The sequence below is a fragment of the Phalacrocorax aristotelis genome, chromosome W, assembly GCF_949628215.1.
Source record: "Phalacrocorax aristotelis chromosome W, bGulAri2.1, whole genome shotgun sequence".
In the NCBI taxonomy this organism is placed as follows: Eukaryota; Metazoa; Chordata; class Aves; order Suliformes; family Phalacrocoracidae; genus Phalacrocorax; species Phalacrocorax aristotelis.
In genome coordinates this window covers 24,957,947-25,030,035 of record NC_134310.1, presented here as the reverse complement: position 1 = coordinate 25,030,035, position 72,089 = coordinate 24,957,947, and the positions used below count along the sequence as shown (strand labels likewise).

At 45.5% G+C, this 72,089-nt stretch overlaps 1 protein-coding gene across 28 annotated transcripts; it reads right to left on the bottom strand.

Annotated features, from left to right (window-relative positions):
* Window positions 1-17,614: 17,614 nt before the first annotated feature.
* On the bottom strand, window positions 17,615-62,623 carry LOC142049605 (activated RNA polymerase II transcriptional coactivator p15-like). 28 transcript variants are annotated; one of them, XR_012657786.1, is made up of 8 exons: window positions 62,426-62,564; window positions 60,503-60,575; window positions 58,534-58,653; window positions 53,136-53,244; window positions 52,275-52,424; window positions 51,194-51,253; window positions 24,614-24,666; window positions 24,107-24,237 (listed from the first exon to the last, which is right to left on the bottom strand). XR_012657786.1 is itself a non-coding variant. In XM_075077444.1 (6 exons), the coding sequence occupies exons 2-5, from the start codon at window positions 60,572-60,574 to the stop codon at window positions 24,656-24,658; spliced, it is 312 nt and encodes a 103-aa protein (XP_074933545.1). In that variant the 5' UTR covers window position 60,575; window positions 62,426-62,564; the 3' UTR covers window positions 17,615-18,350; window positions 24,614-24,655. The 28 variants fall into 28 exon arrangements, 20 of the variants coding, with proteins under 20 accessions (XP_074933545.1, XP_074933546.1, XP_074933535.1 ...); XR_012657788.1 differs by lacking the exon at window positions 52,275-52,424 and having other exon boundaries at window positions 62,542-62,623; XR_012657784.1 differs by lacking the exons at window positions 24,107-24,237; window positions 24,614-24,666 and adding an exon at window positions 26,953-27,829 and having other exon boundaries at window positions 51,025-51,253; window positions 62,542-62,623.
* Between the last annotated feature and the right edge of the window lie 9,466 nt (window positions 62,624-72,089).

Sequence of the window (72,089 nt, the reverse complement as noted above, 5' to 3'; positions counted from 1 at the left end):
TGGGGGAGTGAGCGAGCGACTGTGTGGGGCTGAGCTGCCGCTAAACCACGACAGTCTTTTTGGCGCCCAACATGGGGCTCAAGGGTTGGAGATAACAACAGCTGCTGGTCACAGCACCATGTTGTCCTTTTTGCAGTTGGTGTTAAAAATCAGTGTTGGTTTGTTGAGTCTGCTGTGTTCTGCTGTGATTAGTAATGTTTTGCCTACAAGATTTGTTATACAAACACTCGTTTTCAGCTTTATCTGGTATTTGGGGTTTTTGCTGAAACCGTTACTGTACTTCGGATACCACCTTGTTGAGGCAATTAGCAATTATACCTCCTCCTCTGAGAGATTTTATATGGAGGAAATACGGAATAGTACCTTTGCAACTTTGTTCTATTATATCTGTGCCTTTGTTACAACAACCTTTTTGTATCTTGAACATCCTTGGGTGGTTAAGGTGCACTTATTGTTAGTTTTTGGGCATGTTGTTTTGGTTTTGACTAAGCAACTTAAGAATATCACCCAGAAATCTGCCCCGAGGCTTGATAGTTAGGAGTGGCAGGGCATGTGGGATAGCATGGGCAAATACCTAGGGCAGTGGGCACCCCCAGTGTTTTGGAGTTTCACCCCCGAACAAGTGCAGAATCCTAAAAAACTAGTAGAATATTTGGAGAAAGTATGTTGTTACACTGGGAACTCCAGAGAGACACAGATAACTGCAACATGCTGGGGTCTGGCCCATGCATACCGAGCCCTGCTCAACAGTATTCAGTGCCCCCAGGGGGAAGAGAATGTCTCTGGATTGAAATGCAAAGTGACTGGCACTGTAGACAATCCAGCCCTGAGGACAGGCACTGCAGCCACTCAAACCCCCACAACAAGTACCAGAGCTAGCTCAGAAAATAAACCCGTACCAGTATCAGTTGCCCCCATACACAAGACGAAATATTGGAAGCGGACATCAACTCGTTTAGAACGGGATGATGAAGAACCAGGGCCATCGCGGGGAGAGGAGGGAGAAGTAATAAATGAAATAGAGACCACCCGATCCCTGTCCTTAAGCGAGTTGCGAGATATGCGAAAAGATTATAGCCGTCGTTCAGGTGAGCACATTGTCACCTGGCTGCTCCGATGCTGGGATAATGGGGCCAGTAGCCTGGAACTAGAGGGAAAAGAAGCCAAACAATTGGGATCCCTTTCTGGGGAAGGGGGCGTTGACAAAGCAATTGGGAAAAAACCACAAGCCCTCAGCCTCTGGAGGCGACTCCTGCCCGGAGTAAAGGAAAGGTATCCCTTTAAAGAAGATGTTACATATCGCCCAGGGAAATGGACAACTATGGAGAAAGGCATCCAGTATCTAAGGGAATTAGCTGTACTTGAGGTGATTTATGATGACCTGGACGATCAACGGTCATCCAAAGATCCAGATGAAGCCAAGTGCACACGACCCATGTGGCGGAAGTTTGTACGGAGCGCACCATCTTCGCATGCAAACTCATTGGCAGTGATGTCCTGGAAAGATGACGAGACACCAACGGTGGCGGAGGTGATTGATAGACTCCGGGATTACGACACAAATATCTCTTCGTCGCTTGTCTCTGCTGTGGAGAAACTATCCCAAGAGGTCCAGCAACTCAAAGAAGATCTGTCCTACTCCCCACCTCGACAGAGCAGTGTCTCAGCTGTTAGGAATAAGCGTCCTTTGGCTCAAAGAAGGGGATACACACCACGGGCCACCCTATGGTTCTACCTGCGTGACCACGGAGAGGACATGATGAGGTGGGATGGCAAGCCTACTTCGACCCTACAGGCACGAGTACATGAACTGCAAGGAAGAACAGTCACTCAGGGAGGCTCCTCCAGGAAAGCTGCTGCTCCAGTTTCCAGCGAGCAAGTCCCCAGAAAGAGGAGTAGAAGCGCAGATTTTATTTCTAAGTGTAATAGAGGGACTCCTGATTCACATTTACAGGAAGTGAGTTGTGACTGCCATGATCAGGACTAGAGGGGCCCTGCCTCCAGCCGGGTGGAGGAAAGGGATAACCGGGCTTACTGGACTGTGTGGATCCGATGGCCTGGCACATCCGACCCACAGGAGTATAAAGCTTTAGTGGACACTGGTGCACAGTGCACCTTAATGCCATCAAACTATATAGGGGCAGAACCAATTAGCATTGCTGGAGTGACAGGGGGATCCCAAGAGCTAACTGTATTGGAGGCCGAAGTGAGCCTAACTGGCAATGAGTGGCAGAAGCACCCCATTGTGACTGGCCCAGAGGCTCCGTGCATCCTTGGCATAGACTACCTCAGGAGAGGGTATTTCAAGGACCCAAAAGGTTACAAGTGGGCTTTTGGTGTAGCTGCCTTGGAGATGGAGGAAATCAGACAGCTGTCTACCTTGCCCGGTCTCTCAAAGGACCCTTCTGTGGTGGGGTTGCTGAGGGTCAAAGAACAACAGGTGCCAATCGCCACCACAACAGTGCACCGGCGGCAATATCGCACCAACAGAGACTCTCTGATCCCCATCCATAAACTCATTCACCAACTGAGGAGCCAAGGAGTCATCAGTAAGACCCACTCACCCTTTAACAGTCCCATGTGGCCAGTCCGGAAGTCTAATGGAGAGTGGAGACTAACAGTAGACTATCGTGGCCTGAATGAAGTCACTCCACCGTTGAGTGCTGCTGTGCCAGACATGCTAGAACTTCAATACGAACTGGAGTCAAAGGCGGCCAAGTGGTATGCCACAATTGATATTGCTAATGCATTCTTCTCAATCCCTCTGGCAGCAGAGTGCAGGCCACAGTTTGCTTTCACATGGAGGGGCGTCCAGTACACCTGGACTCGACTGCCCCAGGGGTGGAAACACAGTCCTACCATTTGCCATGGACTGATTCAGACTGTACTGGAACAGGGAGAAGCTCCAGAACACCTTCAATACATTGATGACATCATTGTGTGGGGCAACACAGCGGAAGAAGTTTTTGAGAAAGGAGAGAAAATAGTCCAAATCCTTCTGAAAGCTGGTTTTGCCATAAAACAAAGTAAGGTGAAGGGACCTGCACGAGAAATCCAGTTCTTAGGAATCAAATGGCAAGATGGTCGTTGTCAGATTCCAATGGATGTGATCAACAAAATAACAGCCATGTCTCCACCAACTAGCAAAAAGGAGACGGAAGCTTTCTTGGGCGTTGTGGGTTTTTGGAGAATGCATATTCCAAATTACAGTCTGATTGTAAGCCCTCTCTATCAAGTGACCCGGAAAAAGAATGATTTCAAATGGGGCCCTGAGCAACGACAAGCCTTTGAACAGATTAAATGAGAAATAGTTCATGCAGTAGGTCTTGGGCCAGTGCAGGCAGGACAAGATGTAAAAAATGTGCTCTACACTGCAGCCGGGGTGAATGGCCCTACCTGGAGCCTCTGGCAGAAAGCACATGGGGAGACCCGGGGTCGACCCCTAGGGTTTTGGAGTCGGGGATACAGAGGGTCCGAAGCCCGCTATACTCCAACTGAAAAAGAGATATTGGCAGCATATGAAGGGGTTCGAGCTGCTTCAGAAGTGGTTGGTACTGAAGCACAGTTGCTCCTGGCACCCCGACTGCCAGTGCTGGGCCGGATGTTCAAAGGAAACATCCCCTCTACACACCATGCAACTGATGCTACGTGGAGTAAATGGGTTGCACTGATTACCCAGCGGGCTCGAGTAGGAAACCCCAGTCGCCCAGGAATCTTGGAAGTGATTATGGACTGGCCAGAAGGCAAAGATTTTGGATTATCACCAGAGGAGGAGGTGACACATGCTGAAGAAGCCCCACTGTATAACAAACTGCCAGAAGATGAGAAGCAATATGCCCTGTTCACTGATGGGTCCTGTCGCCTTGTGGGAAAGCACCGGAGATGGAAGGCTGCTGTATGGAGTCCTACACGACAAGTAGCAGAAACTGCTGAAGGAGAAGGTGAATCGAGCCAGTTTGCAGAGGTAAAGGCCATCCAGCTGGCCTTAGACATCGCTGAATGGGAAAAGTGGCCAGTGCTCTATCTCTATACTGACTCCTGGATGGTGGCAAATGCCCTGTGGGGCTGGCTGCAGCAATGGAAGCAAAGCAACTGGCAGCGCAGAGGCAAACCCATCTGGGCTGTCACATTGTGGCAAGATATTGCTGCCCGGGTAGAGAAACTGGTTGTAAAGGTACGGCATGTGGATGCTCACGTCCCCAAGAGTCACGCCACTGAAGAACATCGAAACAACCAGCAGGTAGATCAGGCTGCCAAGATTGAAGTGGCTGAGGTGGATCTGGACTGGCAGCATAAGGGTGAACTATTTCTAGCTCGGTGGGCCCATGACACCTCAGGCCGTCAAGGGAGAGATGCAACATACAGGTGGGCTCGTGATCGAGGGGTGGACTTGACCATGGATATTATTGCACAGGTTATCCACGAATGTGACACGTGCGCTGCAATCAAGCAAGCGAAGCGGGTAAAGCCTCTGTGGTATGGGGGACGATGGCTGAAATATAAATATGGGGAGGCCTGGCAAATTGACTATATCACACTCCCACAGACCCGCCAAGGCAAGCGCCATGTGCTTACAATGGTAGAAACGACGACTGGCTGGCTGGAAACATATCCTGTCCCCCACGCCACTGCCCGGAACACTATCCTGGGTCTTGAGAAACAAGTCCTGTGGCGACATGGCACCCCAGAGAGAATTGAGTCAGACAACGGGACTCATTTCCGAAATAACCTCATAGACACCTGGGACAAAGAGCATGGCATTGAGTGGGTGTATCACATCCCCTATCACGCCCAGCCTCTGGGAAAATTGCACGGTACAATGGACTGCTAAAAACTACACTGAGAGCAATGCGGGGGTGGAACATTCAAGCACTGGGATACACATTTAGCAAAAGCCACGTGGTTAGTCAACACGAGGGGATCTGCCAACCGAGCTGGCCCTGCCCAGTCAGAAATCCTACATACTGTGGAAGGGGATAGAGTCCCTGTAGTGCACACAAAAACTATGCTGGGCAAAACAGTCTGGGTTCTTCCTGCCTCAGGCAAAGGCAAACCCACTCGTGGGATTGATTTTGCTCGAGGACCTGGGTGCACTTGGTGGGTGATGCGGGAGGATGGAGAAATCCGATGTGTGCCTCAAGGGGTGTAGGGGAATAGACAGGGATCGGCGACCGGAAGATCACGAGCTGTGTCGGAAAGATAGACTCCTCCCCATAGGAGTGGCAGGAACAGGAAGCGCAAGAGCTATATAAGCGTGTGACGCAGTTAAATAAACGGACATTTTGTATCCATCATATTGATGTCTGTGCATCACTGTCCCCAGGGTGGGTAGAGCCCTGTGGCCCGGAGATATGCGGCCCAAGATAAGTTCTCCCGTAGAAGCGTACAGCTACAAGTGGTGACCCTGACGTGATCGGCGGGGCGGCATGGCAAGTTCCCCGGGGGGGAAAGATAGCTTGGGGCACGCAGGGGTGGGACGGGGAGCCGCAGGTCGGCGGGCGCGCCATAGAATCAGTCGTAAAGGTACTGAAGGGATTGGGGAAGGAATATGGTACTTCGATATCGAAGGCGCCTACCTCAAAGGCCATCCAATGGATGATTACGCAGGGGCTCATACGAAGTCCCGCAGACATATTTAATAAAGATAATTGGGTGAGAATTAAAGAGGAGTTAGCCGAAAGGGCTATGATGGGAAAAACCCAGTACATACAGCTCTGGGGAAAGATACACCGGTTACTATTGAAAGCTCGGGATGATCAGGAGACGTGGCGGCAGGCGCGGCGGTGCCTGCACGGTGCTACAGGCGACAGTAGCCCGGAAATAGACCCAGGATCAGCAGTGGGGACGCAGACAGGGGCAAGCATCGCGGGGGATGGGAAAGAAGGGGAGAGTTCGGACGGAGTAGCCTGGCCAGCGACTCAGTCTGAGGCTCCCAAGGAGGTGGATCGGGAAGCGGCGGTGTTCCCTGTTGAGCCAGCAGGACGCTTGGAATGCCCCCCCCCGCATACCCCGGGACGATTTGGCGCAGGCGCGGGTACCTGCGCGCGGGGAGGGGGACGCAGCGGGAGTGACGGAGCGGAAGGAGAAAGATGATCAGCGCCGGAAGCAGCGCCGGCAGCGGCACCGCCCTCTGCCCGACCCTCGAGACTGGCTCCCGGGGCAACCCTTGAGATGGGAGTCGGGCGAGGAGGGGGATTGAGGTGTCTGGAGGGGAGGACAGGGTGGCTATAGATCAACCTCGAGTAGCAGCGAATCAGAAGTTGGGGGAGAAACCGATGCCCACATGTGGGAAGATGGGGCAGATTGCCTGCAGCGCGCAAAAAAGAGGCATAAGGCAGCAGGGACTCGGAGGACCAGTCAGAAGGAGGGAAGAGAGAGACCGCCAAAAGGGGAGGGCCGGGGCGCTGCAGCTCCGCAGGGGTCCGTGGAGGACGTGCTGCGGCAGCTGCAGCAGTCTATGCGCGCACTAGGGGAAGTAACTCGGAGGCAGACAGGACTCTTAACGAAGGGGGCGCCCCAGCGACAGTCAGTCGAGTTACCTAACTGGCGGCTGATAGCCAGAGATTGTAGCCTCGATGGAGTAAGGATAGAGATGCCCGGGATATTCCCTGTCCGACTAGCTCCAGGAGGAGGGGTGGAGTGGACGCCGATAGATGCCAAGCTAGTGCGAAGTTTATGGCGAGAAATTAGGGAAAAGGGGCTAAAAGACGAAGGGGTAGGATTGCCGCTAGATGCTGCGCATGCAGCGCCGTTGACCCCCTCTGATGCTAAGCAGTTGGCGAAAGCAATATTGGCTCCCACAATGTACATACTTTGGAAGGAGGCAATGCACAGTGCCTGCCACGCCCTCGTACAGCAAGTGGCGGCAGTTCCGGGCCACCCGCTGAGAGGGACCACCCTTGACCGGCTCACTGGCAGAAGTCAAGGACTGGAAACCCCGCAGTTGCAAGCAGCAGAATTAAGGGGCAGGGAGCTGCAAGCAGTAACGGAGAGTTCCCGCAGAGCGTATAGCGAAGTGGGCAGGTATGAGAAAAAAGCGGAACCTTGGCAAAAGATACAGCAAGGACTAGCAGAGCCATTTACAACGTTTTGTGACAGGTTGCAGAAGGCTATTATAGAATCAGAATTGCCACCAGCAGCCAAGGAGGCAGTCCTTATGGATTGCCTCCCAAGTCAAGCAAATCCGCAAACACAAGATATCCTCCGCACCCTGGCGGTAGGGGCATCATTGGGTCAAACCATCAGGCATGTCTTGCGCCAGGAGGCGTTGAATCAGCATGGCGGTGTGGGAGCGCACATCTGCCAGAACCCTGACTGTGGAAGCAAAGAAAGGGTGCTGGTGCAAGCGGCCGGGGTGGGGCCGAGATGTCACTTGTGTGGACGGCAAGGGCACTTTAAAGCTGGGTGCCCGCTAGGGGAAAGGGGAGGACATAATGGAGGAGGAGCGCGCCCAGTAGGGAGGTGCTGGGTGTGTGGGAAGCCAGGACACCTGGCAAGAGATTGTGCAACTACGAAGCCGGGAAACGGCCAAAGGAGGGCGAAGCGAGGGGGATTCGCGCCTCCTGTGAGTCAAATGGCCCCCATCATGGTGCCAGTGCCAGGAGCTTGGCCCACCGTAGCAGGCCAAGGGGGAGTGAACCTTCCGGCAGGGGAGCAGAACCAGCAAGATTTGCAGGTTACAGCCCCCGCGTGGCCTTGGTCATAGGCTGTGACGAGAGACCCGTGGCAGCAGTGATGATTACCCCACAAGAGCCGAGTTGCCCGGCACGGATATGCCTGGGAATGTTAGTGGATACCGGGGCAGATGTCACAGTGATGCCACTTGAATGGTGGCCACCAACTTGGCCCCTCGCCATGGGAAAACGTATCATAGGGGTGGGAGGAGAACAACAAACAAGGACTAGTACTTGCCCTGTGAAACTCGAAGTCATGGACGAGGAGGCAGGGAAGCTCCTCACGGCCGTAGTGACCATACTAGTAGCAGATGGGGTAGCAAGCCCCTTGTTGGGGCGGGACGCCCTTGCTCAGATGGGGATCGGGTTGAAAAATTTAGCATAAGGGCCACTGCCTCAGAGGGGTTTCGTCACCACAAGTTAGTGTGGAAAACCGAACAGCCCGTCTGGGTGGAGCAGTGGCCCCTGACAACAGAGAAAACAGAGGCTGTAAGAGCTATAGTAAAACGAGAGCATGAAGCAGGGCACCTAGAGCCCTCGATGAGCCCATGGAACACCCCTATATTTGCTGTAAAAAAGAAAGATAAAAACCAATGGAGGATGCTGCATGACCTTAGAGCAGTAAATCAGCAAATGGAGGACATGGGGCCTCTCCAACCTGGCCTACCAGATCTGAGTGCTGTCCCGAAAGGATGGCAAGTCATTGTTTTAGATATCAAAGACTGCTTCTTCAGCATTCCGCTACATCCAGATGATAGAAAGAGATTTGCCTTTACTCTGCCTGCGGTGAACCGCGCAGAACCAGGTAGTAGATGGCAGTGGACAGTACTTCCGCAGGGGATGAAAAATTCTCCAGCGATCTGCCAGAGGTATGTGGCTTCTGCATTGCAGCAAGTAAGGCGACAGTATCAGGAGAGAATCTACGTGATCCACTACATGGATGATGTCCTCATAGCTGCGCCCACCCAGGCGTTGTGTGAACAAGTCTTTTCAGACACCCAAAGGGGCCTTGAGGGACAGGGCCTCAAGGTAGCTGAGGCAAAGGTACAGCGAGGACCAGTGTGTGGATTTCTGGGTGCTAGAATAGAAGGGGATTGCATACAAGCTCAGCCTATTAAACTTACACCTAAGGTTAAAAATTTACACGATGTACAGAAGCTAGTAGGAGCACTGCAGTGGTTGCGGACATTCGTGCGCGTCACCAGTGAGGAGATGCAACCTTTCTATGCGTTGCTGAAAGGGACCGACCCATGGGAGCCCAGGAGTTTAGACCCTGAGGCAGTCCAGCAGTTGCAGATGATAGAGCGTCGAATGCAAAAGGAAGGAGTATGGCGGTGGGACCCCCAGGAGGAATTAATTGCAGGTTGGATTCTGACCGCCAGTGGTGGGTTAGGATTGCTATATCAAATACGGGCGGGGGAAGAAAAACCACTGCGATGGGTATATCAGAAGGTTCCCAAGGATGCATTCTCCACAAAAGTCAAGGTAGCCGGGGGAATGATTTGGCGTCTGCGAAGGGAAAGCAAGGGAATCTTTGGGAAGGAGCCAGATAAGCTGACAGTGCCGTGGAATGGGGAGAAATGGCGGAAGGTGGTAGAGAGTGAAGAGGATATACAATTGGCAGTATACTCATACCCAGGGAAAATCGTCACAGGCACGATACAGAGGTGGGCCGAGACAGCCAAAGTGGTGGATTTAAGTGTGGATAGTAGAGTTTTGGATACCCCTCACCCAGGACCAACATATTTCACAGACACTTCCTCAAAGACTAACAGAGCGGCGGTAGCGTGGAAAGAAGGGAATAGTTGGATGCGCCAGACGTATGAGGAGCAGGGTAAAAGTGTGCAGTGGCTAGAAGCGAAAGTGCTAGAGATGGCCCTGCGAAAGGATATAGATCAGCATATAAATGTGTGCACAGACTCCTTATACGTGTATAAATTAGTCACTTCCATGAAACGAGAGGGTGTACCACACACGGAAATTGCCTTGATGCTAGAGGTTGCTTTATCGCAGCGAGGAGCAACTGTGACAGTAATTCACATTCGCAGTCATCAGACGGGGCCTGGACCACTGATTGAGGGGAATCGCATGGCTGATGAGGCAGCCGCGGGAGTCTGGACATTGGCAGAGGCAAAGAAACTGCATGAACAACTGCACCTGGGTGCTAAAGCCTTGGCAAAGGAGTGTGGCATCTCAATAAGAGCAGCAAGAGAAGTAGTAGCCACCTGTCCTTACTGTCAGCACTCGCCACTGTGGGAGGCAGGAGTCAACCCTCGAGGACTGGAAGCAAATGCTATCTGGCAGACTGACTTTACTGAATGTCCACAGTTGGCCCCTGGCAATTACAATTGATACATATAGTGGAGTCATCGTGGCTACTCAACATCGGAAGCAGACCGCAACGCATTTGACTGCGCATTGGACCACGGTAATGGTGTGGCTTGGAAAGCCCACCGAGATAAAAACAGACAATGGACCGTGCTTTCGGGCTCGAAGTACCGAAGAATGGTGTAAAGCTTGGAATATTGTATTAAAACACGGCATTGCTTACAATAGCACAGGGCAGGCAATAGTAGAACGCGCTCATCGCACCTTGAAAGCAAAAATAATACAGCTTGGGGAGGGGGAGGGGTATAAGGGAGCTATACCCATAGCAGCTCAGCAAACTATTTTAATGCGTGCATTATATTCGCTTAATCATTTTATACGCGGGCAGGAGCAAGTTACAGCAGTGGAGAAGCACTTTGGCAAAGCTCAAGCAGGCGAGCGCTATCCGCAGGTACGAGTAAGGTTCCCAGGCAGTGAGCAATGGGAGAGAGGATGGAAACTGAGATGCCTGGGGAGGGGCTACGCCGCGGTTGAGAATGAAGGGCGCATAGAATGGGTGCCTGCAAAGTGTGTGAAAGCAGAACTGTGCAAGGATGTACAATGAATAATCCCTCTCTGAGTTGTCTCTTTGCAGGGTCTGCTGACATGGATCCTCATGCTAGCCGTGCCATTGGGAAAAGAAATGAGCTCCTTGACAAGATCGCAAGCAATATTGCAATGAGAGCGACACTGGGAAAGGGCGGCAAAAGAGAGATATGAACTGGGACTGGATAGTAATAATTGGGGGGATCTTGTTGTGTGTAGTAACCATGGTTACTTGTGGGCTGCCATTGTTATGCTGTGTTATAAGACAAATCAGAGAGCGCCTGCAAGAGTTACATGAACATAGACGTGACCGCAATATGTATCCGCTTACGCAAGTAGATTTGTAGAACTTTTAGCAGCATGGGGAGGGGGAGATGTAGGGGAATAGACAGGGATCGGCGACCGGAAGATCACGAGCTGTGACGGAAAGATAGACTCCTCCCCATAGGAGTGGCAGGAACAGGAAGCGCAAGAGCTATATAAGCGTGTGACGCAGTTAAATAAACGGACATTTTGTATCCATCATATTGATGTCTGTGCATCACTGTCCCCAGGGTGGGTAGAGCCCTGTGGCCCGGAGATATGCGGCCCAAGATAAGTTCTCCCATAGAAGCGTACAGCAACAAAGGGGATTTGATTTTGGGTGAAAACAGTCAATGAACTGAATGGCACAATGTGAACTGCTATGTAATACTGTGTGTCACCTCTGTGTTGTATCAATGATATCAGAGTACAAGCCTCCCAACCCATGGAAGATAAACTATGAAACAAGCCGTGCAGCAGTGATGGAATGATGACTGACTCGGTATGCAGCAACCCAACGCCACACACCATCTCTCCCACCCGGAAAGACTGATACAACAGATGGAGCCCAGAGTCATGGACTGGGTGAACTCAATGGACATTTTAATGGACATTTTACAGGGAAGGTCCATGGACTAAGGAATGATGTCTGTGTATTATGTTAAAGGATGGGAAGGGGAGGGGTGGTGGTTGGTACAGTTGTATTGCATCGTATGGGACCTGGGCATGGTGTAAATGGTATGGAATAAGGGGTGGAGAATGTGCTGGTTTTGGCTGCGAAGGGGTTAATTCTCCTCACCATGGGGGGTCGGCTACCTTTCCAGCTTCCCGCGCTCTGCCGCGTGGCGGGGGGTGCTGGGACGGGCAGGGCCGTGGTGGGGACGGCTGACCGCGACTGGCCAATGGCAGGTTCATTCCATACCATGTGACACCATGACCAATATATTGAGGGGGGGCAGTGGCAGCGTGGAGGCGGCGCGGCGTCGGGTCAGCGGGCGGCGAGCGGCTGCGGCACGTGCGGTTTGTTTCGGCGGTTCGTTCCCCCTCTCCCCTCCTTTCCCCCTCCCCCGGGGCTTTGCGCCTCTCGTTGTTCTCCTTTACATTGCATTTCTACTGTTGTTTCTTTTAATTTTCATTATTAAACTGTTCTTATCCCAACCCACGAGCGTTACCCTTCTGATTCTCTCCCCCATCTACCGGTGGGGGAGTGAGCGAGCGACTGTGTGGGTTTGAGCTGCCGCTAAACCACAACACCATGACATAAATAATCAAAATAACATTAACTTAAACCAAACAACAACCAACTCAGAAAATCTCTCTGTTGCAGTAGGCGGCCACATGCTGCAGTCACCCACAACCATGCTGACCAGGCTTAGAACCATAGAATCGTTAAGGTTGGAAAAGACCATTAAGACCATTGAGTCCAACTGCTAACCTATCACTGCCAAGTCCACCACCAAACCATATAATCAAGCACCATGTCTACCCTTCTTTTAAACTCCTCCAGGGATGGAGACAAAACTACCTCCCTGGGCAGCCTGTTCCAGTGTTTGACAACCCTTTCGGTGAAGAAGTTTTTCCTAATATCTAACCTCAACTTCCCTGGCGCAGCTTGAGGCTATTTCGTCTCGTCCTATCGCTAGTTACTAGAGAGAAGAGTCAACCCCCACCTCACTACAACCTCCTTTCAGGTAGTTGTAGAGAGCGATAAGGTCTCCCCTCAGCCTCCTCTTCTCCAGACTAAACAACCCCAGTTCCCTCAACCACTCCTCATAAGACTTGTTCTCTAGACCCTTCACCAGCTTCGTTGCCCTTCTCTGGACACCCTCCAACACCTCAATGTCCTTCTTGTAGTGAGGGGTCCAAAACTGAACACAGTACTCGAGGTGAATGGAGTCAAATCCAGTTGGCGGACAGTCATGAGTGGTGTTCCCCAGGGCTCAGTGTTGGGGCGGTCCTGTTCAATATCTTCATTGATGATCGGGATGAGGAGATTCAGTTGCACCCTGAGTAAGTTTGCAGATGACACCAAGCTGGGTGGAAGTGTTGATCTGTTGGAGGGCAGGAAGGCCCTACAGAGGGATCTGGACAGGCTGGAGCCAACAGTATGAGATTCAACAAGGCTAAGGGCTGGGACCTGCAGTTGGGTCACAACAACCCCATGCAACACTGCAGGCTTTAGGAGGAGTGGCTGGAGAGCTGCCTGGAGGAAAAGGACCTGGGGGTGTTGGTTGACAGCTGCCTGAACATGAGCCGGCAGTGTGCTCAGGTGGCCAAGAAGGCCAATGGCATCCTGGCATGTATCATGAATAGTGTGGTCAGCAAGCGCAGGGAGGTGATAGTGCCTGCCCAAGCGGGCTGGTTCACCAGCACTCAGCAAGGTCGCACCAGATTACAGTCATGCTTAGCTGAAACGCTAGGACTTCTGTGAGAAGCTGAGTTCTGCCCAACAAGAAAAATGGGTGCTATCACAGAGTTATGTGCAGAACACATGGGAGATTGCTGGTACTTGGTATTTCATTCAGGCAAAAGAGCTGGAGTGTTTGAGAGTCTCTGTTAATTTGTTCATTCCATAGAGCTTGCCTGATTTCTTCAGACCACTGAGCCTGCTACCTTCAGGGGAGCAGCAGTTCAGGATTTAAGCACAAGGAATTATATGTTGTTGAATAACTATTTGTCATGGTTCAGCCCCAGTCAGCAACTAAACACCACGCAGCCACTCACTCCCCCCACCCCTGTGGGACGAGGGAGAGAATCAGAAGAGCAAAAGCACAAAAAACCAAACTTGTGGGTTGAGAGAAGAACAGTTTAATAATGACAGTAAAATAATAATGATAATAATATTGGTTACAATAATAACAATAATGGTAGTATAATAAAAAGGAAAAATTAAAAAGGGAGAAAAAACCAGAAACACAAACGATACAACCACTCATCACCTGCCAACCAACGCTGCCCATCCCCGAGCCACGATTGCTGCCTGCCTCCCCTGGCCAGCTCCTCCCAGTTAACATACTGGGCATGACATTACATGATATGGAATATCCCTTTGGCCAGTTTGAATCCGCTCTCTTAGCTGTGCCCCCTCCCATCCCGGCTCCTTGTGCACCTGGCAGAGCATGGGAAGCTAGAAAAGTCCTTGACTAGTAGAAGCACTACCCAGCAACAACCAAAACATCTGTGTCTTATCAACATTGTTTTCACACTAAGTCCAAAGCACAGCACTATGCCAGCTGCAGTGAAGAAAATTAACTCTATCCCAGCTAAAACCATGACACTATTCATGCCCAGCACTTTAGGAATGTCACACTACATGCATGGCAGCCTTTACATTTTGCTACCCAGATGAAATGTCTGTGGAATTCACTGTGTTACATGAATGTGGCTACATCACTCTAATTACAATGTGATTTATCATAAAGATTTGGGAAAGAATGTCTCTAAAACACATTTTTGACCTGGAAATGGAACAATTTCCACAAAGTGGGAAGCCCTTCATATCAGACAGATGCACTTTATACTGGTTTTTTATTATGCTTAGCATATTTTTAATCACAATGCATAGCACTGCTAGCAGAACATTGTGGATAAAACTGTTATGCAGTGTTGTCTCTTCCTCCCATCAGGGCCCATGGATTTGCAAGGATCCAGTTTGCATAGGTGATCTCTGACCCAGTCCTTCTCAACCAATGGTAAGTCTTCCTTTGTCCCAATTTGTCCTCTCTTCTCTGGGGGATGAGATGCCTGAGGGCCAGCCTTAGCAGTGAAGACTGAAGCAAAGAAAGCATTCAGTAACTCTGCCTTCTCTGCATCCTGCATCACCAGGGCCCCTTCCTTGTTCAGCAGTGGGCCCACTGCATCCCCAGTCTTCCTTTTACTGCTGATGTATTTAAAGAAGCCCTTGTTATCTTTGACATCCCTCACCAGATTTAATTCCAAGTGGGCCTTCACCTTCCTCGTCCCATCTCTGCACACCCTGACAACATTCCTATATTCCTCACAAAAGTCCAGTCCCTTTTTTCCAAATACTGTGAACCTCCTTCTTCCATTTGAGTTTCTCTAGAAGCTCTTTGCTCATCCATGCAGGTCTCCTGGCTCCTCTGCCTGACTTCTTCCTCCTGGGGATGCACCAATCTTGAGCTCGGAGGAAGTAGTCCTTGAATACTGTCCATCTGTCTTGGACCCCCCTGCCTTCCAGAGCCCTAGCCCATGGGATTCCTCCTAGCAGGTCTTTGAAGAGGCCAAAGGTGGCTCTCTTGAAGTCCAAGGCTGTAACCCGACTCGTAGCCCTGCTTCTACCTCGCAGTATCCTGAACTCAACCATCTCATGGTCACTGCAGCCAAGGGTACCCCCAACTCTCACATCCTCAACCAGACTTTCTTTGTTTGATAGTATAAGGTAGAGCTGCACATCTCGCCTCATTGGCCCCTCCACCACTTGCATCAAAAAGTTGCCCTCGATGCTCTGCAGGAACCTTCTGGATCATGCATGGCTCACAATGTTGCTTTTCCAGCAAATATCAGGGTGGTTGAAGTCCCCCATGAGGACAAGGACCTGCGATTGCGAGGCTACTTCCAGCTGTCTGTAGAAGGCCTTATCAACTTCCTCTTCTTGGTCAGGTGGCTTGATCATGTGTCTGGACCGGAAGGAATGTACTAATTTTGATTAGAAGGAAACGGTCCCGGTGGAGTCTTTCCCAGACAGGTTACGCCATAACAAAGGGTGATTCCAGTAAATATAAAAAGAAAGGAAGCGTGTTCGGTTGAGTATACAACCAACAGGGTTATTATTATCTTGTTTTCCAGTGTAAAATCCAGTAGGATTTTCCCACTCTACTCAGCGCTTGTCAGGCCACACCTGGAGTACTGTGTACAGTTCTGGTCCCCACTATACAAAAAGAATTTGGACAGGCTGGAAGGGGTCCAGAGAAGGGCCACCAAGATGATCAAACGATTGGGAAACGAGAGGCGGGTAAGGGTACAGATGTTTCTAACAGACTCAATTTCACTATGCCTGATTCCTTCTCATTTCTTGCAAAACTCCACACAGTTCTGTCTGGGAGTTTCCACATCCGCCCACGCAGTATATCAAATCCTAGTATGTTAGTGACCAGTGCACCAATATCTCTGCCTTGGTTAGTCTTTTTTCTCCTGGCAGCCAGAGTGAAACTTTCAAGGTAGTGCATTCCTTTTCCACACCATCGATTCCAGTGAATTTAAACCTGCGCTGGCCAGGTTGTATGCAATCTTGGGTGTTTGCTGCAAATAGTTTGAGACTATCAGCAAGACTGCGAATAAGAGGGGTTAATTGTGCCGGGTCGACAGGAGCTAGCATCAGGGATTTCCTCTTTTGTACATTGCCTGCATGCAGGCTGCTTTCTGTACTGACACAGCCAGATCAGAGAAGCAAGTAGTTTTAATCTCCAGTGGTTCTCCTCTCTCCTGAGGATCCATACCACCTGCCCAATATGCAACCCGTGCAGTTAAGGAATAGCTATGATTTCCCGGCGTGGAGGTTAAAAATACTCCTGGCCTCCAATAGTCTCCTGCTTCTCCCTCATCTAACATAATTTGGTCTGAAGCTGTCAAACTCATCACCTATACTCAACTTCAGATCCTCCCACCCACCTTGAATATTTCTCCTGGATGTTTGCCAGTTCTGCAGGAGAGCAGAGAACTCTGTGCACAGTAGTGAAGATATCATCAACAGAGGTCTCAGTTTTAATCAAGGGTTGTAAATGAACTGGTTCTTGTTTGAGATTGGGGGTTTCTGGAATCTCATCATCGCTATCAAGCCAAATATTCTGGTCTCAGGGTCTGTACAGGGCGTTAATATAAAAATCTGCTCAATTGGGGTGGAAGGTTGCACTGTATTTATCAGCCAATTCAACCTTTTCAACTGATAAGATTATTATTTTCACTTGCAAGTGGATTATTTTCATTCACAAGTATATCAATTTGGGTTCCTAGCTTTTTGCCTGTCTCCCTCTCAAAGGCCAATGATGATTTTAATACTTCAATTTCTGATTTTAAAACTGTATATTCCGCTTTTGAAATTTGTTGGGGAGCAGGGGATTCCTTCACTTCTTACTGAGCGCAAGACAAACGGGCTCCTAACACCACACAAATTACACCTTTACTGTTTGCTCTAAGCCTTTGCACTGCCTGACACTGCTCAATGCATTCTACCACTTTCTCGTCATCCTTCCAAAATTTTTGAGCCCACTCCTTCCCAGCCTGGGAAGGGACACATTTGTGATTTTGCAGTAATTTATCCTTGTCAATCCTGCCGACTACTCCAATTTTCTGTTGTGTTAATGGTAGTAGTCTGAGGAGTGGCTAGGGAGAGAACCTACCATTGAGTCACAAGGTTCAGACAGGACCCCCCTTGCTTTCTAAACTCCTTCTCCAAGACGAATCTAGGTGCGGCTAAGTCCAGTCTTAGTCTCAGACTAGGTCAGCGGTTTATTTTCTAAGGGTTGTAGAAGTAACCACTCATCAGAGTATTGGTTGTTAGTAACTAATTTGGCAGATTCCCAGGCCAGTCACGTTCAATGAGAACGATCACGGCTAGATTAATGAATAGTACAATTTATTAAAGCAACAGATAGACAAGTTCTTTGGATTACCGGTGTCGTGGTTTAGCCGGCAGCTCAAACCCACACAGTCGCTCGCTCACTCCCCCACCGGTAGATGGGGGAGAGAATCAGAAGGGTAAAGCTCGTGGGTTGGGATAAGAACAGTTTAATAATGAAAATTAAAAGAAACAACAACAGAAATGCAATGTAAAGGAGAACAATGAGAGGCGCAAAGCCCCGGGGGAGGGGGGAAGGAGGGGAGAGGGGGAACAAACCGCCGAAACAAACCGCACGTGCCACAGCCACTCGCCGCCTGCCAACCCGACGCCACGCCACTCCCGAGTCGTGAACTGCCCCCCCTCAATATATTGGTCATGGTGTCACATGGTATGGAATGAACCTGCCATTGGCCAGTCGCGGTCAGCCGTCCCCACCACGGCCCTGCCCGTCCCAGCACCCCCCGCCACGCGGCAGAGCACGGGAAGCTGGAAAGGTAGCCGACCCCCCATGGTGAGGAGAATTAACCCCTTCGCAGCCAAAACCAGCACATTCTCCACCCCTTATTCCATACCATTTACACCATGCCCAGGTCCCATACGATGCAATACAACTGTACCAACCACCACCCCTCCCCTTCCCATCCTTTAACATAATACACAGACATCATTCCTTAGTCCATGGACCTTCCCTGTAAAATGTCCATTAAAATGTCCATTGAGTTCACCCAGTCCATGACTCTGGGCTCCATCTGTTGTATCAGTCTTTCCGGGTGGGAGAGATGGTGTGTGGCGTTGGGTTGCTGCATACCGAGTCAGTCATCATTCCATCACTGCTGCACGGCTTGTTTCATAGTTGATCTTCCATGGGTTGGGAGGCTTGTACTCTGATATCATTGATACAACACAGAGGTGACACACAATATTATATAGCAGTTCACATTGTGCCATTCAGTTCATTGACTGTTTTCGCCCAAAATCAAACCCCCTTGAGGCACACATCGGATTTCTCCATCCTCCCGCATCACCCACCAAGTACACCCAGGTCCTCGAGCAAAAGCAATCCCACGAATGGGTTTGCCTTTGCCTGAGGCAGGAAGAACCCACACTGTTTTGCCCAGCATAGTTTTTGTGTGCACTACAGGGACTCTATCCCCTTCCACAGTATGTAGGATTTCTGACTGGGCAGGGCCAGCTCGGTTGGCAGATCCCCTCGTGTTGACTAACCACGTGGCTTTTGCTAAATGTGTATCCCAGTGCTTGAATGTTCCACCCCCCCATTGCTCTCAGTGTAGTTTTTAACAGTCCATTGTACGTTCAATTTTCCCAGAGGCTGGTGCGTGATAGGGGATGTGATACACCCACTCAATGCCATGCTCTTTGTCCCAGGTGTCTATGAGGTTCTTGCGGAAATGAGTCTGACTCAGTTCTCTCTGGGGTGCTGTGTCGCCACAGGACTTGTTTTTTGAGACCCAGGATAGTGTTCTGGGCAGTGGCATGGGTGACAGGATATGTTTCCAGCCAGCCAGTCGTTGTTTCTACCATTGTAAGCACATGGCGCTTGCCTTGACGGGTTTGTGGGAGTGCGATATAGTCAATTTGCCAGGCCTCCCCATATTTATATTTCAGCCATCGTCCCCCATACCACAGAGGCTTTACCCGCTTTGCTTGCTTGATTGCAGCGCATTTGTCACATTCGTGGATAATCTGCTTTTCAGCACGTGTGACCTCCTCCTCTGGTGATATTTCAAAGTCTTTGCCTTCTGGCCAGTCCATAATCACTTCCAAGATTCCTGGGCAACTGGGTTTTCCTACTCGAGCCTGCTGGGTGATTAGTGCAACCCATTTACTCCACATAGCATCAGTTGCATGGTGTGTAGAGGGGATGTTTCCTTTGAACATCCGGCCCAGCACTGGCAGTTGGGGTGCCAGGAGCAACTGTGCTTCAGTACCAACCACTTCTGAAGCAGATCAAACCCCTTCATATGCTGCCAATATCTCTTTTTCAGTTGGAGTATAGCGGGCTTCAGACCCTCTGTATCCCCAACTCCAAAACCCTAGGGGTCGACCTTGTGTCTCCCCCTGGTGCTTTCTGCCAGAGGCTCAAGGTAGGGCCATTCTCCCTGGCTGCGGTGCAGAGCACATTTTTTACATCTTGTCCTGCCCAGACTGGCCCAAGGCCTGCTGCATGAACTATTTCTCGTTTAATCTGTTCAAAGTCTTGTCGTTGTTCAGGGCCCCATTTGAAATGGTTCTTCTTCCGAGTCACTTAATAGAGAGGGCTTACAATCAGACTATAATCCACCCATTTCTCAATTTCAAAGAGCTTGTTGTGGTTTAGCCGGCAGCTCAGCCCTACAGTCGCTCGCTCACTCCCCTACCAGTAGATGGGGGAGAGAATCAGAAGGGTAACGCTCGTGGGTTGAGATAAGAACAGTTTAATAATTAAAATTAAAAGAAACAACAACAAAAATGCAATGTAAACGAGAACGAGAGGTGCGAAACCCGGGGGGAAAGGGGGGGAAGGGAGGGGGGAAGGGAGGGGGGAACCACCGAAAGAAACCGCACGCAATGCAGCCTCTCACCGCCCGCCAACCCGACGCTGCATCTTCCCCGAGCTGCAAACTGCCATTTCCCCCCTTAATATGCTGGTCATGGTGTTACATGGTATGGAATGAACATGCCATTGGCCAGTCGGGGTCAGCCGCCCCCCCCCCCGTGGCCCTGCCCTTCCCAGCCTCCCGCCACGCGGCAGAGCAGCAGAGCGCGGGAAGCTGGAAAGGTAGTCAACACACACACAGGGAGGAGAATTAACTGCTTCTCAGCCAAAACCAGCACAGAGCTGTTCAGCCTACAACTCCAGGCAGGCTGCTTGATAAGAGCCAGACAGAAGCATTAAAAAGAGGGGATATATCACTCCTTCAAGCCATGCCTGTGTTATATCAACCACATAGGCCACCAGAGTATACTCATTTACCATATGAAGTGATAAAGGAGCTGTGTAAGTCAATAAAGGAATATGGTTTACAGGCATCATTTACAATGAATTTGCTACAAGCTATAGCAGAATCCTATGTAATGACACCCATGGACTGGATATTCATTTTGCACCTTAGCTTGTCTGCAGCACAATATTCTGTGTGGGTTTCTGAATACCGTGAGCTAGTTCAGGTCCAGGTAATGGACAATTTAACGGCTGGAATCGCTATTGGTGTTAATGAGTTGATGGGGGAAGGGAATTATGTTACGGGGACAGCACAAGCTGGTATGCCATGAAACATTTTTACTCAAGCGGCAGGGTTAGCCTTGAGGGCACTCCGATGGGTGCCAGATTTTGGAAAACGAGAATCATCATTTGCTGACATTCATCAGGGACCTCAGGAATCGTATGTACAATTTCTAGATCATTTACAAACTGCTATACAGAGTCTTCTGAAGCAGTAGAATTATTATTGTTTCAGCTCACCATTGAGAATGCGACCACCGACTGTAAATGGGCTATTGATCCTATTTGCAATCGAGCAAAAACCTTGAATGATCTTATTAAAGCATGCCAAAATGTAGGTTCTGAGCGACATAAGGCAGATATGTTAGCTGCTGCCTTAGCTCGACAGTTGGTGGTTGCAAGAGCTGCTACTAACTGTTTCTCCTGTGGTCAGGAGGGACATGTAAAGAAGGATTGCCTGAAAGCAAAAAGAGGAGGACGAGGTCAAGGAGAGCAGGGACAGCAACCTACTCAGCTATGTCCTTGTTGTCAGAAAGAATACCATTGGGCTAATCAATGTTGTTCTAAGTTTGACAAACAGGGCAATCCCCTCTCTGGAAGCGCATCAGGAAACGGGAGGAGGGGCACGAGGTTCGGCGCCCTGAGAATGGACAACAGGACCCAGCTTCCACTGGCACAGTCCTTGACATGGCTGGCGCATGTAAGCGAGCCGAGCATGGGCAATCTACAACAGTCGGTTCTCTCAAACCAGCCACAGCAGGCAGTGCCAGGTTGGACCTGGCCACCAGTCAATCCACAGTAATTCGAGATCAATCTGTACATTTCTTGGCAACAGGAGTGTATGGTCCTTTACCTAAGGGTTTATGTGCCTTATTGCTTGGTCGTTCCTCTACTTCCAGAGTAGGCCTATTTGTTTTGCCTGGGGTTGTAGATTCTGATTATACAGGAGAGAGAAAAATTATGGTCTGGACACCTACACCACCTTGCACTGTACCTGCAGGGGAGAAAATTGCACAGTTGCTCCTGCTGCCCAACACACAGATACAAGCTGGAAACCCCGCCCATGCTGGCAAAAGGGGATCCACTGGGTTTGGAAGCACAGGTTTGCCTCGCATTTTTTGGACACAGAAAATTACCATGGGACAACTGCTCTGCTGTTGGCTTGTAGAAGAAACGGTCGGGTGTTCACGGGTCTAGTGGACACTGGAGTGGACGTTTCTATAATTCAACGGTCAGATTGGCCGCAGGAATGGCCATTAGTACAGCCGTTTGCTGCTGTTACTGGAATTGGAGGAACACAAGTACCTTGGCAAAGTATGCATTCCTTGTTAGCAGAAGGTCCTGAAAACAAACAAGCGGTTTTAAAACCTTGTGTTTTGACTGTGCCATGTACTCTATGGGGTCGTGATCTCCTGCAACAGTGGAACATAGCAATAATGACACATTTTTAATGCAGGCCACTGACATTCAGCCGTGACTCAAGCTGACTTGGCTGACAGACAAGCCAATATGGGTAGACCAGTGGCCTTTGAAAGGTGAGCGGCTAGAAAGGGCTCATGAATTAGTCCAAGAGCAATTGAAATTAGGTCATATTGTCCCTTCCATGAGCCCTTGGAATACCCCTATATTTGTTATTCCTAAAAAGTCTAGTAAATGGAGACTGTTGCTAGACCTCCGAGCTATTAATGCAGTGATGGGACCTATGGGGTCTCTAGAACCAGGAACTCCAAATCCAACTATGATTCTGGATAATTGGCATTTGAGGGTTATTGATTTGAAAGATTGCTTTTTTACTATTCATTTAGATCCTGATGATTGTGTTTGTTCTGCCTTTTCAGTTCCTGTGATTAATAATGATCGACCTATGCAGCGGTTTCATTGGGTAGTTCTACCGCAAGGGATGAAAAACAGCCCAACCATATGTCAAGTGGTGGTCAGTGAAGCCTTGTCGACTATTCGCAGACTGTATAATAACATCATGTTATATCATTATATGGACAATATTTCATTAGCTGTTGAAACTGAATCACTTCTTTCCCAAGTTTTTGAAGGTCTAGTAACTGAGCATCTGTGATACGGCCTCCAAACTGCGACAGAAAAGGTGCAGTCAGTTCCTCCATGGAAATACACTGGTTGGAAACTTCTTGATTTGTATGTATATCCACAGTCGGTCCGACTTGCTACCACAGTGAGTACTTTGAATGATTTACAAAAGCTGTTGGGAACAATTAACTGGCTTCAACCTCTGTTAGGTATAACAACACATGGTCACCTCTGTTTTCTTTACTGAAGGGGAATCCTGAGCTAACTTCTCCTAGACAATTGACAGAAGGCGCTCAGTCAGCACTTCAGTGACAGATAAATCTAATTCCACATTCGCTCACTGAATTTCCCTCCAGTTGTCAGTTTGATTGTTTGTCATTTACCGTTCTTTTCAACCGTATGCTCTTCTAGGCCAATGGGACAAAAAAGCGCAGAAGGAAGAGGATGCTTTGTGCATTTTAGAATGGCTATTTCTACCACATTCTTTTGCCAAGACATTAACCACTGTCCTAGAGATGATTGCCAGACTTGTTTCACAAGGTCATGTGAAATGTCAACAAATAACAGGATGAGATCCTGTCTTTATCCATTTACCATTAACAAAAGAAGAGTTTCACCCTGTGTTGTGTAACAGTTTAACTTTTCAGGCTACCTTGGCTGATTATACTGATGTTGTTTTGCATTCTTTGCCACGTCATCGTTTATTAGGTTTTTTACACTGCTTACCTCTCTAACCACGATCTTTGTTGAGTTCTGTTCCTTTGCAAAATGCACGTACTGTATTGATGGTTCTGGTAAAGCTGCAGTTGTTTGACAACAAACAGACTGTGCAGACTGGGCCTCAGATGTTTTGCATCTATCTGGGTCTACACAAATTGTGAAATTAGCTGCAGCAGTTCGTGCTTTTGAATTATTTTCCAGGGAACCTCTTAATATATGCAGATTCTGCATACGTCATGGGTATTATTCAGTGTTTAGAATCTGCTTTTATACGGGAGATGGACAACAAGCGGTTGTTTTTTTTCTTGTTAAAACTAGTGCAGCTTTTAAAAACAAGACATTTCTATTTTGTCATCCATATTCGATCTCACACAACCCCTAGTTGAAGGTAATGCAATAGCATATCAATTTACAATGGCTGCAGTTTCTCCTTGGCATTTTGAGCAGGCCAAATTGGCTCATGAATTTTTTCATCAAAATGCACACTCCTTACGGAAACATTTTTCTCTAACAACTGAACAAGCTCAGGATATAATTTGGGCATGCCCGGATTATCAGTGGCTTTCTCCTTTACCTGTTTTGCCTGGAACTAATCCTAGAGGTTTAAATGCAAATGACTTGTGGCAATCAAATGTCACACACATTTCTTCCTTTGGATGACTTAAGTATGTCCACGTTTCTATCGATACCTTCTCTGGGTTTTTAATAGCCACTGCTCATTCTGGGGAACGGGCCCAGGATGTTGTGAAACATTTTTTGCGATGTTTTGCAACCATGGGGGTTCCCTGGAAGATAAAGACAGACAATGGATCAGCTTATGTTTCTCGCCGTTTTCTCTTATTTTTGCAGGATTGGGGAATTTAACATGTTACTGGAATCCCACGTTCTCCAACTGGTCGGGTGATTATAGAATGCACCCACCATTCTTTGAAATCGCTTATCGATAAACAAAAAAGGGGGAATCCAGTAGGGACAACACCGCAGGAAATACTGGACAAAGCTACTTATGTTTTAAATTTTCTTAATCTATCTGGATCTAAACAATATAGTTCCATGGTAGATAGACATTTTAGAGCTTGGAGAATCCTCTACTGCGAAGCCCCAGGTGTTTTATAAGAATTTGGAATCTGGTCAATGGGCGGGACCAGTTCCTCTGCTTACCTGGGGACGGGGATATGCTTGTGTTTCTCTTCCTTCAGGTCCTTACTGGATCCCTGTGAGAAATGTAAAGCCAGCCCAAGTGAAAAACGCATGCTGAAGATGAGCAGGATTTGTGTATCTTTTAGTAATGCACAAAATAAATCTTATCTTTTTCCTCTTCAGTGGTGTTCAGAATTATGGTTACCGGTGAATTTAACAAGATTGTGGGAAGGTGAAGATGGTTTAGCTCGATTTGCTAGGATTTTAGAGCAAGTAGTAAGTGAGACAAAAAGAAGAACTAGATGGTTTTTAGGATGGTTGATATTTGCAATAAATTCTGCGGTTATTATTATAGCCTCGGCTGCTACAGCAGTGGCCTCACTTATACAGTCTGTTAAAACTGCACACGTAGTTGGAGAAGCTTTGACAAATGTGACTAAAGAATTTCAATTACAAGAAAAAATTGATGAAGAGATTTTATCTCGATTGCAGGCCTTAGAAGCCACAGTGATATGGCTGGGAGATCAGCAGGAGGCACTCAAAACCCGAGTGAACCTACAATGCAATTGGGAACATACATAAACATAGAGCTTTATGTGTCATGCCTCTCCTGTGGAATAGTACTCAGCATAGCTGGGTTTTTGTGAAACAACATTTACAGGGAGTGTTTGAATTATCTCTTCAGCATAACATTCAATCTCTGCATGATCAATTAATGGACCAAATTAAGAAATTGCAAGACCTAACAAGTGAAAGTGTGCTTCAAACATTAAGGGATGATTTGTCATGGCTAAATCCAGAGACATGGTTTAGTGGATTAAATCTTTGAATGTGGGTATTTATTGGTATAGGTGCTGTGTTGTTTTTCTTCTTACTGTTTTTACAGATTCTGTGGTCAGCTATCTGATGAGTGCAAAAGGTAGACGCCCGCATTATGGCCACACTGTTAATCAATGGATTGGTCATAAATAAAAAGGGGGAGATTTTGAGAGCAACATCTTGTGTAATAAAAACAGCATGGGAAATATGCAGCTTCTGCCAGTTTCCTGAAATGACCAAGGACAATGGATCAAAGAAAGGGCACATACAAAGCAAGCTCTGCATGTTCCAGCAGTTTGCAAACAACAAGTGGCTGGATAAATTCCAGAGATAAGGAGCTGAGAAACAACAGTCGAGCGCCTGCCAGGGGGAACAGAAAATATAAGCATTGAGCTATACTGGGAACATGAATCAGGTGGTGACTGGGGAGTAAAGGGGCCTCCCCTTTACTGAAATGCTATATATAATTAGAGAATTTTATAATAAAGTGATTCTGTGCCTACACCCTACAGAATCTGTGTCTGTCATACACCACAGGATCATCCAGCTGGTGACCACTGACCTTTTGACACAACCCTCACACATGATAATGTGATCCTGTGAGTCATTCCACAGCAGCAAAGTTATTTCTTCCCTCAAGGCCAGAGGAATCTGCTAAAAAGATGGATTGAGGCTACTTTGGCGGTAGGCAATGAAATGTCTGAGACTGAACATTCAAGCAAAAGAGCAAGTGCATAGTATAAAACTGAGAATGGAGGATGTTTCAGCCATGGCATTGTACAGATATGCAATATTCCATGTGGGAAAAATTCTACTGGACAAAAAAAATAATTTTAAAGAAATCACTTCAAAAAGGTATGAATGATTTCTATTGAGTGCAGTGAATTTATGCTGGTTCAACTCTCTGCAGAATGTGGCTTCAGCTTTTTTAACCTTGATAATGCCAAAAACAGATCTCATCACTTTGTGAAACTCTGCCCATGAGTCCATATTTGTAATCTTCTACATATTCATTCGTCTGTGATGTTTTGGTTTGTCATGATCTCTAAGAACTGGTACAGCATATCAAAGATTTACTCTCACTCCTTTGCTACATATTTGGTGGTAATTAGGTGCTTCATTTGTAGAAGTTCTTATGCAAAGCCTCTCTGCTGGAGCAGGATTACATAAGATTTATATCTGTCCTTGTGCAAACTGCAGAAATCTCCAAGGTCTCCACACTAAATCAGAGAGTCTTAACCTTGGATCCCATCTCACTTTCTAACCCTTTGATTTTTTTTCTTGTGATACAGGAAAAATGCTATAGCCATCTCTGAGAAGTAAAAAGGAAGGTCTGATGCTCAGTTACACCAATTCCAGCAGAGGCAGGGGGCTTTGCATGAAAATATGAATCAGACCCAAACGAATTGTTAGTTTGATTATAGTGATACAGGGGAAAGAAATCTTGGATTTTCCTTTCTTTTTTTTAACAAGCTTTGATTTATACACACAAAAGAAAGATCCTAAAGCCTCAAAATAAATGAAGACTCATAGAAGAAAAATATGGTATAAAAGTCTCTGTATGAGAGGAAGCATTTTTAAAAACAAAACAGATGACTGACATAGTGAGATTTGGTTCTTCTGGAGATGGAAATAAACTGTTGTGTTTATTCAAAAGCTAGAAGAGTGACAACAAAGATAGAATGCATATGGGATGTTGCACCTCCACAACAAAATAAGCAGCAGAAATTGTGTCATGGGAATACAGTGTGGGACAAAACTGAAGTTTCAGCTTGCAGATGCCAAGTACATTAAGAAATCTTGTAAGGAGCAGGCAAAAAAATAAGCAGTTTGAAATGCCATTTGCAAAGTGCTTGGCTTCTATGTAATGCAAATAGTCATTTAAAATATGCAGGAACATGGATTTCTTTGGTTTGAATAGGAAGAGGAAATTGATTTACAAATCCTGAATGGAATAGAAACCCTAGAGCAAGAATAGAGACAAACCAACTCCCTGCATGGTATGGAGTAAACATGGCATGTAACTGCCTCTTCCTGTGGGGACTGTTTTGACTTTTGTGCTATTACGAAATAATCAAGGTGCCCTCCGGTGTAATTGAATACTAGGGATTTTACTCTTTAGTGATCCTCAGATTAGTATAATCTTCTTGGTTATTCTTGGGCAAATGGCCTTTCAGGACTTTCAGTGGTGTGCCTTCAAAGAGCCCTTTATATCTACATTGGGGTAGAAGCCAGCTCTCTGTAAGGTATGCTCTGCCTGGCCTCTGGTAGTCCGGTGACTTCACGCAGACGTTCCCATCAGGCTTTATAGAAGCATCAACCCTCAAGCTTGCAGGGAAGCCTCTAGGTTGTGCAGGGGCTGGGAAGCATGGCATTTTTTTCATTAATGATCTTGGTCTCCAGCTGTTCCTTGAGTATCTGCGGGGCGAAGCAGAGAAAAAAAAATCTTCCTCTTGCTTGCAGAAAAATGGGGAAAAGTTGAGCAAGACAAAACAGCATTCCCATGACCCTGTGCAGGAGCAGCTGTGCAAGTGAGAATGAGTCACTCCGTTAGAAAAAACAAAGCAGAGGATGCTACACAAAATTAGTTCATTCATGGTATAGAGACCTAAAATATGCCCTGTTGATTCCGGGATAAGCTTTTAACAAAGCTTTGTTCTTTACCTCCAGAGATCTTGCTGATGATTTGAACAGTTGCCTTTCTGCTTGCTGAGCTTTTCTATAAGAAGAAATGAAGCACTTTTTCTTTTCTAAATTATTCACATACATGCACTGCCATTTTAGGCACAATCTGTTTATGTAAGGCCTGTGTAATCTTCTATTGTTGTTTCCATGGACTTGTGATTTTAAAATAATTTCAGAAAGAAATATGTTATGGAATAATTCTGAGAATGAGTCTCCATGGGAAAGCTGCATTGCTGTGGTCCTCACAGGGAAGATGTGTAAGATAAACTTATTTTACACTGGATGTTAGTGAAAAGGCCAAGAAATTATTTTTCTCCTAGTCAAATCTAGAGAAAGCACATTCATATAAAAGACATTAACATGCGACCACAAAATTCCATAATAATGTGAGAAAGTAAAAAAAACAAAAGAGGATTTTTACTTTTTGTAGTTAAGAAGGATTGCATTAATTCCCTTTGTATATCTGTCGTGGTTTAGCCCCGTTCAGCAACTAAGCACCACACAGCCAATCGCCCATTCCCCCCACACCTGTGGGATGGGGGAGAGAATCAGAAGGGCCAAAGTAGAGAAAAATCGTGGGTTGAGATAAGAACAGTTTAATAATTAAAATAAAATAGTATAAATTATAATAATAATCTAATGAAAAGGAAAATAAAAAGAGAGAAAAAGAGAGGTGAAACCTCAGGAAGAGGGAAAAACCCCAAACAACAAGAGATGAAACAGCTCTCTCATCTGTGCCCCCTCCCCTCCTGGCTTCTTGTGCACCCGGCAGAGCATGGGAGGCTGGAAAAGTCCTTGACTAGTATAAGCACTACCTAGCAAAAACTAAAACATCAGTGTGTTATCAACATTGTTTTCATACTAAGTCCAAAGCACAACACTATGCCAGCTCCAGTGAAGAAAATGAACTCTATCCCAGCTAAAACTGTGACAGTATCCCAGTGGCTACAAACTAAACAGAAAAATATATCCAGAGGCAGATAATATCCTTCCTCTCGTAGGGAGAGAAGAATAAGCTCTATTTCTGGAGGACTGTTCTCTTTCCTAACTGGAACCTGCTCAAGCACTCATCTATTCATTCTCACCCAAGTAAGGCTGCTGTTTAAGTCAGGCTCCCCAAGGAGGAGGATTTAGCACCAGGGAGAAATAGCCTGGCCTACTCCTTCTGCTCTTGATTTCTGCTGCTATGGCAGAGGAGGAATATACAGATTTACAGGGCCCAGTTGAGGGCAGCCCAGCCTTGTGGTGCCTCTTGTGGCCATGTGAAAAGAGGGTCCTGCAGCGCAGGAAGAATCTCAAGGTCAAAAGAACTGAATTTTTCTGGAGTTTTCCTAGAAATTTCACCTGAGACTGTAAAAAGGTCAGAAAAGTGTCACAGAGTGGAATTCCATATAGAAAGGTGCAAAAAGTATAGTGTAGATGTAAAAAGACATTAGGAAGAAGGAAGGTTGGTGGAGGCAGAGGAAATATCCATCTAGCGAGTGAAAGTTGAAATAATCCAGACAATTCCCTGTAACTATTTCTGGATTTTTCCTTCAGCCTTTGAAAGATGACTTCAAAGGAAAATAAGTCCCTAGGTAGGCTTGCTTCTTTCTCAAGTTCGCTGATTATACCAAGCTGGGAGGAGTGGCTGATATACCAGGAGGCTGTGCTACCATCCAATGAGACCTGGACAGGCTGGAGAGCTGGGCTGAGGGGAACCTCATGAAACTCAACAAAAGCAAGTGCAAGGTCCTGCATCTGGGGAGGAACAAACCCATGTACCAGTACAGGTTGGGGGTTGACACGCTGGAAAGCAGCTCTGTTGAGAGGGACCTGGGAGTGCTGGTGGATAGCAGGTTGACCCTGAGCCAGCACTGTGCCCTTGTGGCCAAGAAGCCCAGTGGTATCCTGGGGTGCATTAAAAGGAGTGTGGCCAGCAGGTCGAGGGAGGTTATCCTCCCCCTCTACTTTGCCCTAGTGAGACCACATTTGCAGTACTGTGACGTTTTGGGACCCCCAATTTAAGAAGGTGTCATGGTTTTAGCTGAGATAGAGATAATTTTCTTCACTCTAGCTGGTATAGTGCGGTGCTTTGAAATTAGCATGGAAAAAAAATATTGAGATAACACACAGATGTTTTAGTTGTTGCTGGGTAGTGCTTGAACTAGTCAAGGACTTTTCTAGCTTCCCATGCTCTGCCAGGTGCACAAGAAGCCGGGAGGGGAGGGGGCACAGATGAGAGGGCAGGTTCAATCTGGCCAAAGGGATATTCCCTATCATGTAACGTCATGCCCAGTATGTTAACTGGGAGGAGCTGGCTGGGGGAGGAAAGCAGCAATTGCGGCTCGGGGGCAGGCAGCGTGGGTCGGTGGGTGGTGAGTGGATGTATCGTTTCTGTTTCTGGTTCTTCCTTTTTTTTCTTTTCCATCTTATTATATTATCATTATTGTTATTATCATAATCATTACTATTATTTTTATTTATTGTAATTATTAAACTGTTCTTATCTCAACCCACAAGGTTTTTCTGTGCTTTCGCTCTTCAGATTCTTTCCCCCATCCCTGTGGGATGGGGGAGTTAGCAAGTGGCTGTGTGGTGTTCAGTTGCCAACTGAGGCTGAACCACGACAGTCCTTTTTGGTGCCCAACATGGGGTACAAAGGGTTTGAGATAATAACAGTTGCTGGTCACAGCACTGATTCTTTTGTTTTCAGTACTAGTTTGTCCAGTCTATACCATGCTGATTGTGAAGTACATGTTAAAAATTGCTGTTGGTTTTTGTAGTTTGCTGTGCTCTGCAGTGATTAGAGATGTTTTGCCTAGGAGACTTGTTATTAAAACACTGGCCTTGAGCTTTACTGGTTATTTGGGTCTTCCATGGAAGCTGTTACTGTACTTCAACTACCACCTCATGGAGACAATTAGCAATTATACCTCCTCCTCTGAGAAGTTTTTTATGGAGGAAATAGAGAATGGCACCTTAGCTACCATCTTATATAATGTCTCCTCCTTCATTACAACAACTTTTCAGCATCTTGAACATCCTTGGGTAGTTAAGATATGTCTGTTGGTATTGCTTTGGCAGACCATTTCAGCTCTGTCTAAGGTTAATAAGCAATTTAAGAATATCAACCAGAGATCTGCCCCAAGGCTCGATAGCTATGCGTGGCAGGGTATGTGGGATAGTATGGGCAAATACCTAAGACGGTGGGCACCCCCCGTGGTGTGGGACTTCACCCCTGAACAAGTGCAGAATCCTGAAAAATTAGTAGAATATTTGGAGGAAGTATGTTGTCACCCTGGCACTCCCAGAGAGATACAGATCACTGCAATGTGCTGGGGCCTGGCCCATGCCTATCAAGCCCTATTTAACACTATTCATTACCCCCAAGGGGAAGAGAAGGCCTCTGGATCTAAAAAGACAAAGACAAGGAAAGCGAGAAGCACTACGGCCATTCCAACCCCCACGACAGACACTGCAGCTACTCCAACCCTGGTGACAAGTGTTGCAGCTAAATCAGTGGACCAACCCTTGCCAGTATCAGGTGCCCCTATACACAAGAAGAAATCGTGGAAGAGAAAGTCAACTCACTTAGAAAGAGATGATGAAGAACCAGGGCCATCATGAGAAGAGGAGGAGGAAGAGGAAGAACTTCTACAAGAAACAGAACCGACCCGATCCCTATCCTTGAGTGAGTTGCGGGACATGCAAAAAGATTTTGCCGTCGTTCAGGTGAGCACATTATCAACTGGCTGCTCCAATGCTGGAATAACGGGGCCAGTAGCCTGGAAGTAGAGGAGAAAGAAGCTAAACAACTGGGATCCCTCTCTACGGAAGGGGGCATTGATAAAGCATTTGGAAAAAGAACACAAGCCCTCAGCCTCTGGAGGCGACCCCTGTCAGGTGTGAGAGAAAGATACCCCTTCAAGGAAGATATTGTATTTCGCCTAGGAAAATGGATGACTATGGAGAAAAGTATCACGTACCTGAGGGAACTAGCCGTGCTTGAGGTGATTTATAGTGACCTAGACAATCAACAGTGATCCAAAGATCCAGATGAAGCCGAGTGCACACATCCCATGTGGCAGAAGTTTGTACGGAGCACACCATCGACACATGAGAACTCATTGGCACTAACGTCCTGGAAAGATGACAAGGCACCAACGGTGGCAGAGTTGATTAATAAACTCCAGGAGTACGAAGCAAATTTCTCTTCCTCGCTCACCTCTGCTGTTCAGAAACTATCCCGAGAGGTCCAGCAACTCAAAGAAGATATGTCCTACTCCCCACCAGTATGGACCAGTAGCTCAGCCATTAGGAGTAAGCATCCCTTTGCTAAAGAGAAAGGATACGCACGATGGGGCACCCTATGGTTTTACCTGCGTGACCACAGAGAGTACATGAAGAAGTGGGATGGAAAACCTACCTCAACCCTAGAGGCACGGGTATGTGAGCTGCAAGGGAGAACAATTACTCAGGGGAGTTTCTCCAGGAGAGCTGCTGCGCCAGATTCCGGTAAGCAATTCCCCAGACAGAGGAGCAGAAGCGCTGATTTTGATCTTAACAGAGACACTCGTGGTTTGTATTTACAAGAAGGGAATGACGAATACTATGATCAGGACTAGGGGGACCCTGCCTCCAGCCAGGTGGAGGAAAGGGATAACCGGGTTTACTGGACTGTGTGGATCTGATGGCCTGGCACATCTGACCCACAGGAGTATAAAGCTTTAGTGGACACTGGTGCACAGTGCACCTTAATGCCGTCAAACTAGATAGGGGCAGAACCCATCCGCATTGCTGGAGTGACAGGGGGATCCCAAGAGCAAAAAGGAAACACAAGCATTTTTAGGCATTGTGGGTTTTTGGAGAATGCATATTCCACACTACAGTCTGATCGTAAGCCCTCTCTATCAAGTGACTCGGAAGAAGAATGATTTCAAATGGGGCCCTGATCAACGACAAGACTTTGAAGAGATTAAATGAGAAATAGTTCATGCAGCAGGCCTTGGGCCAGTCTGGGCAGGACAAGATGTGAAAAATGTGCTCTACACTGCAGCCGGGGAGAATGGCCCTACCTGGAGCCTCTGGCAGAAAGCACATGGGGAGACCCAAGGTCGACCCCTAGGATTTTGGATTTGGGGATACAAAGGGTCCGAAGCCCACTATACTCCAACTGAAAAAGAGATATTGGCAGCATATGAAGGGGTCTGATCTGCTTCAGAAGTGGTTGGTACTGAAGCACAGTTGCTCCTGGCACCCCGACTGCCAGTGCTGGGCTGGATGTTCAAAGGAAACATCCCCTCTACACACCATGCAACTGATGCTACGTGGAGTAAATGGGTTGCACTGATCACCCAGCGGGCTCAAGTAGGAAACCCCAGTCGCCCAGGAATCTTGGAAGTGATTATGGACTGGCCAGAAGGCAAAGACTTTGGAATATCACCAGAGGAGGAGGTGACACGTGCTGAAGAAGCCCCACTCTATAACAAACTGCCAGAAAATATGAATCAATACGCCCTGTTCACTGATGGGTCCTGTCGTCTTGTAGGGAAGCATCGGAGATGGACGGCTGCTGTATGGAGTTCTACACGACAAGTAGCAGAAACTGCTGAAGAAGAAGGTGAATCAAGTCAGTTTGCAGAGGTAAAGGCCATCCAGCTGGCCTTAGAGATTGCTGAACGGGAAAAGTGGCCAGTGCTCTATCTCTATACTGACTTTATACTGACTCCTGGATGGTGGAAAATGCCCTGTGGGGCTGGTTACAGCAGTGGAAGCAGAACATCTGGAAGCACAGAGGCAAACCCATCTGGGCTGCTGCACTGTGGCAAGATATTGGTGCCCGGGTACAGAACCTGGCTGTAAAGGTACATCATGTGGATGCTCATGCCCCCAAGAGTCGGGCCACCAAAGAACATCGGAACAACCAGCAGGTGGATCAGGCTGCCAAGATTGAAGTGGCTGAGGTGGATCTGGACTGGCAACATAAGGGTGAACTATTTCTAGCTCTGTGGACTCATGACACCTCAGGCCATCAAGGGAGAGATGCAACATACAGATGGGCTCGTGATCGAGGGGTGGACTTGACCATGGACGCTATTGCGCAGGTTATCCACGAATGTGACACATGCGCTGCAATCAAGCAAGTGAAGCGGCTAAAGCGTCTGTGGTATGGGGGACAATGGCTGAAATATAAATATGGGCAGGCTTGGAAGATTGACTATATCACACTCCCACAAACCTGCGAAGGCAAGCACCATATGCTTGCAATGGTGGAAGCAACCACCAGATGGCTGGAAACATATCCTGTGCCCAATGTCACTGCTCGGAACACTATCTTGGGCCTCGAAAAACAAGTCCTGTGGTGACATGGCACCCCAGAGAGAACCGAGTCAGACAATGGGACTCATTTCCGAAATAACCTCATAGACACCTGGGCCAAAGAGCATGGTATTGAGAGGGTGTATCACATCCCCTATCACGCACCAGCCTCTGGGAAAATCGAAAGATACAATGGACTATTAAAGATGACACTGAGAGCAATGGGGGGTGGAACATTTAAACACTGGGATACACATTTAGCAAAAGCCACGTGGTTAGTCAACATGAGGGGCTCTGCCAAGCGAGCTGGCCCTGCCCAGTCAGAAATCCTACATACCGTGGATGGGGATAGAGTCCCTGTAGTGCACGCAAAAAGTATGCTGGGCAAAACAGTGTGGGTTCTTCCTGCCTCAGGCAAAGGCAAACCCATTCGTGGGACTGCTTTTGCTCGAGGACCTGGGTGTACTTGGTGGGTGATGCGGGAGGATGAAGGAGTCTGGTGTGTGCCTCAAGGGGATTTGATTTTAGGCGAAAACAGTCAATGAACTGAATGGCACAATGCAAACTGCTGTATAATATTGTGTGTCACCTCTGTGTTGTATCAATGATATCAGATTACAAGCCTCCCAACCCATGGAAGATAAACTATGAAACAGGCAAAGTGCAGCAGTGATGGAACGATGACTGACTCGGTATGCAGCAACCCAACGCCACACACCCCATCTCTCCCACCCTGAAAGACTGATGCGACAGGTGGAGCCCAGAGTCACGGACTGGGTGGACTCAGTGGACATTTTTAATGGACATCTTACAGGGAAGGTCCATAAAGTAAGGGAATGATGTCTGTGTATTATGTTAAAGGATGGGAAGGGGAGGGGTGGTGGTTGGTAAGGTTGTATTGCATCGTATGGGACCTGGGCATGGTGTAAATGGTATGGAATAAGGGGTGGAGAATGTGCTGGTTTTGGCTGAGAAGGGGTTAATTCTCCTCACCGTGGGGGGTTGGCTACCTTTCCAGCTTCCCTCACTCTGCCTGAGTGGTGGGAGGCTGGGAGGGGCAGGGCCACGGTGCAGGAGGCTGACCCCAACTGGCCAATGGCATGTTCATTCCGTACCATGTGCCACCATGGCCAGTATATTAAGGGGGGGCAGTTTGCGGCTTGGGTGCGTCGCAGCGTCGGGTCGGTGGGCAGTGAGCGGCTGCGTCGCATGTGGTTTGTTTTGGCGGTTCGTTCCCCTCCCTTCCCCCCCCCCCCCCGGGTTTTGCACCTCTCGTTGTTCTCCTTTACATTGCATTTCTGTTGTTTCTTTTAATTATTAAACTGTTCTTATCCCAACCCACAAGCGTTACCCTTCTGATTCTCTCCCCCATCTACCGGTGGGGGAGTGAGCGAGCGACTGTGTGGGTTTGAGCTGCCGGCTAAACCACGACAGATTTTCATGGCAATTCTTTTCTTAGAAGTGTAGAAGGAAATGCATATATGTTTTCATTACAAAATCTCAGTTAAATAACCCTGTCATCCAGAGGAAAACGTCGCTGGTATGCTTCATAGACCATGGACATATTCTCCAGAAAGTATTATTTGAATACAGATAAAAATTTTATTTAAAAAATCACTTTATGTTCATGTCTACTCTTCATTTTCTTTCTAGGTACATCACTAAGAACATTTTTTCCTGGCACTAATCTTCATAAAAAGTTAATTTCAAAGAAGTGACCTGTTGCTCTGGAAGCATGCTTTAAAAGTGTTAATATGGATAGTAAGACCAAATGAGCTTTTAAATTTACATAATCCGAGCACAAAATTATCATTTTGTGAATTAGCTGACCAATTACAAATAACAATCCATGTTTGAACACAGATCAGGAATCTGAACATGAACATCCCAAAAAATTTCATGCAGTGGTGTAAGAGAACAATCTCCTCCTTGGAAAGAACAGGTATTGTTTATGTTTAGTTAGCATGAATCTAGATTCCTTTCATTTTGATCAAGCACTGTTTCATGTTTTAATATTTAACCTAAGCTTAGGGACGGGATATCTTGGCCATCAGCGATTATCCATTTAATCAAGGACAAACATTCCTTTTGGAAGAAAATTAAGGAGAATTGGCAAGAGAAAATAGCCTTAAATTGTCCTTAGGTGACATGTGACCATATATGGATAAAAAGGGTTAGGGTACTTCATCTGTAAAGACCAGCAAGACCCCCAAAAAGAGGAAGGCATGTGCAGAAGGATCTGAAGCGGAGCCAAGGAGAGTGACTTAATGCCATTATGCAACCTATGTAGATTAGAATGAATATGTATTACATAGCTAGAATATGTATGGACTTATTGTATAAATATAATGAGGTAGCCACCTTTGGTGTGCTTGTTTTGTGGAAAACCACTGAGCACCCAGGCTTGCGCAACCCTGAAATAAATCATTAATGTCTCTCCTGAGTGTGTGATTATTGACTCATTGCCCACCGGGCAATGGAATGTAGGAGACCAACTGGAAGAACAAGCAATTTAACACCAAAGCTAACTTGTAACCCCCTGGAAAAAAGAACTGTTTGAACCGTGTGAGCTTTGCAAAACAGAATCTGGCAATCAGAGGGAGCTGAGAGATAAGGAGGCATTTGTTTTATGACTATATCTTTTGAGTAGGACTGAGAGACCGATAAAAGCCTCAGCTGGGTGATAAAGTGTGAAGTCAGTAAAAAACTGCAGTAACTAGGGGAAAGGTAAAGGCGGCAGGTGGAGATCACAACCACTGACTCAGTTCAGGACTGAGAAGACTTGCCCCTCCACACTCCTGTAAGGAGCATGCATGCTAATTTACATAGCTAGTGGGGACAGCTAACCAATCGGCACGAGACAAAACTCGGTAAGGGGACGGGGTGGAGATCCCTTGAGCCTTTCCAAGGAATGTCTCAAACACTCACAAGCTGCAAAAACCCTGGGGGGCGGTCTGTAGTGACCGGTGGACATCAAAGGGGGAAGGCAAGTGCCATTTGGGGGACTTTTTTGAACAAGCACGCCTACCAACCAGACACCTCCTGTTGGCTGGACCAATGCTGGAACCTGGACCAGCGATCTCTCTCTCTCTCTCCACCCACCTTCCAGTGGGATATCTGGAAAGCAAAGGACATGTAGTGAACAATCCAGGCTCGGACTGCGCGGTCTTAATCTGCCTGGGAACAAGAAGGCCTCAAGGATGTTGCGAGTTAAAACCAATGTATGTAGCTATTAATAACAGCTGTGATTTTGTATTTCCCAAGGCTTACAAAGCAGCATGGTACGAACTTACTGTGGGAACGTGTGGGATGGCATTGCGCCTTCCTGATAAGTTGCATTCCAAGATTGGCCACAGGTGCTACTCTGTCAACAGGGGCCGCATCCCATATCACCGGCGGGAGTGTCTCGTTACGGGGTAGCAAAACAAGGCGGGAGTTGCTGATGCTGCTAGTGGCTATCTTTGGGATAAAGCCCAAGGCCGTGCTGACCAACTAATAATAGGCTTGTATATAATAAACAATAGAGGCTTGTGTGTGATAAGGTGGTTGCAGAGCTATATTAACCACGCTGTGTTTGTAATAAACTGGCATTTGCTTGATCATATTGGTCGTGTGCAGTGTCCGTGACTTCCACGTCAGCACCTTCCCTCTTCCTTTCATTCTTTCACATTTCAGTAATGCAAGGCTTGAACTAATTAAGTAATGCAAGACTTAAGCTAAGAAGTAACTTTTACAATATTGCCGGGCCCCTGTCAATACAATTACAATTATACATAGTAAAAGTAATGATTGTGTATGGACCTTGAGTGACTGTTGAGTGTGTATGGACCTTAATTCACACCAAGAGGACTGGTGAATCTGAGTCACGTCTCCCTCCTTCCCTGGTGGCACGTGACATGGAATCACTTACTAGAGTTTGCTTCATTCTGCTACTTAAATCTGCCCACAGACATACCGTAAGTGCAATGTAAGCAAATATTTTTTGCATGAGTAACTTATGAAATTCCAAAAATCTTTAAAGACTAGAACTGAAATGGAAGGTGAAAGACCCAACAGTGTCTCTGTTTGAATTGCCAGAAGTTAGCCGTGTTGCTTAAGAGACTGCATCTCTAAATGAGAAAGAGGAAATAAGATTTTAAAAATAAACATACTCACAAACTTCCATCTAAATCTGTCTCAGAAAAAGATCAGACAGATGCTCAACAGTTACCCAGCAAATTCCACAGAGTCTTTGGGATTCAGAGTCATTCTCTTTCAGTTCAACTCTCTGCTAATACTTAGTACCTTTAACATGGGCCACCACATCACATGATTCATCTTTGCAACGCGTCTAACCCAAGCAAATCGTTAAGCTGCCTGTGTAGTTAATAGATAGTCAGGTCAAGGAAGTGCTTCACCTTGTATATGACAGAAAGGGATGCCTCCAGAGGTATCTTCTCTCCCTACTGACTGGAGGAGCAGACAAGCAAGCATATATTAGATGTCTTTTAGATCTTCATTATTATTATTTTAATAATTAAACTGTTCTTATCTCAACCCACAAGTTTTTTTTTTTGCTTTTGCTCTTCTGATTCTCTCCCCCATACCACTGGGGTGGGGGGAGTGAGCAAGTGGCTGTGTCATGGTTTAGCTGGCAACTCAGCCCCACACAGTCGCTTGCTCACTCCTCCACCGGTAGATGGGGGAGAGAATCAGAAGGGTAACGCTCATGGGTTGAGATAAGAACAGTTTAATAATTAAAATTAAAAGAAACAACAACAGAAATGCAATGTAAAGGAGAACAACGAGAGGCGCAAAGCCCCGGGGGAGGAGGAAAGGAGGGGGGAAGGGAACGAACCGCCATAACAAACCGCACGCGCCGCAGCCGCTCACCGCCCACCGACCCGACGCCGCGACGCACCCGAGCCGCAAACTGCCCCCCCTTAATATACTGGCCATGGTGGCACATGGTACGGAATGAACATGCCATTGGCCAGTTGGGGTCAGCCTCCTGCACCGTGGCCCTGCCCCTCCCAGCCTCCCACCACTCAGGCAGAGTGAGGGAAGCTGGAAAGGTAGCCGACCCCCACAGTGAGGAGAATTAACCCCTTCTCAGCCAAAACCAGCACATTCTCCACCCCTTATTCCATACCATTTACACCATGCCCAGGTCCCATACGATGCAATACAACCTTACCAACCACCACCCCTCCCCTTCCCATCCTTTAACATAATACACAGACATCATTCCCTTACTTTATGGACCTTCCCTGTAAGATGTCCATTAAAAATGTCCACTGAGTCCACCCAGTCCGTGACTCTGGGCTCCACCTGTCGCATCAGTCTTTCAGGGTGGGAGAGATGGGGTGTGCGGCGTTGGGTTGCTGCATACCGAGTCAGTCATCATTCCATCACTGCTGCACTTTGCCTGTTTCACAGTCTATCTTCCATGGATTGGGAGGCTCGTACTCTGATATCATTGATACAACACAGAGGTGACACACAATATTATATAGCAGTTTGCATTGTGCCATTCAGTTCATTGACTGTTTTCGCCCAAAACCAAATCCCCTTGAGGCACACACCAGACTCCTTCATCCTCCCGCATCACCCACCAAGTACACCCAGGTCCTCGAGCAAAAGCAGTCCCACGAATGGGTTTGCCTTTGCCTGAGGCAGGAAGAACCCACACTGTTTTGCCCAGCATACTTTGTGCATGCACTACAGGAACTGTATCCCCTTCCACACTACTTAAGGGTTCTGACTGGGCAGGGCCAGCTCGCTTGGCAGATCCCCTCATGTTGACTAACCACGTGGCTTTTGCTAAATGTGTATCCCAGTGCTTGAATGTCCCACCCCACATTGCTTTCAGTGTAGTTTTTAACAGTCCATTCTACCATTCGATTTTTGAAGAGGCTGGTGCATGATAGTGGATGTGATACACCCTCTCAATACCATGCTCTTTGGCCCAGGTGTCTATGAGGTTGTTTCGGAAATGAGTCCCATTGTCTGACTCGGTTCTCTCTGGGGTGCCATGTCTCCACAGGACTTGTTTTTCGAGACCCAGAATAGTGTTCCGGGCACTGGCGTGGGGGACAAGATATGTTTCCAGCCAGCCAGTCATTGTTTCTACCATTGTAAGCACATGGTGCGTGCCTTGGCGGGTCTGTGGGAGTGGGATATAGTCAATTTGCCAGGCCTCCCCATATTTACATTTCAGCCATCGTCCCCCATACCACAGAGGCTTTACCCGCTTCGCTTGCTTGATTGCAGCACATGTGTCACATTTGTGGATAGCCTAGTGCAATAACATCCATGGTCAAGTCCACCCCTCGATCACGAGCCCACCTGTGTGTTACATCTCTTCCTTGATGGCCTGAGGTGTCATGGGTCCACTGAGCTAGAAATAGTTCACCCTTATGTTGCCAGACCAGATCCACCTCAGCCACTTCAATCTAAGCAGCTTGATCCACCTGCTGGTTCTTCCGATGTTCTTCACTGGACCAACTCTTGGGGACGTGAGCATCCACATGACATGCCTTGACAACCAGGTTCTCTACCTGGGCAGCAATATCTTGCCACAATGTGGCAGCCCAGATGGGCTCCTGCTCGGACTGGCCCATGAGCTACTGCATGAACTATCTCCTGTTTAATCTCTTCAAAGTCTTGTCGTTGCTCAGGGAGGGCCCCATTTGAAATCATTCTTCTTCTGAGTCACTTAATAGAGAGGGCTTACGATCATACTGTAATTTGCAATATGCATTCTCCAAAAACCCACAACGCCCAAGAAAGCTTGTGTTTCCTTTTTGCTAGTTGGTGGAGGCATGGCTGCTATTTTGTTGATCACATCCATTGGGATCTGACGACGTCCATCTTGCCATTTGATTCCTAAGAACTGGATCTCTTCTGCTGTTCCCTTCACCTTACTTTGTTTTATGGCAAAACCAGCTTTCAGAAGGATTTGGACTATTTTCTCTCCTTTCTCAAAAACTTCTTCCACTGTGTTGCCCCACACAATGATGTCATCAATGTATTGAAGGTGTTCTGGAGCTTCTCCCTGTTCCAGTACAGTCTGAATCAGTCCACGGCAAATGGTAGGACTGTGTTTCCACCCCTGGGGCAGTCGATGCCAGGTGTACTGGACACCCTTCCATGTGAAAGCAAACTGTGGCCTGCACTCTGCTGCCAGTGGGATTGAGAAGAATGCATTAGCAATATCAATTGTGGCATACCACTTGGCCGCCTTTGACTCCAGTTCGTATTGAAGTTCTAGCATGTCTGGTACAGCAGCACTCAGTGGCGGCGTGACTTCATTCAGGCCACGATAGTCTACTGTTAGTCTCCACTCTCCATTAGACTTCCTCACTGGCCCTATGGGACTGTTAAAGGGTGAGTGGGTCTTACTGATAAGTCCTTTGCTCTCCAGTCGACGAATGAGCCCATGGATGGGAATCAGGGAGTCTCGGTTGGTGCAGTATTGCCGCCGGTGCAATGTTGTTGTAGTGATCGGCACCTGTTGTTCTTTGACCTTCAGCAACCCCACAACAGAAGGGTCCTTTGAGAGGCCAGGCAAGGTGGACAGCTGTTTAATTCTCTCCATCTCCAAGGCAGCTATGCCTAAAGCCCACCTGTACACTTTTGGGTCCTTGAAATACCCTCTCCTGAGGAAGTATATGCCAAGGATGCACGGAGCCTCTGGGGCAATCACAATGGGGTGCTTTTGCCACTCATTCCCAGTTAGGCTCACTTCGGCCTCCAATACAGTTAGCTCTTGGGATCCCCCGTCACTCCAGCAATACTGATGGGTTCTGCCCCTATATAGTTTGATGGCATTAAGGTGCACTGTGCACCAGTGTCCACTAAAGCCCTGTATTCCTGTGGGTCAGATGTGCCAGGCCATCGGATCCACACAGTCCAGTAAACCCGGTTATCCCTTTCCTCCACCTGGCTGGAGGCAGGGCCCCCCTAGTCCTGATCATAGTATTCATCACTCACTTCCGGTAAATATGAATCATGAGTGTCTCTGTTAAGATCAAAAAGAAAATCAGCACTTCTGCTCCTCTGTCTGGGGAATTGCTTACTGCAAACTGGAGCAGCAGCTCTCCTGGAGAAACCCCTCTGAGTGATTGTTTTCCCTTGCAGCTCACGTACCTGTGCCTCTAGGGCTGAGGTAGGTTTTCCATCCCACCTCATCATGTCCTCTCCGTGATCACGCAGGTAAAACCATAGGGTGCCCTGTCGTGTGTATCCCTTCTCTTGAGCAAAGGGACGTTTACTCCTAATGGCTGAGATACTGGTCTGTACTGGTGGGGAGTAGGACATATCTTCTTTGAGTTGCTGGAACTCTCAGGACAGTTTCTCAACAGCAGAGACGAGCGAGGAAGAGAGATTTGCTCCATTCTCCCAGAGTCTATCAATCAACTCAGCCACCATTGGTGCCTTGTCCTCTTTCCAGGACATTAGTGCCAACAAGTTGCCATGCATCAATGGTGCGCTCCGTACAAACCTCTGCCACATGGGTCGCGTGCACTGGGCTTCATCTGGATTTTGGAGGACCGTTGATCGTCCAGGTCACCATAAATCACCTCAAGCATGGCTAGTTCCCTCAGATACTGGATACCTTTCTCCATGGTCACCCATTTTCCTAGGCGAAATACAATATATTCCTTGAAGGGATACCTTTCTCTTACTCCAGACAGGAGTTGCATCCAGAGGCTGAGGGCTTGTGTTCTTTTTCCAATCGCTTTGTCAATGTCCCCTTCCCTGGAGAGGGATCCCAGTTGTTTGGCTTTCTTCCCCTCTAATTCCAGACTGCTGGCCCCACTATCCCAGTATTGGAGCAACCAGGTGATAACGTGCTCACCTGAATGATGCCCGAAATCTTTCCGTATATCCCACAACTCACTCAAGGATAGGGATCGGGTAGTTTCCGTTTCTTGTACACATTCTTCCTCTTCCTCCTCCTCTTCTCGTGATGGCCCGGGTTCCTCGTAATCTCTTTCTAAACGAGTTGACCTTCTCTTCCATGATTTCTTCTTGCGTATAGGGGTGACTGATACTGGCACAGGTTGGTCCTCTGGTTTAGCTGCAATGCTTGGCACTGGGGTTTGAGCAGCTGCAGTGCCTGTCGTGAGGGTTTGAGTGGCCGCAGTGCTCGTTGCTTTCCTTGTCTTTGTCTTTTTAGATCCAGCGACCTTCTCTTTCCCTTGGGGGTACTGAATAGTGTTAAATAGGGCTCGATAGGCATGAGCCAGGCCCCAGCACATTGCAGTGATTTGTATCTCTCTGGAATTGCCAGGGTGACAACATACTTCCTCCAAATATTCTACTAGTTTTTCAGGATTCTGCACTTGTTCAGGGGTGAAGTCCCACATCACGGGGGGTGCCCACCGTCTTAGGTATTTGCCCATACTATCCCACATACCCTGCCACGCATAGCTATCGAGCCTTGGGACAGATCTCTGGATGATATTCTTAAATTGCTTATTAACCTTAGAACTGACACCGTCTGCCAAAGCAATATCAACAGATGTATCTTGACTACCCAAGGATGTTCAAGATACTGAAAAGTTGTTGTAATGAAGGAGGAGGCATTATATAAGATGGTAGCTAAGGTGCCATTCTCTATTTCCTCCATAAAAAACTTCTCAGAAGAGGAGGTATAATTGCTAATTGCCTCCATGTGGTGGTAGTTGAAGTACAGTAACGGCTTCCATGCAAGACCCAAATAACCGATAAGGGTCAAGGCCAGTGTTTTAATAACATATCTCCTAGGCAAAACATCTCTAATCACTGCAGAGTACAGCAAACTGAAAAAACCAACAGCAAGTTTTAACATGTACTGTACAATCGGCATAGTAAAGACTGGACAAACTAATACTGAGAGCAGATGAATAAATGCGGTGAACAGCAACTGTTATTATCTCAAACCCTTCGTGCCCCACGTTGGGCGCCAAAAATGGACTGTCATGGTTCAGCCTCAGCTGGCAACTGAACACCACGCAGCCGCTCGCTCACTTCCCACCCCCACCCCTGTGGGATGGGGAAGAGAATCAGACGAGCAAAAGAACTTGTGGGTTGAGATAAGCACAGTTTAATGATTACAATAAAATAATAATAGTGATTATGATAATAATGACAATAATGTTAATATAATAAAATGGAGAAGGAAGGGAAAGGGAAAAAAAGGAAAAAAGCACAGAAACACAAACGATACAACCGCTCACCACCCGCCGACTGACGCTGCCCTTTCCCCAAGCCACGATTGCTTCCTCCCTCCCCCGGCCAGCTCCTGCCAGTTAACATAGTGGGCATGACGTTACATGATATGGAATATCCCTTTGGTCAGTTTGAATCCACTCTCTTAGCTGTGCCCCCTCCCCTCCCGGCTTCTTGTGCACCCAGCAGAGCATGGGAAGCTAGAAATGTCCTTGACTAGTACAAGTGCTACCCAGCAACAACTAAAACATCTGTGTGTTATCTCAATATTTTTTTTCCATGCTAATTTCAAAGCACCGCACTATACCAGCTAGAGTGAAGAAAATTAACTCTATCCCAGCTAAAACCATACCTGTGTCATTCCATTAGCTGGAAGGGAATACATTATGACTCATAAATCAAATACCACTCTTTTATAAATATGCTCTGTTTCCAGAGTTATCATGTCTCAAGCCTGGAAGAAGCTACATTTCTATCTGATTTAGAAAGCCTTGGAGATTTAACTCTTTCTTGCATTTTCATTCTCTGGAGTTTGAGGTTCACATTTCTCGCAGTTTAGGCAGCTGAATTGCAACAGCCATTTGCCTTTGGGAAAGTTTGAGCAGAGGATTGCACATAATTAAGCATAGATTGCGATTAAATGATCCAAGAAACACATGGAACGGTCAATTTTAAGCTGAGGACTATTGAGGTAGATGAGGGCCTCAGCCTAGGTCTCAAGGACAGGACGGCACCAAAGTGGTGCCCTGGGCACGTGCCTGTGGAACTTGGAGAGCGGCAGCCAGGCAGTAACTTCGGCAGAGGCCGTGTGATGGGATCCTCGGCAGAGAGTGCGTGGCATGCACTTAAAAATATAAGCTCCAAGGCAATTAGAAACTTCCCCTACAAAGGAACAATATTGAGAAATAACCGCAATGTGGTAACATGCTGTTAAAACCCAGGAACGGCCTCAACACCCCAGGGAGACAACCTGGAAGCCACATCCTGGCTGGGCCCTGAGGGGCCTTGGGCTCCTGTCCGCTCTCCGGGCGCCTCAGGTGGGGCGAGACTGTCCCTTGCCACTGCTGCAGGAAGAAGTGGAAAACATGTTAAATACTTGCGTGCTTCAAAAGCTTTTGTCATGAGGAACATCTGCCTGGGTGGGTGTGGGGCTGCGGTGGGCTCCTTCCCCCAGTCCCACAACGCAGGCCTCCACAGAGGGGCTGGGGGAGGCTGCCTTGTGTGGGACAGCCCTTCCCGAGGTCTGCCAGGACTAATACCCTACCTTTGCCACCGAGGAGGGCGGAGATGTGTTTGTGTGTAGTAGCTGTTTAATTGTCAAGTATTTGGAAATGAATCTAGAATTAATTCCACTTTCTAGGCATCAAAACCTAGGCTTTTCCAAGAGTTTGCAAATAATTTTGTGTAAAGGAACAGTTCAAAATTTGCTAATTTTTTGCAAAGAAAGATTGAATGCAATGCGAAGTGTGAAAGACTAAAATTTGTCTTGCACAGCTGAAGTGACTGTTAAGTGTTTTGCTCACTGCATCCACGATGAGTGTGATGGATGGGACAGTTAAGGAAGCCCTTGCTGAATGTTCAAGGCCTGCTCCCTGTGATGGGGCTTCACAACTCGGGGTATTTCCTAGGTACAGAGCCGTCCAATGGCTTGGGAAGATGCTTCCTCCAGAGATTAGCAACACTATTTCCTATCCCAAGGAATCATTTGAAAAGAAGCCAGAGAGTTTGAGGGGCAGATGTAGATGAACTACAAAGATGAAGATGAAACAATGGCTAATGATGATGTGTCACATTTTAAAGGAATTTTGTTGGTAAACGTTCTCTGTGTAAAATAAACTGCATTTCCTGTCACGTGTGACAGACCATCTATGTTTTTCTCTTTGTTCTACTTTATCCACTTTGTGTACAGCCATTCCTAATATAGGCAGTTCTCCGACGTGTGTGGTGAGTTTGAATCCAGAGGAGCAGAACAGACAGCAGTGATTTTGACTATTATCAGATGTTTTAAATGATACAGAATTAGGAGGGTCTGCAGGGAAGGTTTCTCCAAGGAGTTAAGTAACTCTTAGACCCCTCAAGCAAGCATGAAGGGCCTGAACCTTGCTTGTCCCATGTACCTGGAAGGGCCTGTGCAAGAATGGTGACTGAAAGGCAAAGTACTGACTTGAACGCATCCTGTTCAGTGTGGTGTTTTGGTCTTGCTCATGGCACCAATGCAGGCCACCATGCTCAGGCGGCAGTTGTGGAAAGACAGAGCATTCTCTGAAGCTACAGAAGCTTCCCAGGGAAGTCTTCCCTTTCCTGGCCTACAAATCCTGAGCAGTGCACATTCCTGTAGTGGAGAGTGTTATAGGTGGCCAAAGAGAAGGACACCATGACATGCTGTTGCGGTTCAGCCCCAGTCAGCAACTAAACACCATGCAGCCGCTCGCTCACTCCCCCCACCCCTGTGAGATGGGGGAGAGACTCAAAAGAGCAAAAGCAAAAAAACACACAACTTGTGGGTTGAGATATAAACAGTTTAATAATTAAAATAAAAAATTAATTATAATACTTACGATTATAGTAATAACGATAATATAATAAAAAGGAAAAGGGGGAAAAAAACCAGAAACGATACAACTGCTCACTACCCGCCGACCAACGCTGCCGGTCCCCAAGCCGCGATTGCTACTTCCCTCCCCCCGGCCAGCTCTTCCCCATTAACATACAGGGCACGACATTACATGATATTGAATATCCCTTTGGCCAGTTTGAATCCGCTCTCTTAGCTGTGCCCCCTCTCCTCCCTGCTTCTTGTGCACCTGGCAGAGCATGGGAAGCTAGAAATGTCCTTGACTAGTATAAGCACTACCCAGCAACAACTAAAACATCTGTGTGTTATCAACATTGTTTTCATACTAAGTCCAAAGCACAGCACTATGCCAGCTCCAGTGAAGAAAATGAACTCTATCCCACCTAAAACCATGACAGTATCCACCCCTTATTCCATATCATTTACATCATGCTCAGGTCCCATACTATGCAATACAATTTCAATAACCCCTAACCACCTTCTCATCCTTTAATAGAATATACAGATTTCATTTATCATTCCCCTAGTCTATGGACCACCCCTGTAAAATGCCTGTGAAACGTCCATTGAGTTCATTTAGTCCATGACTTTGGGTTCCATCTATTGTATGATTGTTTCAGAGAGGTGCTGTGTGTGGTGTTGGATTGTTGCATGCTGAAGTCAGTCCTTGTTCTATCACTGCTGCACTTTGCTTGGTTCAACGAAAGTTCATTTTTTTATTAATTTGGGAGATTCCCACCATGATACCATTGATACGGCATATAGCAACCATAGCAGTGATGACATACAACATTATACAGCAATTAACAGCATATTATTCAGTTCATTGGCTGATTTCGCCCAAAATCAAATCCCCTTGGGGTACACACCAGACTCCTCCATCCTCCCACATCACCCACCAAGTGCACCCAGGTCCTTGAGCAAAAGCAATCCCACAAATGGGTTTGCCTTTGCCTGAGGCAGGAAGAACCCACACTGTTTTGCCCAGCATAGTTTTTACATGCACTACAGGGACTCTATCCCCTTCCACACTACTTAAGGGTTCTGATTGGGCAGGGCCAGCTCGCTTGGCAGAGCCCCTCATGTTGACTAACCAGGTAGCTTTTGCTAAATGTGTATCCCAGTGTTTAAATGTTCCACCCCCAATTGCTCTTAGGATAGTTTTTAACAGTCCATTGTATCTTCCGATTTTCCCAGAAGGTGGTACGTGATAGGGTATGTAATACACCCACTCAATGTCATGCTCCTTGGCCCAGGTGTCTATGAGGCTATTTCGGAAATGAGTCCCATTGTCTGACTCGGTTCTCTCTGGGGTGCCATGTCACCACAGGACTTGTTTTTCTTCATGTCCTCTCCGTAGTCACGCAGGTAAAACCATAGGGTGCCCTGTCGTGTGTATCCCTTCTCTTGAGCAAAGGGACGTTTACTCCTAATGGCTGAGATACTGGTCTGTACTGGTGGGGAGTAGGACATATCTTCTTTGAGTTGCTGGAACTCTCAGGACAGTTTCTCAACAGCAGAGACGAGCGAGGAAGAGAGATTTGCTCCATTCTCCCAGAGTCTATCAATCAACTCCACCACCATTGGTGCCTTGTCCTCTTTCCAGGACATTAGTGCCAACAAGTTGCCATGCATCAATGGTGCGCTCCGTACAAACTTCTGCCACATGGGTCGCGTGCACTGGGCTTCATCTGGATCTTTGGAGGACCGTTGATCGTCCAGGTCACCATAAATCACCTCAAGCATGGCTAGTTCCCTCAGATACTGGATACCTTTCTCCATGGTCACCCATTTTCCTAGGCGAAATACAATATATTCCTTGAAGGGATACCTTTCTCTTACTCCAGACAGGAGTTGCATCCAGAGGCTGAGGGCTTGTGTTCTTTTTCCAATCGCTTTGTCAATGTCCCCTTCCCTGGAGAGGGATCCCAGTTGTTTGGCTTTCTTCCCCTCTAATTCCAGACTGCTGGCCCCATTATCCCAGTATTGCAGCAACCAGGTGACAATGTGCTCACCTAGACAGCGAAAATCTTTCTGTATATCTCGCAGCTCACTCAAGGATAGGGATCGGGTGGTTTCAGTCTTGTTTATGACTTCTTCCTTCTCTTCTCCTCATGATGGCCCTGCTCTTCCATCATCTCTTTCTGAAGTAGTTGACTTTCTCTTCCAAGATTTTTTTCTGTGTATAGGGGTGACTGATAATGACACAGGTTGATTCTCTCATTCAGCTGCAGTGCCTGTCCTGGAGTTTTGAGTAGCCACAGTGCTTGTCCTGGCAGTATGAGTGGCTGCAGTGCTCATCACCAGGATTGGAATAGCCACAGTACCTTTTGCTCTGTCTTTCAATCCAGAGGCCTTCTCTTCCCCTTGTGGGTACTGAGTAGTATTGAACAGGGCTCTGTAGGCATGGGCCAGGCCCCAGCATATTACAGTGATCTGTGTCTCTCTGGAGTTCCCAGGGTAACAACATACTTTCTCCAAATATTCTACTATTTTTTCAGGATTCTGCACTTGTTCAGGGGTAAATCTCCAAAACACTGGGGGTGCCCACTGCCCTAGGTATTTGCCCTTACCATCCCAGGCACTACAGTGAAGAGAATTAACTCTTTCTCAGCCAAAACCAGCATTTCTTCTGTGGTTGCTATATGCCATATCTAGGTTATCATAGTAGAAATCTCCCTATTCATGGAAGATGAACTTTGATGAAACTAAGCAAAGTGCAGCAGTGATGTAACGAAGACTGACTTCAGTATGCAACAATCCACCACCACACACCCCATCTCTCCTGCCCTGAAAGACTGTTACGATAGATGGAACCCAAAGTCATGGGCTGAATTAACTTAACAGACATTTTTGTGAACATTTGTGGATATTTTACAGACCTTTTACAGGGGTGGTCCATAGACAAAAGGAATGTCGTCTGTGTATTATGTCAAAGGATGGGAAGGGGAGGGGTGGTTGGTGAGGTTGTATTGAATAGTATGTACCTGGGCATGACATAAATGGTATGGAATAACGGATGGAGAAAGTGCTAGTTTTGGCTGCGAGAGAGTTAATTTTCTTCACTATCTGGTATAGTGCTGATGCCCTACTGATGTTTTAGTTGTTAAGTAGCAGCTAAGTGTCACTAAGTAATGCCTGTACTAGTTAGGGACCTTTCCAGCTTCCCATGCTCTGCCAGTTGGGCAAGAGGCCAGGAGCAGCCACAGGCAAGACAGCTGATCCAAACTGGCCAATGGAATATTGCATATCCTATGTCATGGCAAGTATATTAACTGTGGGAGTTGGGGCAGGGCGGAGCAGTTGTGGCTCGTGGACTGGTATTGTCGGGTCGGTGGGTGGTGAGCAGTTGCAGCACTTGTTTAGGTTGTTTATTCTCTCCCCCCCCCCCCATTTCATATCTCTCATTATTTTCCTTTTCATTATATTATTGTTGTTGCTATTATTAATGTTTTATTTTAATTATTAAACTCTTAACCCATGAGCTTTCTCACTTTTGCCCTTCTGATTCTATTCCCCATCTCACCAGTGGGGGCATGAGCAAGTGGCTCTGTGGGGCTTAGTTGCTGGCTGGGGCTAAACCACAACACCCAGGCAGTCACAGGCGAGAACCTGTGCAGCAGCCACTGCTGCCAAAGCATATTCCGGGAAGCTGACACCTTTCAACCACACTGTTTTGTCATCTTGCTCTTCTTATCGCAGTCCCAGGGTTCCTTATCAACTCATCCTATGCAATTAATTATTTCAAATAACTCTTTATCAAGTAGTTTAGAATTAATCTCCTACAGTAAATAACTTACAATTTCTCCTCATGGGATATTTTTAGTATAATAATTTGCTCTAATTGTATTTGTACCTGTTCTCAGTTCTCCTTCCCTTCCTCATAAGAGGAAGCAGAAAATTTATTTTCAATGGAGAAATGCAACACATCCCAGGAAGAGAAGATAAGGAGCAGGGAAGGGAAGAGCAGAATTGACGTGCTGAAGAGCAAAGCGTTTGGGATCTTCAGGATGGAACTAATTTACCCATTAGCTCAGGAAGCAGCAGACCACCACAAACAGTTTCAGAAACCTCAGGTTTTCACCCTGAAAACCAAATATAATTTCTCAATGTTGGCAAAACTATTTATTAATAAATGTTTTCATGTGCACTTGATCTTTTGGAAAACTATCAGGGGAAAGGCAAGCTAAGCCACCTTCCCTAGCTTGTGGCTCTCAGAAATTAAGAGATTCAGACCCAACTCCTACTGCAACCTCTTCAGAACAGTGACTTCCAGACTTCAAAAATCATCACATAGAAACAATCATTTTACCACCCCCACCTCCACCCCCGTCACTTTCAACCTGAATTAATTTATGATTCTATATTTTCAAAGTTTTAGTTTGAGGAGGGAGGGGTAAGATGACAGTATTTTTCTGATAAAAGTGTTTTTTTCAGAACAAAATAATCCCCAGGCCTGTATTATTGCAAATGTTTTTTCAAAAACATCCAAATCAAAGTAGACCTCAAGAAGTTTGTAACCCAAATGTAAGAAACACTTTGAAGCATATTACCAGGCTGCATTTGCAATGTAATTTAAGTAAGTTCTTTTTAAAATCCTTATTGCAGCCTAAATACTTCAGAAGGCATAATGAAGATCTAGAGTTTCATTCTCATCCTAATGAAAGCTAACAAAGATGTTTTGGCAAAGCACAAGACAAATCAACCAAAGGAACTACTTGTATCATCGTATCACCTTTTCCTTACTGACCCTCTGTAACTCTAACGTGTTTCAGGGAAGTTTTAATAAGTTGATTCTCACAGGAAGAATTACCTAGAAAATCCCTGATCTTCATGCCTGTGGGACTGCAGCTTCTGATCTCGAGTATTGGTCTGTTTCTCCAGGCAATGTGCCAAAAGTGTTATCAGCAATTGTGTAATATTCCAAAGTTTCCCATTTCATTTAACCTGAAGACAGGTCTGATGTACTTTTCACACATTGCCAGGATATATCTGAAACCCACTGAATTCCCAAAGGTTCTGAAAACTTCATGCTTCTCAACAGCAAAGAAAACACTTCAATATTGACAGGTTGGCAGGGAAAGGATGTACTTTACAGATACTCACCTTGGTGTTTGAGTTCAGGCTCAAAAGTGAAACCTTATTCCCTCACCTATAGCAGGCCAAGATGTGTTGACCAAAAATGGGTCAGTGCACTGCTCTACGCACTTTCAAATATGTCATGGTAGCAGCTCTGTGGAAAGGGACCTGGGGGTCCTGGTGGACAGAAAGCTCAACGTGAGCAAACAGTGTGCTGCTGCGGCCAAGGCGGCCAACAGGCTGCTGGGTTGCATCAAAAAGGGCATCGCCAGCAGAGATAAAGAAGTCATTATCCCACTCTACTCAGCGCCTGTCAGGCCACACCTGGAGTACTGTGTACAGTTCTGGTCCCCTCTATACAAAAAGGATGTGGACAGGCTGGCAGGGGTCCAGAGAAAGGCCACCAAGGTGATCAAAGGACTGGGGAGCCTGCCATATGAGGATAGGCTGGGAGAGCTGGGTTTGTTCAGCCTTGAGAAAAGGAGGCTTAGAGGGGATCTCATCACCATGTACCAGTACTTAAAGGGTAGCTACAGAGAAGATGGAGACTCCCTTTTTACAAGGAGTCACATGGAGAGGACAAGGGGGAATGGACACAAATTGCTCTTGGGGAGATTCTGATTGGACACCAGAGAAAAATTTTTCACAGTGAGGACATTCAACCATTGGAATAATCTCCCCAGGGAAGCGGTTGGCTCGGCCACATTGGACACTTTTAAGATTTGGCTGGACAGGGTGCTGGGCCATCTTGTCTAGACTGTGCTCTTCCTAGAAAGGTTGGACTAGATGATCCCTGAGGTCCCTTCCAACCTGTGATAGAAAACTGATACACAGGTCTCTAAACTGCAGACAATGTTTTAATACAAAGAACATGAAGCAGAACAATACCTTTCCTGCCGGGCTTCATTTCACCTTCTTGATCCATCCAATATTCTCTAATATCAATTAAGACTTTCCCTTTAAAGTCACGAACACTGACATACCTCATTTTGCCAATCTGTCAAAACACATATAAGGACATCTTTTAGATATTTTACATCCTTCACTTTTCCCAGCAGTATCAGACTTGGACACATGACATTGCACACTGCAGCTTATTATAGACACCAGAGAAACAACTAGATCAAGAGCTTAATCCAGAGTAGTCAGTAGGCAAATAATGACAATATAAGTGGATGAATGACTTAAAACTAGTTGAGCATTCAATGCTCAATACAGAAGTGACTCCCCTAGAATAAAAATACCTATATTCTAACAAGCTTACGTCTTACAAAACCCACTAATTTACTCTTTCCTGAAATAAAATTTTGCCTTTATTATAACCATCATTGTTAGTAGCAGCCGTAAACAAACAGGAAAGAGGGAGCTCTACTCCCAAATCTAAATTTTAATCCATTCCATATGAATATCTAATTTAATTTCTGTACATATGAGATAAACAATTTCTAGAGGGGTGGAGGGTTTGTTTGTTTTGGGCCTTCCCCCCCCCCCCCCCTTTTTTTTTTTTTTAAGCACAGTAAATACAGATGGAAATGAAAGCAAGCCACCAACTGTCCCATGCCTGCTCCTGAGTCCTCATGTCACTTCATTGGAACGGTGGTTAAGAGACTATCGCACTGTACCAGATGTTAAAAAAAAAAATCTAAATACTTTAAGTTTACCAGCATGTAGCACAATATGAAATGACTTTGGAATTTTATAGCCTCACACCACAGTGGCTTAGATGAATTATGAGGGCTTTTTTTTTTTCTTAAGACAAGAAAAAAGGGTGAGGAGGGGAAAGGAAGAGAGACAGCATTACACTACATATTTAGGCTTTATCAAATTTCTCAAAATTTGATTAAGAACTACTCATTCACATAAATTCAAACTTTAATGTGAATTTGAGAATCAGAAATTAGATCATAAAAACACAATCAAATACAATTCATGTAAGAAATTCTTAGTATTCTGTATGTACCTTCTGGATACAATTTATGAAGAACGAATGCATTCAAAAGTAAGCAGTTTTAAAAATAAAATATTCCTTCCTGATAAAGCATTAGTTTTAGTTTTCAACTTCCTTAATTTATGCATCTTGCACTTTGACATAATTTAACAGAGAGCCAAACACATCTTACTAGCATTAAGCCTGACCAGAAAGCATGAACAACTCTCCAACCAATTAAAATAATCCACAGATGTTTAAGCCATAAAAGCTGGGTTTTTTTTCCACAAATATATATATATATATATATAACACTAAGCAAACATAAAACATACTTGAAGTAATTTTTTTCTTATGCAGATCATGCTAAATTTACTCTAAAACTTATTTTAAAACAATTGGGACATCTTTAGATACCATAAGCCTGAAGCAGTTGTTTTCCTACTTCAAAGCATCCATTAAAATGAACAAGTTTATAAGATTGTATTTTGTGACTGATTTAAATACTTCCACAGTACTACAAATTTAGCATTCAAAAATAAGGTACAATGTCACAGTAGCCAAGTTCTTTCAGACAAAAACTTGGTACCGTACCCAAGTCCATCAGCACTGCTGGCAAAGGATACACAAACAACATTTCTTGGTTTTACCCTATAATGCTTCAGTGACTTTTAAGGTCACCTCTAAAACCAGCTTCAAGCAGTAGTACTCCATAACGTCTTTTTTTTTCCAGGTCTATCAAAGACTATTAGTGCATTGCCAAGTAATTCCAGATTTGCTCTAAGAGACAAAATCTGATACAATATAGCAGATTATAGCTGTAAATGCAGTAAAAGGGTTTAGGATTTGACTACTGAAGATAAGACTACATCTTAACTCAACTACAGTAAGGCAAGGGGCAATAATACAAAGCACACATCATTTAATCAGTAAGTCTACCTTAAATGTAAACAGTTCCATATGAAAATGCTGAAGTTAAGTTAGGTTAGGTTTTATACCACCGTCTAGATTTCAGCTGAATGCTCACATTAAGTTTCAAATGCTTAGTTGAACTCTATACAAAACAGTTGCCACTGCTAAAAAGCTTTAAATAGGCTTCTAAAGTATGGTTTAAAAACCTCAATCAAAATCTAGAATTAAGTTAATGTTTCTTGAAGTTCAGTTACCTGCAATTCTGACCTTGAATCATTTCTGAACAATTCTTCGTTCACACAGCAGCCGATAGTCCTAGAATAATTTCAGTGATCTAAGACACCTTTGTATCTCTAACCACATTAATGTTCCAAGGGCTGCACTGATTTATAGCAGGGTAGTTACTGCAGTTCAGCCTTCATAGACAAGTTCATATGCTTTTTACTAAGTATCACAGCTCCTTAGATATACTATTCTATTGAATTAAATAAATCAGAAGACATTTAAAACATTATTTCCAGGTTTCCATTTTTTAGAATAAAATGCACTGAATTGTGTCTAAGTTTCTTTCACAGCTATGCAACTGGACAAGTTTCAGCAACCACCTTCTTCGCCATTTTTCCTCCTATTTCCAGTTTGCCTTGATTAAACTGTATACATGCTGTGGAAACAGAAACAGCAAAAGCAGCATCCTTCCTTCTTAGCTGATAACTATATGCATACCATTAGAAGAAGCACAATAAGCTAATATAAGCGCCTAGAATAGAGTCCTGTAAACAGCTGAGATCTGTAACACAGCAAATTGGTTTAGTACATTAGTTCTGAAACTTAGGTGGTCACCAATGCATTTCACAATCAATCACCTTCCAGTGTATCACAAACATACATTTATCTACTTTCAGGAGCCTATGATAGGTCAAGACATTACACTTGGAAACTGGAGAACTTATTTCTCACAAGTCAAAAAGCAAATTTGACCCAAATTAAAAAAAAAAAAAAAAGGGGGGGGGGCCCAAAACAGGCAAACTACTTTTGAAATAACAATTTCTGTGGAGTCACATCATGTGGTTCCACTCTGGATAGTCATTAATACTGCATCCTGACAGTATTAACAAACCTTATCCAAATCAGGCATAGATTGAAAAATCCTGTCATCTAACTAACCAAAGCACACGATGCAGAACTCATGTTGGCTCGAAGCCACAGACAGTAATCTAATGTATCAACACTAAACCCTTCCACATTAATATGAATAATGCTTGTCCTTGGGGCCTCTAGTCATCACAGATAGGAGTAAGATAAATTTCCACACCCAACTGCGCCCAAATCCTTTAACAAATTCCAAAGTATACTAGGCTACCTATAAAACCTAAAAAGGCCAAGACATGCAAATAAAATACACTTGGTCTCTTATACTGAATTAATTCCCTTCTACTTACAATTATTCTATTCTTCATAATTAGTTTCAAGAATACCATTACACCAATAGTTTCAAACAAAAATAATAAAACATAGATCTTTATGAAAATGCTGAATCTTCTGAGTAGGGCAGTCACAATGAGCTCAACATTAAGGGAAGCTATATACTTTAAGAACATAGCCCAAAGGTGTAGAACAGCAAATCACTAAGTTTCACATAATTTTCTGCCACTCCCACACACAATATGGATGCCACAGAACTTCTGACTATTCTATGAATGCTTTACAGCCTGATTTCCATCAGCTGAAGCCACACTTGTAAGTTATACTGCAGTCACTTGTACAGAGATCATTTTACTACCATGTGGAAGCAGAAAGGAGAGTTTCTAGTATTACTAATAGTCCTAGAACAAACAAAACCATACCTAAAAAATAACATGCAACTAGCATGCTCTCCTGGGGGGGAAGTACCCTCAAACCTACAATGCTACTTCTACACTGAAACTGTGCATTAACTAAGATGCAACTGAAGCTGATATAGCATGGAAAAAAAAAAAAAGCCCACAATGCTTCATGTAACACAATAGGAAATCTAAAAAAAAAACCAAACAAGCCACTTTTGTTGTTGAGTAACTAAAAGGCAAGTAAGAGACTAAGGAACACCGATGTTTTAGGTCAAGGTGATATTGACATTTTCTCTATATTTTACTCAACACCGGAAGAATAGTGCTCTTATCAGACTAATGAGTTCTCTACTGTCTGTTTTTCGTAACTTTTTATTTTCTTAGGTCAAAAAGGCTGAAAGAAATCAGAGCACACAAATACTTTTGCTTTTATTTGAAAGGGGGTTTTGGGGGGTTGGCTCCCCCCCATCAGGAGAGCATTAAAATTTTTAATCTTTTTCCCCAAGGCTGGAACTTCTGAACCTATTACAAACATAGCGTAAAGCCTATACATAGGTACATAGGCGGTTTGGGGGGTGGGGTGGGTTTGTTTTTGTTGAGTTCTAACTGCAGTTCACCTCATTAAGCGTAGAAGATACTATCTCATTTTTAGCTACAGGGATCAAAGCATTCCCCAACAGAACTAAAAATATATTCTTCATTCAGTGGGGAAGTTCAGGCATTGATGCCCAGTGTCTTAAACTGAAGCTCTCCCTCCAATTATACATGAAGAGGAAAGTGAGAATTGATGCTACAGCCCAAAACCATTTATTTTGCCTTACTCAGCATTGGGACCATCTTATTAGGCACCTCTCCCATACCCTTTCAAACTTAAGAACCTAAGTCTAAGAATTTAAGTTCCTTTCCTATCCCTTGACCCTTTTCAAGCCACCTAGTCACAGACATTAAATAAGTCTTAATCCGCACCCCTAAAACAGGTAATTCCGAGCTACGCATATTCTTACACAACTTTCAGCACACACTGCTACTGCCTCAGCTAACCCCAGGAACTGCAACACCCTGAATTCACAAATACTTCTTGCTACTGAAAATGTACATTCATCCCATCTTAAAAATAAAGACAATGTCAAAAATTACAATCTTTTTGGATGTTCAGTGAGAAAAACCTGCATCAGAAAAGGAACAAACAAAACTTTTTCCAGGACACTGTCTTATAAGACAGAAGCCAAGTTGCCCTTGACCTAGTTAAATAGGAATGAAGAGTCCATACTTTGGTTTCCAAGAACCTTTCTTTCAAGAGCCTGGATTAAAAAACATTTTCATGTAGAGACTGTCCTGATCTAATATTTACAGTATACTCACGGTAAGTGCTGTATTTACAGACAAAATGACTACCCAGAAAGTTACCATGGGCAAAGACATAAGGGTTAGAATCAATTGCCAGATTCTTTTACTCTACTGAAACCTGACAAAGCTTTTTCTGAGCATCTCATCTGCATGCTAGCATCGCAATCCCCTTTGGCCAAGCACCATGCTATTAAGATATTCAGATCACTTAATAAAATTTATACTGAATATGATGTAAATGGTTACCTTAACCAGGCTCTAAGAGAGTCAATTTTACCTGAAACATATTCTCATCTCTGTTACTGTTTTGCTTAGAAGAAGCTGCACCCTTTGAACTTTCACCAGTCTTTTGTTTCTTTACAGGCTTTTCTGGAGCTGCTTGCTTTTTCCGCTTTGCCTTGGAGCAAGAATAAAAATAAAAAAAAAAAAAAAAGAGAAATGCATGAACCACAACACATTTTATAAGTTACAAAAAAGTTTGGATTAGAGGTCACAAACTACTACTATGCAATACACATTATCACCTTCCTTCTGTGAAGGCAGGTATCCAATACTGTACATTTAGACTGGAATTTAAAAAAAAAAATCTTCAAATGAGCCTAATTCTGTTCCCAGTGAAGTTTACCATAATACTTTGCATTTAAAGAGAATTGGATTAGATCAAAATACACTTCAAAAAGCCTACTCTTTTTACACAGTAATATTGTCAGTTCAGTAGTTTTAATTAAAATTTTAGTCTGATGGAAGCTTTGCCTTCCTTTCCACTGAGTGCAATGAAAAATACAGGACAGCTAACAACTGTTTGGGGGGGTGGGTGGGGGGGGTGACACGGACGGACACACGACAGGGACACGACAATGAGATAATGAAGAAAGGATCTGGAAATCAAATCCAGCAGAGGAGTCGTTTGTTGGTTTTGTTTGAGTTTTGGGGGGTTTGGTTTTTTTTGGTTATTTTGTTTTTGTTGGGTGGTTTGTTTTTTTTTTTAATTGGAGTCCAATCTCTGTCCATAGCATGATAAACTAAACACTTTTAAAACATTCAGACAATATCACCTGTAAATCAGATTACTTTACTAGCAGACGCTACAAAGTTACTATTTCTACTAATGGTTATATAGTAATCATGCCTACCCCAAGGAAAGAATAATACAAAGATACCAAAAATTAGTCTCACCTGCTAGAATCATATTGTAGATAATACCTTTTAAAGACAAAACAGTTCCAACAAATATGTGAGGTTGTCGGGGAAAAAAAAAAAAAACAAAACACACAAAACCAAAACCCACCACCTTACTGCCCACAGAAGCAGACTGTTGTTTTCAGGAATACATTTCCCTAACAACAACAACAAAAATCACCTGACCATTTTCTCTTATATTAAGAATGGACAAAACACCTAATTTGCTAAGTGCAACCAAGTCACATTTGAACCAATTCAGTAAAGCAGACTGAGTCTCTTCGCATACTGCACTAAAAGACCTGATGTCTGCATTACCACCTAGCATTTCTTAAACTGAATGCAACAGTGAATTTTTCTTTTTTTGTTTGTAATGACTGGTACATCTATACAAACTTATAAATTAAATAACTATTAAAAATAAATGAACACTAAATTTATACGTCTAAACAGTTAATGTTAAAATTATCAACTCAGACATTCAGATTGGCACAGCTTTTAAGTGAGAAACTAACAGATAGTATTACAGTAAATGTAAGAATCTGAAACAGAGAAAAAGAGCATGTGAACAAGATATGCAAGTGACATGGATGACAAGGGCAAGTAGAAGTTTTTGTTTTGGACTTGCAAATAATCCAGATACCAAAATGAAGGGGGTGGGGGGGTGGCCTGAAAGTTAGTCCAAGTTCTTGCCACCAGGGGCAGCTTATACAGAAGCCTTCTATCACTTGCCACAAGCAGCAAATAATTCCAGGAAGCTTGTGGCTAGATATACCATATGGAAAGTCCTGAAGAAAGCAAAATGCAACTTAAGAAGAGAAGTTTACTGCAAAGCAAAAAGCATCCACCCAAACCCTAATCTTGCAGGGTGGGTTTTATTTGTTTTGGTTTTGTTGCTTTGGAGTTGTTGCTTTGGAGGTGGGGGGGGGGCCCCACGTTTTGGGGTTAAGTGTCTGATAAATCATATGGAATGACATGCATTTTGTGATATAACGCTCACCTAATTCTTTAACCCCAGCCTGAAATATAAGAGTTAATACAGTAGTTAAACTGCATATGATCTTCACCTTTTTGTCAACTTCACTATCTGAGTCACTGACAGATGAGCTTGAAGACACAAGTTCCTTTGACTTAGGCATTCTAGGAAGAGAAAGATAACATGAGAACACTATGCAATGAATACATCCCATTATGGCTAGAAAGCCATCCTCAAACCTGTTTGCAAAGGCTCATCTTATTAAAAACCCTCCTGAAGACTTTCCTGCCTTTTCATATAAGCTTTAATACACGTTGCAGATGTGATCTCAAACACCCTTCCCTCTTATATCTCTTCCCCTTTTTGCTGCAACTGCCTTAAATGCAGTGGTTTAGATTCTGAACTGTTTACAAAGGGGTCATTTTTCACCAGTTTCATAGACCCCCCCAGTATGGTAGAAACCATAATGTAAAAAATACAATACAATACTGTCCTCCAGTTGAATTCTCAATATTACATTCATAAATATAAATGATTAAGGCCCCAGCGCTATCTATCTTCTTACATAGGCATTTCACCTAGTTGAATTTGCAAGCAACAGGCGCATAATCACCATACATGAAGCTAAAGTTCCAATCAATAACACAAAAGTCTGGGGGAAAAAAAAAAAAAAAAACACGCAACAAACATTTTAGTTACAGTGAACTACAGCATTACAGTTAACATTTCCACTGCAGCTTTACCACATCAGTCATTAGAGTCTATTCATTTGCCAGACAAGCAGACATTCGACTTTCCTTGAACGCATGCTGCCATGTGTGCTTCTACATCTCTCTAGTATGCAAACATGTGGTTAGCTATAGCAGTTGAAAATCTTGCCTGCTACTAGAAACCCTTTGTAACAAATAAATAGCTTATCTGATCTTTCAAAACAAAAATAAGTAACGCAGGAAGAAACTTTATAAAATAAACCACAGCTAGGAAAGGCTAGTAAAAGATTAAAGAAGCATATCTCAAGGGGGGGGGGAGGAATAGCAGTATTTTTAAACTGGCAATGAAATAAACTATGTGCAAAGGAAAAAACGGAGTCTGAAGAAGAATGCTAATGGATCAATGTGGTTCTAAAGTAGGGCAAATTCTGCTGTAGTACTTTGGAACACAGCGATGGAAGCTGTAGCACTGAAAATGAAACAGGGTATGGGAAGCACATATAAACCACGCTGCAGGATGGAGGCAGAGGAGAGCTGGAATAGGACAATGTAAAAATAAGTACAGCGATGACATGAAATCGGGAAGCCGAACAAGTCCGATACGCGGTGGGCGGGATCACCAGCAGAGGATAACCCCAGAGACCGCATAAGGATAAGGAAGTAACAATATGGAGGAAGGCGGGGGCGGAAACTGGAAGAAATTGGGGCTGGTGGGTGCCCCTCGAGAGAAGCTGGCAAGGCAGAGCGTGAGGACACCGAAGCATCGGGGAGAGCGAGGGTGGAACAAGACAGGCCAAGCGAGGACGAGGGAAAAGAATATGAGAAAGACAAGCGAGTGCGAGCTAGGAAAACCAGGTAGGCGGACTCCAGCCGCCATTTTCCTCCCCTCTTCCTCTTTTCTACGGCTCGTGTTGCCCCCCCAGGGGAAAAGAACGAGGGCCCGACGGGAGGGTGCGGGCAAGAACGCTCAGGTCCTCCCGGGGCGGGGTGGCAGAAAGAGGGGTGCAGATTACCGGCGACGAAGAAGAGAAAAGGAAACACAACAGAAAAAAAAAAAAAAAAAAGAGTGCCGGGGATGGCCAGTGAGCAGCCAGATCCCAGCGCGGGGGGGGGGACGGGGGGGGGGGGGGGGGGGGGACGGACGCAGCCGGATGGCTCCCTATCGCCATTTTCTCCCTCGCTCAAATTCTTTGCCCCCCAACATGGCAGCGGCTCCCACCCCACGCCCGCTCCACAGCGGAACATTCCTCCCGCAGAGGACAGGAAGCAGCCAAGGAAAAGGGAAAGTCTCGCCATACGATTACCCAGCGAACCTCTCCTGCACCAGCCAGAAGGTACCGAGCCACCAACAACCACGGATAGGCGATAGAGAAAATGGCGGCAGCCCCAACTGGGCACGAGGGAGAACCCTAAAACTCACGTCCTACTCCACACGCAGCTCTTCTACACCACGACAGAAACAGAAGTGACGTATCACGGAATCCCCGCCCTGCACCACGTGGAAAGGGCGGGGGGAGGTGTTTAAAGGGGACGCGTCCATTTGTTACTCGTTCCCACCTCCCCCGCCCCAGCTGGGGTGCGGGGGGGGAGAAGGAAAAAAAAAAAAAAAAAAACAAACCCCAACAAACCAAAAAGTCTCCCATGGGGCTAGTCTCTGTATTCGCCGCTTCATGCCAACCGAGGGAGGCTTGTGGGGCTGACGGCAGGGCCCTGCCTGCTCCTACAGCCTAGCCTGGAGCCAGGCCCAGTCAGGGCTGCAGTGCTGCTGAGGGGAGACACCGCCAAGGCCGGGCCTTCACCAGCTGTCTGCCCTCCGCTGAAGGACTGTGAGAGGGGGCAGGGAGGAGGGCCCTTAATACCTAGAAGGAACCCTTAAAAAAACAAAACAAAACACAACAAAAACAAAACCCTCTGTAAATCTGTGTTGTCTTCCACACACTGCAGCGGTTCCTCGATCTCGTTTGAAGCCACCCTGCCGGCAGCTGTGCCCGAGGAAAAAAAGAAGTGCTGTGAGGTGATGTAGTTGCGTTAACTTTGCATATTGAAATTGCGGCACCAGAAGCGCTGTTCAGGAAAGTGGTGGTTCCCCTTTCTTTCACTGGGTGGCTTGCATTTTGTTTTCTTCCTGATTGGCTTTGCTGTTGGGGGAGCGGGTGAGCCTTATGGCTCTCATCTTGGCAGTCACCTGGGGTCAAGTGCAGGTCTGAAGCACTGGGGACAGAAGGTTAAAAAAAAAAAAAATCACAGCTTCTGTTCTAAGCACTTACTTTTTAAAAGCCCTCCAAGCAAAAACCCCTTGAAAAAATAATCTCACAATTCTGCCTGTTTCTGTAGCATGTTTACACTAGAACACCGCATCATAAGTGCCCTGTTGATGCTGTTTCCTGTGTCAGGGTTTGAAGAAGGGCAGTAAATTTAGTTCATCTAAACAAGTATGCAACAGCTTCTGAGATAAACCAAAATGACACCTCTTTGGAGGAGAGGTGGGGAAAGGGTCCCCTGCCCCCATCTTTGTGAAAGAAGATGACTATTAGCAGCCTTTATAAACTGCAATAGGTCAAGCATGCTGTTGGAGCATGAGTGGTTTTATGTTCTGTCTTCCCATGTTACATATTTGAGCCTGTACTTTCAGTTTATGATGAGATTTATTAATATTAAAATATTATCGTAGTCAATACAACTTAATATAAGTTAATACTGACCCACTGTTGGTTATGCAGGTGGGCAGTGATGAGGTTGCAGAGAGAAGCCCAAGAGCAATCAAAAGGTACTTCAGGGCACTGGGGTGACTAGTTGAAGGACCGGGAGCGCAGGTAGTGTTTACCTCAATCCCATCAATGGCAGGGAAGAATAATACTGAAAGGAACAGGAAAACTCATCTGATTAACACGTGGCTCAGAGGCTGGTGCCATCGGTGGAATTTTGGGTTTTTTTGATCATGGGGAGGTTTACATGGCACCGGGCCTGCTGGCGGCAGATGGAGTTCACCTATCTCAAAGGGGGAAAAGGATTCTTGCACATGAGTTGGTGGGGCTCATTGAGAGGGCTTTAACCTAGGTTCAAAGGGGGAAGGGGATATAGCCAGGTCCACTAGAGAGGAGCCTAGGGGTGGCATGCCAGGGTTGGGGGTGAAACCAATAGCCCAGCTCAAGTGCATCTACGCCAACACACGCAGCATGGGCAACAAACAGGAGGAGCTGGAAGCCATTGTACAGAGGGATAGCTATGACTTAGTCACCATCACAGAGACACGGTGGGATGACTCTTACGACTGCTGGGAGATGTGGCGGTCAGAGGCGGTCTTGGGCTTAGCGACCAGGATATGATTGAGTTCTCAGTCCTTGGTGAAGTAAGAAGGGGGGTCAGCAGAACCACTACCATGGACTTCTGGAGGGCAGACTTTGGCCTGTTCAAGGCACTGGTTCGGAGAGTCCCTTGGGAGGAAGTCCTGAAGGGCAAAAGAGTCCAGGAAGGCTGGGCACTCCTCTAGAAGGAACTCTTGAAGGTACAGGAGCAGGCTGTCCCCAAGTGCCACAAGACAAACCGGCGGGGAAGACAACCGGCCTGGCTGAACAGGGAGCTTTTGCTGGCACTCAGGGAAAAAAAGGAGAGTCTACCACTTTTGGAAGAAGGGGCAGGCAGCTCAAGAAGAGTACAGAGATCTCGTTAGGTCTTCCAGAGAGAAAATTAGGCAAAAGCCCAGCTATCACAGAATCACAGGTTGGAAGGGACCTCAGGGATCATCTAGTCCAACCTTTCTAGGAAGAGCACAGTCTAGACAAGATGGCCCAGCACCCTGTCCAGCCAAATCTTAAAAGTGTCCAATGTGGCCGAGTCAACGACTTCCCTGGGGAGATTATTCCAATGGTTGACTGTCCTCACTGTGAAAAATTTTCCTCTCGTGTCCAATCGGAATCTCCCCAAGAGCTAGAACTCAACCTGGCCACTGTTGTAAGGGATAACAAAAAATGTTTTTACAAATACATTAACAACAAAAAGAGAACCAAAGAGAATCTCCATCCTCTATTGGACGCAGAGGGGAACGTTGCTACTGAGGATGAGGAAAAGGCTGAGGTACTAAATGCCTTCTTTGCCTCAGTCTTTAATAGTCAGACCAGTTATCCCCAGGGTATTCAGCCCCCTGAGCTGGTAGGGAGGGACAGGGAGCAGAATAAACCCCGCATAATCCAGGAGGAAGCAGTTTATGACCTGCTGCTCCACCTGGACACTCACAAGTCTATGGGGCCGGATGGCATCCACTCGAGAGTAGTGAGGGAGCTGGCGGAGGAGCTTGCCAAGCCACTCTCCATCATTTATCAGCAGTCTTGGTTAACAGGGGAGGTCCCAGACAAATGGAGGCTTGCCAATGTGATGCCCATCTACAAGAAGGGCCGGAAGGAGGATTCGGGGAACTACAGGCCTTTCAGCCTGACCTCGGTACCAGGGAAGATTATGGAGTGATACATCTTGCGTGAGCTCACTAGGCAAGTGCAGGACAACCAGGTGATCAGGCCCAGCCAGCATGGGTTCATGAAAGGCAGGTCCTGCCTGACCAACCTGACCTCCTTCTATGCCCAGGTGACCCGCCTGGTGGATGAGGGAAAGGCTGTGGATGTTGTCTACCTGGACTTTAGCAAAGCCTTTGCCACTGTCTCCCACATCATCCTCCTAGAGAAGCTGACAGCTCATGGCTTGGAGGGGTGTACTCTTTGCTGTGTAAAAAACTGGCTGGATGGCTGAGCCCAGAGAGTCGTGGTGAATGGACCTAAATCCAGCTGGTGGCCAGTCACAAGCGGTGTTCCCCAGGGCTCAGTTTTGGGGCCAGTCTTGTTTAATATCTTTATCAACGATCTGGACGAGGGGATCAAGTGTACCCTCAGTAAGTTTGCAGATGACACCAAGTTGGGTGGAAGTGTTGCTCTGCTCGAGAGTAGGAAGGCTCTGCAGAGGGACTTGGACAGGCTGGATTGATGGGCCGAGACCAATTGTACGAGGGTTAACAAGGCCAAGTGCCAGGTCCTGCACTTGGGTCACAACAACCCTATGCAATGCTACAGGCTTGGGGAAGAGTGGCTGGAGAGCTGCCTGGCAGAGGCGGCCAACAGCATCCTGGCTTGTATCAGGAATAGTGTGGTCAGCAGGACTAGGGAAGTGATTGTGCCCCTGTACTCAGCACTGGTGAGGCCACACCTTGAATACTGTGTTCAGTTTTGGGCCCCTCACTACAAGAAGGACATTGAGTTGCTGGAGCGTGTCCAGAGAAGGGCGACGAAGCCGGTGAAGGGTCTGGAGAGCAGGTCTTATGAGGAGAGGCTGAGGGAAGCGGGGTTGTTTAGTCTGGAGAAGAGGAGGCTGAGGCTTATCACTCTACAACTACCTGAAAGGAGGGTGTAGCGAGGTGGGTGCTGGTCTCTTCTCCCAAGTTATTAGTAATAGAATGAGAGGAAACAGCTTCAAGCTGCATCAGGGGAGGTTTAGATTGGATATTAGGAAAACTTTCTTCACTGAAAGCATGGTCAGGCATTGGAACAGGCTGCCCAGAGAGGTGGTGGAGTCACCATCCCTGGAAGCATTTAAAAGATGCATAGACGTGGCACTTCAGGGCATGGTTTAGGAGACATGGTAGCATTGGGTTGATGGTTGGACTTGATGATCCTAGAGGTGTTTTCCATCTTTAATGATTCCATGATTTATGATTTCTATGATTCTAACTTCACACAAAACTAAAGCAGCCTATCATTGTTTGCTTATCACTGCACCAATAGGTCATGTAGTTGTGCTATATGTGTGGCAGGATGCAAGTGCTTCAGATATCCATTATCAGTTTAGTTTAGTCCTTTTCTTATTACCTCTAGACCTGTGCTTCTGCTACCATGACAATGCAAGCTTTTTGTAAAAAGTGTAAACAAACAATCAGAAATAGGAAGCGGACTCTAGTCCCAGTCCTAGCCTCCAGATAAAGCTATTGTTGGTGCAGATGGTAGTGGGTGATTGGCCTCTGTAGTTCCAAGAACAAACACTTTAAATGAAGTGTTTAAAATCAAAAATCTTGGGCTTTATAAATTCCAAAGATTCCCTATTTGTTAACATGTGCCAGGAAGATAAACATGTCAGAAGTGGGGATAATCCTCAAATGTCAGCATGAGCAGTCCTAAGCAGTTTCTGAAAAAACACTTATGAGAAAAGGTTTTTAGAAGGGATCCATGAGGTCTGCACAGTCCTCACTATGCCTTGAGATAAACTGGCTCTCGGTATGAATCTTTTTCACTTTAGTAGCAGGAAAACAGGAAGTTAATACCAGAAATTAAAAGTGTACTTTTTAAACCAATTCTTGGAAATTGGCTGTTTCATAATATTATTACGTATCTTGCAAAACAAAAAGAAAATTAGATAAATATGCAGTTGTTACATGCCTGGCCTTTGGAAAATAAAACTATGGTTGTTTACACAGAATAAAAGCACAGTAAATCATATGTATGTAAATATAGTAATTATCACCACTGTGCAAATATCAAGCTTGTCAAACCACGTAATTGTCGAAGATGAACAGATGATCTTTTAATACTTAATGCTTAACTCAAGAAAAACCAAAAACCAACCAAACAAAAAACTCTAAACAAACCTATTCCACAAAAGATAGCCTCCACATATGAAATATTAATTTGAAAAAACATAGCTCTTTTCAAGGCTTTTACTAACTTTTCATATTAGAATAGTAATGGCAGTTCAGGTTTTTGTAATCCCTGTCTGCTTTGCTTTCTTATAGGTCAATACCTTGTACACAAAGAATGCTAAGGTTTTAGGAGCATCACATTCAAATGAACAGTTCTTTATATTTTTTTAATCAAGTCCTTCAGCCTTGAAATAAATCAAAATGACTAAAAGAAAGAGATTTTTCTGCTGGATCTTAATGAGTTAACCTCTCCCACCTGCAGTGTTTCCTCCAAAAGCAAGCACCAAGTTTATTTTTACAGCTGAACTCTCAAATAACAGGTCAGTGAGGGAAGGGAATATTTGCTAACTGGGGATTTCATGTTATGTTTTTCTGTAATGATGGGTTTTGTTAAAGAATTACTCTGGTAGTTTATTTTAGTGGCTGTTAAAGCTTTTTGGTAAATTACCCTTGCTATATATTAGTCTGTTTAAAAAGAATAAAGAAGATACTAAGAAAAGATGCTGGCTTTAGAAAAGTGGGGAAGGAGTCTTAATTTTCTAAGGTAAATTTCTTCTGTTTCCTTCTGAGTGAGTAATCTATCCACCCAAGGGTTATAGTACACTTTCTGAGCTAATGGGTTTGTTCCCTCATAACTTTCCTTCTGTAGCTGCCTTAAAAGGAGTTAAATTATTCTAGTTACAGCCTGATTGCCTCATTTCATATCACACGTCTTTGGCTCAGAAGAATGTTGAAGTATTAGCTTTTTCTTCAAAGAGAAATTGTATCATGTAGATTTGAAAAGGAATGCTGAAAAATACAAGCTCATGCTTCTGGTCACATAGTAATTATTAAATATCCTGGAATCATTAAGTTTGGAAAAGACCTCTATGATTCTATAATAAAATTTGTTGAATAACTCAGTCTTCTCCTTGTCTGTTGTTCCCAGTTTGCCAGTCATGTTCATCAGGGGGGTACATTTTCTTTGACTTTTCTGGCTAAAATACCTATAGAAGCCCTTATTGTTATTCTTTGTACCCCTTGCCTAGTTCAGCTCCAGACACACCTTGGCCTTCCTGACCCCATTCCTACACAATCGGGCAATGTCCCTATAGTCTCCAGGATAGCTGTCCCTGCTTCCACTGCCTGTGTGTTTCCTTCCTGCCCTTTAGTTTGACCAGCAGGTCTTGACTCAGCCATGTAGGTCTCCTGCCTTCCTTTCCTGATTTCTTCCACATGGGGATCAAGAGCTCTTGCAATCTATGGAAAGTGTCCTTAAAGATCTGCCAGCTCTTTTCTGCTCTCTTTTCCCTGAGGGCAGTTTCCCAGGGGGTCCTATTGACTAACTCCTTGAAGAGCTGGAAGTTTGCTTTCCTAAAATTCAGGATCCTGACTTTACTCTTGGCCTGACCCCTATCCCTCAGGACCACAAACTTCACCAGTGCACATTCACTGCAGCCCAGGCTGCCTCCAATCTTGACATCACAGGTTAGCTCACTTGTGTTGGTGACCATCATCAGGTCCAGTAATGCATCCCTTCTGGTAGGGCTATTACCTGGCTTAAGCAGTTATCTTCAATGCATTCCAGGAGTCTCCTGGAGTGCCTACAGCTCACCATGCTACTTTTCCAGCAGATGTCAGGGTGGTTGAAGTCCCCCAGCAGGATGAGAGCCTGCGAGCGCAGTGCCTCCTGTAGCTGAAGCAAGGCTTTATCAACAGGCTCCCCTTGACCAGGCAGCCTGTAGTAGACACCAACCACACAGTTTCCTTTGTTGCCTCAGTCTCTAATTCTTACCCATAAGCTTCCAACCTGCTCATGGTTATTCTTCAGAGACAGCTCTTCACACTGTATCCATTTCTTGATGTAGAGGGCAACCCCTCCACCCCTCCTTCCTCACCTGTCCCTTCTGAACAGCTTGTAGCCATCTATAACTACACTCCAGTTATGGGATTCATCCCACCAAGTTTCAGTAATGGCAACTAGGTCATAGCTTTCTAGCAGCACGGTGGCTTCCAACTCCTCTTGTTTGTTGCCCATGCTGCGTGCATTGGTGTAGAGGCATTTCAGCTGGGCTGTTGGCCATATCACCTTCTTCGAGGAACCCCTCAGTTCCTTTGAGGTATTTCACTGGTGTATCCCTGTTGGTTCCTATTACATCAGGGGCCCCAGCTCACCTCTGTAAGACATGCTGTCTATAAACAAGTTATTGGACTAGAGACACACTTCATACAGCTGTTCTTGCATATTTTTTTTTCTACTAAGAAGAGTCCAAAGAGACTGTTGCTGTACTTTGCAACAATACCTTACCTCATTTCAGATCAGACTTTGGTAGAGGAAAGCTATTCTCCTTTTCCCAAGTGCCAAGGAGTGCTGGAAATGACAGGTACCAAAGCAGACAGCAAGATCTTATAGGTGCCATTGCTACTGTTACCAGTATCCCAGGAGGTATGCCCATTGGCACTTAGAAGCTGATGGGGAGAAAGATACTTTAGGGAGAATTACAAAAGGTAAGGACCATAGTAAGATTGCTGATTGTTCAGGAAAACCTGTATGTAGTAGAGAGATGAATTCACACTTAATGGCATAAAAAATGCCTTATTTCAGTACCAGAAGAACAGATATGAGTGGAGCCCATCTCGTCAGAGGACAAGCCAAGAAGCCCACACGCAGCAATCCATCTTCACAAATTTTGCAAAAGACTCAAATTTTTATATATTTTACAGCAGTCACTCTCCTTGTTTGGTGTTTGAAAGTGTGTTTATATCTGCTGCTTCCTTATTCACATGATACTTGTTCTTCTACCATAATGAAAGACTTCTATCCCTCTGGACTAACACAAGCAACCATCCACCTGCAAACATGGACCAAGTGTAAGATGATTAAGTCTTCAAATTTCCAAGTTACAACAGTTGTACTAAAAAAAGTTATGAAAACAGTTATTTAAGAAAAAAATAATTTTTAGTGCAGCTAATTTTCTATTAAAAATAACACTATGTCAACTGAAGTCTTCATTTATTTCCAAGTCTTCAAATTGTTATTACACATATGCCATTTAACTACTTTATTTCTCTCTGCAGTATATACCACCAGAACAAAGTGAAACATTCCACATGGTTAACAATGACATTTGAGTTACCAGAATTACAATCATCAATTTTTTGTTAATAGATCACATAAGTAGTACATAACTGGGGAATTTCCTTTAACAGAAATATCAAACTTAATACTGCATTTGTTTAAACTTCAATATGAGCATCTCTACAGAAGAGTGACATTGTACATGACAGTTTGATTTAGCAGACATATATATGGTACTTTAGCATCTCTAACTGTGATGTATTTTTCCACCTAAACTCCATAGTAGGTTTAATTTATAAAACATATTGCTAATATGCCCAGCATAAATATCAAGAATCAAACATCTTTTTTTGCCACTTCAGTGGCAGAGGGAGCAGTGTTTTTATCTCATATTACAGTCTTTTCATACATGCACAATTTTCTTCCATGGACACTTCTACATGTACCCTACCATTTTGTCTGCAAGAAAATAATCTTTATTCAAAAACAATCTGAATTTTCTTCTCAAATTAGAAAGACTATAGCCATAGACAATTATGTGACAAATCAGTACTACCTATTTATTTCAAAATAACATTGAATGTGTCAAATTTATCAAGTAACCAGCACATCAGTCATCTGACGTGCAATTAATTCCCTCACAATTAAATGTGTTCCATTTTGAGTTCATTTGTGAAACTGGCTAGTTTATTAGTCACCTTTTTTGTAGACCAGTCATGCAGACGTTAAGACTGGCTCAGGTAAAATATATTTTATCATTATTACAGGTAGACATAACTGGCAGATAGAAAACTATTTTTAAACACACAAGCTAAGTAAAATCAAACCACCCCAAGTTTTCTCAAGTAAAATGGGATGAACATCTCCAGTAATTATCACCACAAATTCAGCAAGGGTGTCATCTATAAGAGGAACTAATAGTTCTTGGTTAACAAATACTAATTTATTTGAATATCTCTGCCATCGGTTTCCACAAGAGAACTAATCACTATATTAAAACTTTTTCCACTTACTCCCCCAAAATGAATGAATTTAATTCTTGACCTTCCTGAACACAATTATATTGTACTCCAATACACAACTGCCATCCAATGACTTACTACCACAGTAGTCTAAGTGAGGACAATGTTCCCTCTATTATGATAATCATGCACTTTAAAGCATCCACATGAAAGTTTTGAGGTAAGATGGGTGAAATCTGGTTGCAAAACTTGAGATTTAAAGGGCAAAAACCCCC

What these genes read in the sequence shown, in the direction of transcription:
- LOC142049605 (XM_075077426.1), bottom strand. Translation starts at nt 60,574, where the DNA reads ATGCCTAAGTCAAAGGAACTTGTGTCTTCAAGCTCATCTGTCAGTGAC. An exon ending in ATAGTGAAGTTGACAAAAAG is followed by an intron (nt 58,654 to 60,502) that starts GTGAAGATCATA and finishes TCTTGCTCCAAG; the next exon opens with GCAAAGCGGAAAAAGCAAGC. An exon ending in AATGAAGCCCGGCAGGAAAG is followed by an intron (nt 45,658 to 53,135) that starts GTATTGTTCTGC and finishes TTCTTCCTGCAG; the next exon opens with CAGTGGCAAGGGACAGTCTC.